This window comes from Xenopus tropicalis, chromosome 3 (genome assembly GCF_000004195.4).
Source record: "Xenopus tropicalis strain Nigerian chromosome 3, UCB_Xtro_10.0, whole genome shotgun sequence".
Classification (NCBI taxonomy): domain Eukaryota; kingdom Metazoa; phylum Chordata; class Amphibia; order Anura; family Pipidae; genus Xenopus; species Xenopus tropicalis.
In genome coordinates this window covers 150,237,364-150,309,452 of record NC_030679.2, presented here as the reverse complement: position 1 = coordinate 150,309,452, position 72,089 = coordinate 150,237,364, and the positions used below count along the sequence as shown (strand labels likewise).

The 72,089-nt window shown below is 42.2% G+C and overlaps 2 protein-coding genes across 2 annotated transcripts; both read left to right on the top strand.

The window, feature by feature from the left end:
- Window positions 1-49,681: 49,681 nt before the first annotated feature.
- Window positions 49,682-53,003, top strand: LOC116409633 (olfactory receptor 6P1-like). Its single transcript, XM_031898362.1, has 2 exons — window positions 49,682-49,771; window positions 52,272-53,003. The coding sequence occupies exons 1-2, from the start codon at window positions 49,682-49,684 to the stop codon at window positions 53,001-53,003; spliced, it is 822 nt and encodes a 273-aa protein (XP_031754222.1).
- A 1,885-nt stretch (window positions 53,004-54,888) lies between these two features.
- Window positions 54,889-59,652, top strand: LOC116409632 (olfactory receptor 6P1-like). Its single transcript, XM_031898361.1, has 2 exons — window positions 54,889-54,972; window positions 58,921-59,652. Exons 1-2 carry the CDS (start codon window positions 54,889-54,891, stop codon window positions 59,650-59,652), a joined length of 816 nt encoding a protein of 271 aa, XP_031754221.1.
- Window positions 59,653-72,089: the final 12,437 nt, after the last annotated feature.

Below are 72,089 nucleotides of genomic sequence, written 5' to 3'. Positions count from 1 at the left end.
CTAACTATAGAGCAATGAAAATAACTGGGTAGCCCAAAGTTATATATATATATAAATAATATTAAGGTCTTTTGCCAGGATGGTAGTGTTAAATTGTTATTAGTAACAAACTTCTGGTTGTGCCCCAGGGAGCTCCCTGTGAGTGTCTGTGTTATACACGGCCCAGGGGATAGTTACAGAATGGCTGTTATGTTCCTTTCCAAAGGTATAAAAACCCCATCTCTGTAATGCCAAATGGCTTCCCTTATCCATGCAGTATAGAGTTATGGCTGCTCTTTGCTCAATGGCACTGCTCACCCTACAGGATTCTTTCCTTTCCCATTTGCAGTTTTGCACAAGACCTTAAAGATAACTTTGTATTATAGGAGAATTGTATTTTATTGGTTCCAGGCAATGCATATGGCGAATCAATCATCAGTCATTTCTTTCCTTCTTTTGGGATTTCAAAACATTCATGTAATAAATGTATTACTTTTTGATCTCTTTCTATGGATTTATATTTTGACATTAGTTGGAAATTTTCTTATAATTATATTGGTAATAACAGTCTCAGCCCTGAGATCTCCCATGTACGCCCTTCTCTCCCAGCTGTCTCTGGCTGATGTTTTGCTCAGTACCAGTATTACTCCAAATTTCTTGCGTTTATTACTGAATGGAGGGGGCACAATATCTGCTACTGGTTGTATCACACAGTTTTACTTTTATAGTGTTGCAGGATCTTCAGAATTTTATCTCCTCACAGCCATGGCCTATGACCGATATCTGGCCATCTGCTCCCCACTTCATTATGCCTCCATTATGGGTTTCAGGCTTTGCCTCTATATGAGTCTTTGTTCTTGGGGCTTAGCCCTTATAATGAGTTTGGTTATGACTCTTCTAACATTTAGTTTGCAGTTCTGTGGCCCATTTGTTATAGATCATTATTTCTGTGATATTGTCCCTCTTCTGGAACTTTCTTGCACAGATTATAAAGACGTGGAACTAACAAAGTTTATTTTGATCATACCTTTTGCATTTTTCCCTTTTTGCTTCATCATTTACACTTATGTTTCCATTGGCCTTGCCATTTTTAGGATCTCCTCTACTGAAGGAAGACACAAAGCCTTCTCCACTTGCAGCTCCCATTTAATAGTTGTGTGCACGTACTATGGGACTCTGTTAACAATTTATATGGTACCATCCAAGGGACATAACTTCAATATGAATAAAATGCTGTCTCTTTTAAGTACAGTTGGAACACCATTTTTCAATCCGATAGTATATAGTCTGAAAACCAAGGAAATTAAAGCTGCTCTACGGAAATATAAGTCATTATGCAAGAAAAATGCAGCAAACTGCAATATGTAGGTGATGTTTCATCGTATATATATATTATAAATAACTCTAACTTTAGGAAGGCTTTGCAGTTTGATAGATTTATGTAGAAAAAAGTAATTTCTTTTGTATTTTCCTTATGTCCATGGGGATCTTATGGCACAGAAAATCAATGCAAGGTGCTTGTTTTGTAGCCTTATTTTGGAGCCTCTGCATGCCATATACTTGGGTAAACATATGTACATTGGGCATCAAAATGTTCAATAGACCACTGGCAGATTTTAGGTTCTTTGACCTTGGTCAAAAGATTTATTGAAAATAAAATGGAAGCTTTTATGTCATTTTTAGACAATTCATAAACACAGCTAACTTGAGCAAAGAACCCTTATTCTGTGAGGTTCTCTCTTTCAACTTTACTCAGGGCTCTATACCTTTCTTGGGCTAAAGTGCAGACTAAAATTGTGTTTTATGATCATTTAACACCAGAGGTAGTGATGAGCAAATCTGTCCCGTTTCGGTTCACCAAAAGATTAGCGAAAATGTCGCGCATCAAAAAAATGTGTCGCTCGCACCTATTCTTTTGACGAGCAACTATTTTTTTTGATGCACAACTATTCTTTTGACACGCAGCTATTCTTTTGACGCCCGTGACTATTTATTTTGATGCGCGACTATTCTTTTGACACCCGCGACTATTTATTTTGATCCACAACTATTCTTTTGACGTGTTACTATTCTTTTGACGTGGGCGACAATTTTTGGACGGCAGGAAATTTTTCCACAGCAAATTTTCTCATCAGTTTCGCAAAACAATCCTCCAATGGCGAAACACGGAAATTCGTCGCGAATCCATGCCTGCCGAAACATTTTGCCCATCACTAACCAGAGGCACAAATCACCTTCTTGAAGTTTCCAAAATTTCCTATCATTAGGTACAGATGCAGCCAAGTTCCTTTACCATGTTGTCGCAGTATATCTCTTCCAATTAACACAAGAAAAAAAAATATACAAATATTTGCCACCAGGTGGCACATAGTCCACAGTGTTTACTATTGTATTTTGCTGGCAAGTCTTTACACTTTAGCACCATCTAGAGGCCGTATTTAACACTCAAAAAATGATGTCTGTACATGATAAGACAAAATGTGAAAACGTGATGGCTGTTTAAGCAAAACGAGATCAGAGCAAGTTACTTTTGCTTCAGTAGAGGTGAATGTTTAACAGTGCAACAGTGATAGAAATTGTAGCATGACATCTAATATCTTCAAAATTTAATATTATACAATCAACAAGCTTTTTGTTGAAATTGTCTAACTCTAATTAGGCACCTTTAAACCCACCTACATAAACCCACCAATAATAAAATCTATTGCTGTAAATAACCACTCAACTTCCTCACATGGAGAAGTATACTACTGCCTGTAGGGGATGAATATTACTGAAGCAACCTATGTCAGATTTATATGGAAAGAGGCCAAATGGAGGAAAATGGTCTAAAGAACATAAAGGCACATTTTGATGAAGAACACCATTCTGGTAAGAGCGGAAAAGTATTGCTTCCCTTTAACCACATGACCAGTAAATTGGTTGTTAAAGGTAGTAAGGCCTGTAGCAAACTTTCCATCTACTATTACATAACCTCCAAAAGCTACTTTAAGCTAAACATGTCAGTAAGGCATGATTAGTATGTATATTTATTAATTCTCAAGTAATTATTAATAATATTAAGAACACCAAGACACCATGATAAGAAGCAATTATTAGAGCCAAAAAGGCATCTATGGCTAGCTTGCCCTTTGAATTTTATAAATAGAAAAATATTTGCAAGTCTGAAAAAAAACACAGTTTTCCCTCAAATAAAGTCCATTAGTAAATGTTTAAATGCCGCCCATGTGGATCAGGTGTGATTAGACTCTTTTCAAAGATGTTGTTCATGTGTGGTACGATTCCTTAGCCCTTTTACTGCTGAGCAGGTATGCTGTATGTTCTTGGGCAGATAGAGATTTCTCTCTGCAGAGGAGGCAATGCAGCCCCCCTGGGCAACGAGCCATGGGGGCTGTAATGTTGGTTCAGTGATGTGATCATCACGGGACCGACCTCCAAGCAGCAGACGTGATTGCATGGCGTCTGCAGCTTGTCCTGCTCCTTCCTCCCCCACCCAGCAGTACCCACTCACTTCCTGCTGCACAGGACTCTGAACAGATGACCCTCTAGGACCCCCCAAGTGTATCAGTGTTCCTGATCTGATTTTTAACATAGCTTTGCCATGTGGTACTTTGGTTTAGAAAGATATGTTTACCTATTTTGAATTCCTCAGAATGTGTACAAAAATATATGGTTTTCTGGGGGTCTCTGTACAATTAGGGGGTGTTACAGCACATAATATGCTGTTAGGGAGCTCTGTCTGTAAAAGTTGAGTTGCCAGGCAAGAAATCCATATGCACTATTTTTATTTTGGGGTCCGTGCATACCACAGACTGTGGTATAACTATGCAAATTGGGCATCAAACTGTTCAGTAGACCTCTGGTGTTCATATTTGGGGTGATTTACCTTTGTATGCAAGAAATTGTGTGAGATAAATGCAGCAAATTGCAACATTTGTAGCCGATTTTCAGAAATGTCTAACCTTAGGAAGGCTTTGCAGATTGGTACTTTGGTGTAGAGAGGACTCTTTACTCATGTTGGAGCCATCAGAATGTGTACTTTCCCAAAATATATGGTTTTCAGGGGTCACTGTACATTTAGGGGGTCTTAAGACACAACATCTGCAAATAAGACCCCCTGTTGCATATTATGAGATAGCAGCTGAGAAAATTCAGATGCACTATTTTCATTTGGGTGCCTCTGTACACCACATAGTTTGGTAAATCTATGTATATTATGCATCAAACTGTTCAGTAGACCTTCGATATTCATATTTGGGGGGATTTTCATTTGTACGTAAAAAATTATAAAAGATAACTGTGTCAAATTGCAACATTTTAGGTAATTTTCATAAAAGTCATAAAAACCACTAACTTTAGGAAAGCTTTACAGATTGGTTCTTTGTTGTAGAAATGAGTCTTTACCCATGTTAGATTCATCAGAGTGTGTACTTTCCAAGAATATATGATTTTCTGGGGGTTTCTGTACATTTAGGGGGTCTTACGACACACAACACAAGCAAGGGGTCTTGTTTGCTGAAGCTGAGTCTGCACCCAAGTAAATTCATATGCACTAATTTTTATTTGGAGTCTGTACATATACTTTGCACATTGGGCATCAAACTGTTCAGTAGACCTATGGAATTCCTATTTAGGGTAATGGTTCATTGTATGTAAGAAATTCTGAGAGATAAATGCGGCAAATTGCGACAATGTTAGGTGATTATTAGAAAAATCATAAAAAACGCTAATTTAGGAAAGCTTTACAGATTGGTACTTTGGTGAAGAAAGGCTTCTTTACCCATGTTGGATTAGTCAGAAGGTGAACTTTACAAAAATATATGGTTTTCTGGGTGTTTCTGGACAGTTAGGGGTCGTATGACTCGTATTATAAGTCATGTTTTTTTTTTTTGCAGAAACTGCATTTCATTTGGAGTCCATACGTATCCCATACTTTGGTAAATCTATGCATATTGGGCATCAAACTGTTCAGTAGACCTCTGGTGTTCCTATTTGGGGTGATTTGACTGAGCAAGATAAATAAGGGCGAATTGCAACATATTTAGCTGATTTTCAGAAATGCTGTCAAAACAGCTAACTTTAGGAAAGCTTTGCCATTTAGTAGTTTAGGGTAGAAAGAAATATTTAGCCATTTTGGATTCGTCTGAATGTGAACATTCCAAAAATATATGGTTTTCAGGGGCCACTCTACATTTCTGCGGCTTTTACCCCACATAAAAATGCAATATTTATGAATTAGGTAAAGGTAAGCAATTAATTAGTATGCACAAGGTATATTTTGGGGTCTTTGTACATAAAACTGTTCAGTAGGCCTATGGGGTTCATATTTAGGGTATTTTATATAATTACCTAATGACCTGGAAGTTTTAAGGTGACTTTTGGAAGTGTCATCAAAATTGGCAAATTTAGGGAAGCTTGGGGGCTGCTTGGTATTTTAGAATTGAAAGACATGGGTACCCATTTTGAATTCAGGGGAGTGTTTACTTTCCAAATATATATCTTTTAGGGGGTGAAGGTATTTTTTATAGCTTTATCCCACATAAAATGATGTAAATATGTTGAAATGTAAGAATTGTCATTAGTAACAAACTTCTGATTCTGCCCCAGGGAGCTCCCTGTGAGTGTCTGTGTTATACACGGCCCAGGGGATAGTTACAGAATGGCTGTTATGTTCCTTTCCAAAGGTATAAAAACCCCATCTCTGTAATGCCAAGTGGCTTCCCTTATCCATGCAGTATAGAATTATGGCTGCTCTTTGCTCAATGATCTTGCTCATCCTGCAATATTCTTTTAATTTTGTATTTGAAATTGTTTGATTTTCTATTTAAAATTAATAACAAAGGTAAATTGACATTGTAAGATAAATTCATATCACTTTTTAACTGTTAGATAATATGGAATACTATGTGGACCTGTATCTGTACTTTTCATTATTAGAGAAATTTACATTTTGAGTTGAGTTTACAATTTACAATGACCCTCTTTGTACTAAGCTTTAGTTCAGCCGCTATCAGTGTTTGACAATAGCCCACTTTTTGTTGGTGGGACCTCCATATAGGTGCTGGGCTCCATATAGGTGCTGTATCTATTCCATGATTCCATGCAAAAGGTTCAACATACACAAATATACACACTGTCTTACTCTCTACTAAGGCAAAAGTCTTGCAATAATATTGTCCTGATTTTTTTTAGTGATGGGTATATTACCATCCCTGGGCTTTATGAAGGGGTTGTAACTTCCTTCTGGATGAGGAAGAGAGTGATGTTTATCTACCAGAATATTGATGTCTAGGGGGAGAGGCAGAAAGAGTCAATAACCGTTAAAACAGACCACAATCCATATTATGTTAAAACATTAATATCTTTCTGAGATGAACCAAAGCTTTTCACATAAGGCACACAAATGAGTAGACTAGGGAACATTCGGACCTTTAGTTCAAACAGAGCACAAATGTTCGATGCTGTGTTACAGTATATCTTCTAACTTCTCTGTTGTACGGTTCCAGGCAATGCATAAGGTGAATCAGACATCAGGTATATCTTTCCTTCTCTTGGGATTTCAGAACTCTCAGATAATCAATGAGTTTCTCTTTGTTCCGTTTCTCTGGATTTATATTTTGACATTATTTTGGAATCTTCTTATCATTATATTGGTTATAACAGTCTCAGCCCTGAGATCTCCCATGTACATCCTTCTCTCCCAGCTGTCTCTATCTGATGTTTTGCTCAGTACCAGTATTACTCCAAATTTCTTGCATTTATTGCTAAATGGAGGGGGCACAATGCCTGCTACTGGTTGTATCACACAGTTTCTCTTCTATAGTGCATCAGCAAGTGCAGAACTATTACTCCTCACAGCTATGTCCTATGACCGATATCTGGCCATCTGCTACCCACTTCATTATGTCTCCATTATGGATTTCAGGCTTTGCCTCTATACGAGCCTTTGTTCTTGGGGCTTAGGCTTTATATTAGGTTTGTCTATTAATCTTCTGACATTTAATTTGGAGTTCTGTGGCCCATTTGTTATAGATCATTATTTCTGTGATTTTGCCCCTCTTATTAAACTTTCCTGCTCAGGTTATAAAGCTGTGGAACTAACAGATATTATTTTGGCCATACCTTTTATGCTTTTCCCTTTTTGCTTTGTCATTTACACTTATGTTGCCATTGGCCTTGCCATTCTCAGGATCTCCTCTACTGAAGGAAGACACAAAGCCTTCTCCACTTGCAGCTCCCATTTAATAGTTGTGTGCACGTACTATGGGACTATGATAACTGTTTATATGGTACCATCCAAGGGCCATAACTTTAATATGAATAAAATACTGTCCCTCCTATACACAGTTGGAACACCATTTTCCAATCCAATAGTATACAGCCTGAGAAACAATGAGATTAAAGCTGCTCTTTTGAAGTATTTGTCAATTTGAAGATTAAAGTTGCTATTTTGAAATGAGATTTTACACTAGTAATGACATGTTCTTCCTTTGTTGATACACACTGAAAAGCATGATCATTTGGACAAAATGAATTACTTTTGATACTTATATTTCCCTTTCATGGATATTATTATTTGTCATATAATTGATTTTCTTTCATTCAATAAGTAGGCTTCTCCTACCCATGGAGCTTTAGGGTTTGGGATGAAAGGGTATTATTAGGGATAGATATGTATAGTTATCTTTTGTTATTTGTCTCAAGAAACACTGGCACCCAAGTTATTTGAGAGATCAATTTTTTGTGTGTAATTTAGTGTGGTTAACCCTTCCTACATCAATCCAGAATGGGACCACCTGAGAGAAAGGGTCTCATGTAACATATGGTGTGCCAGGAGTTGCTACGAGTCGAAGTTGGGTAAGAACAAGGAAGGTCCTGGGGACCAAGGAGCGCAGCATTAGTATTAAAATAATAATCATTGTATTCATTGCTCTGCTATATTTAGCAACCATATCAAAGAAATATCCCACCTAGACGGCATCTTGTGGGGTCTGTATGTTTTTAATATGGATATTTGAATACAAATTTGATTTTTTTAACTGAAATTTTGAGTTGAGTTTGAGATATTTCCTTGATATGGTTGTTTGATTTGCCCTTTAATCTGGGGGCTATGTGCCATTAACTCTGGCCCTTTTTGCCTGGCCATTTAGGACCATTATCATTTATAAATTGTGGCTCTGCCATATTTGTCTAGATTTATATGTTGATATTGGCTGTTTACTTTATGCAATATTGGTGGTAAACTTTCCAGTTCTGATTTATGCTCACTTTTAGGGGCCCATTTATCAATGTATGAATTCCAATTGTTTTAAAGTACGATTTGCGAAAATTCGTATTCTGAACGATAATGTGCGGAAATGTTACGAAAATTCGTATCGTTACAATCCAAAAATATCGTGGTACAATCGGAAAGTTATGAAATTTTCGTATCCAAACGATCGTAAATGGCACGAAAAACTTTCTGACTTTGAACCTTCAATGCATGATTTTGGAAACCTGGCCAAAGGAAAGTCATCATACCGAAGCTTGAATTATGAAACTTTCGTACTCTTTCGCACAAATTTCGCAAAGTACGAAAAAGTCACGGAAATTAACAAAAATATCATAGAGAATATGCACAGTTCTAAAAGTTAGAAATACATTTTTTTTGTAATCGTAACCCATCGTACATTGATAAATAGGTCCCCTAGTGTTACTCAATTTATGTTATAATGATATAATTCTTACTGTAGAATGTCCTCTCCTCAGAGTGATGTCCTACAACCATTATTGTACCATCTCCAGTCCATGTTGCCATGTTTCCATTCTGCAAATAGTATTTTACCTTCACAAGTCTTCAGTCTTAGGTTTGATCACTTAAAGTTCATGTATTGACAGATCTTCTCATATGTTGTGCACTAAATGGTAAAAAAAAAATGGCATTCATTCAAGGTACAGGTATCGGACCCCTTATCCGGAAACCCGTTATCCAGAAAGCTCCGAATTACGGAAAGCCTGTCTCCCATAGACTCCATTATAAGCAAATAATTCAGAATTTTAAAACAGATTTCCTTTTTCTATGTAGAAATAAAACAGTACCTTGTAATGGATCCCAATTAACATATAAATAATCCTTATTGGATGCAAAACAATCCTATTGGGTTTAATTAATGTTTTATTGATTTTTTAGTAGACTTAAGGTATTGAGATCCACATTACGGAAAGACCCCTTATCCGGAATACCCTTGGTCCCGAGCATTCTGGATAATGGGTCCTATACCTGTACTTGCATTTGAAGCCGCTCCTTGCACTTCCACATAGTTGCACTGAGCTTCTGTTCATCCTGAAAACCATGCTGAAGAAAGTGGTGGAAGCTCCATAGTTCCCTACAGCAGCCTGAGTTGATGGACGCAATGTACTTGCACCTAAACAATTGTGCCTGTGTCACTTTGATGTAGAACGGAAGAACATCCTGACTGCAACTAAGATAGTTTGAGATAGAAGCACCTGCCCATCTGCTCTCATTTGCTTCTCACTCTTGTCTACCTCATGGCCACACTTATGGTGGGATTCTAGGCAATGGCAAATGGTGGAATTCTGTGTATTTTTCTTACTGCCTTTGCAATCGTAAAAGACCCCTATTGTATTCTTACATGTAATAAGTTCTACCCATGCAATAATCGTTACCTTACCAGTTTAGTGTAGGCCAATGAACTCCCGAAAAACAAGACATAGGAAGTTATTAGCTCCCATTATTGGCATGATTAGAAATATGTATTATCAGCTTGTCCTGGTACATATCAAATGAAAATTCTCAGATGGGAAAAAAACATTAGTTTTACTCAAATTTTAAAAATTGTGTTAATATGTCCCATAAGGGTAGGGTCAACTCTTGTCACCATTCCAGTCTATAGTATTTGTGGTGACAAAGGGAATTATCATGGATTTCTCCGCATTGAGATACATTTTTTTTTTTTTTGGACAGCAAATTTTCTCGGAAGTTTTGCAAAACAATTTGCCAGTGGTGAAATTTGGAAATTCGCTGCAAATCTATGCCTGGCGAAAAAATTAGCTCATCACTAAATTATACGGCCTACCAGATGGTTCTCCCCTTTCTATTATAGGGCAACTTACCAATGTAATGATTTTGGGCTTTGCTCCCTGAACTTATATTTATAAATGAGCCTTAATGCCTTCAGTAAGATCGTGCCATCTCTATGGAAGCTATTCAGGATCTGTTACATACTGTATCTATGACATAAGCTCAATGGGCCTGAGTTGTATAGAGGGGCACAGTCACCTCCAACATCAGATACTGATATCTAATAAGGTCATTAGATAAATTCATACAAAAATCAAAGAGGATTGGTCAATACACATTCCCTGGTTCCCAGACAATAGACAATGCAGGTCAGTTTGTGATATACCATCCTGTAATCTTATTTTTACATCTAGACCAGTGGTCTCCAACCTTTTTGGCACCAAGGACCGGTGTCAAGCACAAACATTTTCATCTACGCCTTTCTACCTGCGACACTTTCCTCCGAGCCCCTACATGCTCTTCATTTACGCCGCATTTTTACTGCAGCCAGGAACTGAGGCGGCCTACTTGAAAGCACTCCACGGACCGATGGTTGGGGACCCCTGATCTAGAAGACAATTAAGTTCTGACATGGGCCATTCCTACGTGAATTTGATAGTGTCATGGCTTCTATTTTCATCTACAGAGTCATTTCGGATATCAGGAATTGCAGTACTGGGTTTCTTTAAAGTGTTTGTTGAACTAGCACTCTCCATATCAGAGGTTACAGCACTGATTTTCTTAGAGGTACTTGTTGAACTAGCACTTTCACTGTTATGATAACACATTCTCAGCTTAACTTTACGTTTAAACTTAAGAAAATCAATTTTTCATGGAAGTCAATGTACCATTATTTACACGTTCACACTGTGTGCATACATCTACTGTAAATATCCTTTACTGTAGAAACTAGTGATGAGTGAAATTTTTCGCCAGGCATGGATTCGCAGCGAAATTCCGCATTTCCCCATTGGCGAATTGTTTTGCAAACTTCCGTGCAGTCGCATCAAAAATGGGTACAGTCGCGTAAAAAGGGTGCGGTGGCATCAAAAGTCACGTCAAAAATGGACGCTGGTGAGAAAAAGACGCAGGCGACTAAAAAGTTTTGTAACAAATGTGTTTTGCAGATTTTACCCCATTTCACAAATTTTCTTGTAGTTTTGTAAATTTTATGGGGAATCCCTAGTAGAAACTAATTAGGGCTAATGGCACATGGGGCAGTTTTTGCACAGTGTATTTTAGCTGACAAAGAAATGGCTGAAGCCACCCTAAATTATTGTGGAGAAGTATAAGCAATTTCGCCAATATACCCACTTGCCGACTGAAGTTTTTCAAAGCACAAGTCACGTGGCTGTGGCAATGTATAGAATACTTCAGAACTTATTATGAGAATGTTTATAACTTATCCAGACATGGTAATAACAATGCAGAGAAACATCAACAGGCAATTAAAGATTTTCTTGAACAATGTGGCCTAACCACCCTCACAAAAGAGAAACTAAAATCACAAAATGTAGATATAACAGAAGAAGAACTTAGTAAGGGTCTGAAAGCACCAGGGCCAGATGGTCTAACGTATAAATATTATAAGTGTTTCCCTAAACAATTATTTCCGATAATGTGCAATCTATACAATGGCTATTTACAGGGCAACCCAATCTATAGAGAAACATTAAAATCATATATCACAGTAATACCAAAAGAGGGACAAGATCATACAAAATGTGTTATCTATAGGCTGATCTCCTTGTTGAACTCGGACCGAAAGATTTTTACCAAAATCTTAGCGAACAGATAAAACAACAGTTTGCCAAGGTTGATCCATAAGGATCAAGTAGGGTTTGTGAAACATAGGCAAGCAGGGGACAATACCCGAAGGGTTATTGATTTATTAGATATAACAAATAAAGAGTCCACAAGCGCCTTGATATTATGTGTAGACACGGAAACGGCGTTCCATTGTCTAAATTGGGCCTTTATGTACTCTACTCTGGAGGTAATGGGTTTCTCTGGGCCAATTGTTAAAGCTATTTGAAGCCTATACGCACAACCAACTGTTCTAGTGAAATCCGTAGGGCTAATCTCTGGTTAACTTGTTATCAATAATGGTACAAGACAGGGTTGCCCCTCATCGCCTTTACTGTTTGTGTTGAGCATTGAACCTTTAGCAGCCAGGATAAGAAACAACCACAATATACACGGGGTACAGCTAAGTGATAAAAACTTTAAAGGAGACATATTGGATAAATGGGAAAAACGCTAATTTTGTAGGCAATTATGAATAATATCCGGTGCTGGTTTCCCTTTGGGCTAAACATTAATCCTATCTGTAAAAATGGCCCCTTTATTGGAGCTCCCTATAGGTCGTATCACTTCTCCATCCAGTGTGAAATGAAGAGTGGGCATGTCCTAACGGTCCCTGCCAGAAGCACAGTAGGAGGGGGAGAGCCAATCACAGCCCTGCACTCCCACAAGCAAAGACAGGCTTCAGTTCCCTATCAGGTCAGCCTAGCTGCTGATTGGTTCCTATCCTACAGTGCAGTGTACGGAGGGCCGCCGGCTCCCCAGCTCATCCAGAGAATTCAGCCAGCAGGAAGTGGAACAGATGGGCGGGGCTAGTGGGGTTTTTGTGGAATTTCTCAATAAATCAGTCCAAAACACAACTTTTTTAGCACAATCCTTCTATATCTAGAGGAGTATAATTCACTGGTACATTCATAATTTTTATAGGATATGTCTCCTTTAAAATATGTCATTGACGCATATTCTCACATCTCCTTCAAACTTACATCAAGAACTGAACATATATGGGTGATCAATAGTGATAAAACAGAAGTACTCCCCTTAGACTTATCTTCTATGACCTTATAACTTCTTAAGCTAAACTATGACTATAGGTGGCAAACAGATCTTAAATACCTGGGTATTTATATAACTTCGAGATATGATACTCTGTATAAAATAAACTATGTACTATTATGGAGATCTTTGAGAGCAGATATAAATAAATGGGAGAAAATGAACCTCTCGTGTTTTGGCAAGATAGCGACACTCAAAATGACGACCTTGCTTCGGTTATTATTTTGAGACCCTACCAGTAGCGATACCCCAGCCAGCCCTCCAGAGCTTCCAAAACTTATGCTATAGGTATATATGGGGAGGAAAGAGACAAAGGTACAGACAGGAGACAGGTATTACAGCGACAATGTTCACAAGGGGGATTGGGTATACCGGATTTCTATACTTAATACTAAGCAACGCAGATTAGACATGCGATCCAATGGCCCTTTGCGTATACTAAGTGGATGGAAATAGAGAAATTAGCCCTGGCACTGATACACCCAAGCTCATTTCTATGGTCACAGAAAACAACAATACCTGGGAAAATAGCACCTTGCACAATCTTATTTACTGCAAAGATATGGTCCAAATGTAAGAATATATTGGCCTCCTCGAACAGACCATCTTGGTCTAGAAACGCATTTTATCCAGCTTTGGAAACATACAATAGCATTCCAACTCATTCATCTATTTGACCCAAAAACGAAGAAGTTTTTGGAGAAACACGCCTTAGTAGAGAGATACGGTCTGTTAGGTTTTTGAGATTATATGTATTTTCAGCTGAAACATTATACAAAATCTTTATGTGCAACCATGAAAGCCCCAGATCTTACCACATGTTATGTACCAGGGTTGGAGAAAGGCAGGGACATATATCCCAAATATTCAACATACTTAATTCTTACCCAGTGTAGGAAAAACCCCACCCATACAGGTCCTTTTCAAAAAATTAGCATATTGTGATAAAGTTCATTATTTTCTGTAATGTACTGATAAACATTAGACTTTCATAAATTTTAGATTCATTACACACAACTGAAGTAGTTCAAGCCTTTTCTTGTTTTAATATTGATGATTGTGGCATACAGCTCATGAAAACCCAAAATTCCTATCTCAAAAAATTAGCATATCATGAAAAGGTTCTCTAAACGAGCTATTAACCTAATCATCTGAATCAACAAATTAACTCTAAAAACCTGCAAAAGATTCCTGAGGCTTTTAAAAACTCCCAGCCTGGTTCATTACTCAAAACCGCAATCATGGGTAAGACTGCCGACCTGACTGCTGTCCAGAAGGCCATCATTGACACCCTCAAGCAAGAGGGTAAGACACAAAAAGAAATTTCTGAACAAATAGGCTGTTCCCAGAGTGCTGTATCAAGGCACCTCAGTGGGAAGTCTGTGGGAAGGAAAAAGTGTGGCAGAAAACGCTGCACAACGAGAAGAGGTGACCGGGCCCTGAGGAAGATTGTGGAGAAGGACCGATTCCTGACCTTGGGGGACCTGCGGAAGCAGTGGACTGAGTCTGGAGTAGAAACATCCAGAGCCACCGTGTACAGGCGCGTGCAGGAAATGGGCTACAGGTGCTGCATTCCCCAGGTCAAGCCACTTTTGAACCAGAAACAGCGGCAGAAGCGCCTGACCTGGGCTACAGAGAAGCAGCACTGGACTGTTGCTCAGTGGTCCAAAGTATGTCATTCGGAAATCAAGGTGCCAGAGTCTGGAGGAAGACTGGGGAGAGGGAAATGCCAAAATGCCTGAAGTCCAGTGTCAAGTACCCACAGTCAGTGATGGTCTGGGGTGCCATGTCAGCTGCTGGTGTTGGTCCACTGTGTTTTATCAAGGGCAGGGTCAATGCAGCTAGCTATCAGGAGATTTTGGAGCACTTCATGCTTCCATCTGCTGAAAAGCTTTATGGAGATGAAGATTTCATTTTTCAGCACGACCTGGCACCTGCTCACAGTGCCAAAACCACTGGTAAATGGTTTACTGACCATGGTATTACTGTGCTCAATTGGCCTGCCAACTCTCCTGACCTGAACCCCATAGAGATTCTGTGGGATATTGTGAAGAGAAAGTTGAGAGACACAAGACCCAACACTCTGGATGAGCTTAAGGCCGCTATTGAAGCATCCTGGGCCTCCATAACACCTGAGCAGTGCCACAGGCTGATTGCCTCCATGCCACGCCACATTGAAGCAGTCATTTCTGCAAAAGGATTCCCGACCAAGTATTGAGTGCATAACTGAACATAATTATTTGAAGGTTGACTTTTTTTGTATTAAAAACACTTTTCTTTTATTGGGCGGATGAAATATGCTAATTTTTTGAGATAGGAATTTTGGGTTTTCATGAGCTGTATGCCACAATCATCAATATTAAAACAAGAAAAGGCTTGAACTACTTCAGTTGTGTGTAATGAATCTAAAATATATGAAAGTCTAATGTTTATCAGTACATTACAGAAAATAATGAACTTTATCACAATATGCTAATTTTTTGAAAAGGACCTGTACATTCAGCAATGGGAGAAAGCTCTATCCACCTCCATTACCATGGAGCAATGGGACCACATTTGGTCCAATGCGATAAAGTCCTCCATATGCACGACTATAAAAGAAAACTTTATAAGAATTTAAAAAATTCTGTTTGGGTGGTACTACACACCTGCCCTTCTGCAAAAGCTCTTCCCAGGTACTATACCTAATTGTTGGCGATGTGATGCAGTCACAACGCTCTATCACATCTTCTGGACATGCCCAAAAATCATTCCTCTATGGTCCATAGTAAGACAGCTGATAGTAAGAATACTATGCCTAGACCTACAGAGTGACCCCATGACTCACTTATTGGGCACCTAGTCCAAGGAGTGGGAAAGAGAACACAAAAAATACTAAACTGCATATTTACAGCTACCAGGAGTTTGATCCCTACCTCTAATCCTTTACCTCCTTCCCTCCAAGACCTGGTAAATAAAATTGAACTAGTAAGGAGGATGGAATATTTAACAGCCCTATCCTAGCCCTCCTAATGGTGGAGGAGGATTGGTTTATATGGAAGGCTTACTATGCTGAACTACAGGGCCATGACCAATAGAAACTAAGTATATATTGCTCTCAAGAGGGAATATCATGGTGCACTTTAAATAAACATCTTATCAACTCTGTACCACATACTGTTATTAACCCTTTCAAATGATGCGAAAGCTCACTTGTTTATCTTCGCTTTAGAAAGCATGACTTTGTATTTTGTTAAAAATGTTTACGTATGCTTGATTTGATCATCAAGGGTTTAAATACCGGGGAATTCCCTACCAGTCATTGGACCTGAAGAAGCCACTCGGATGAGTGGTGAAAGGTTTTCAAGAAAAACTCAGAAAAGTCCAGTTGTTTTAGACTTAATTCTACTAGATACTGTATATCATGGCCTGGATGAATGAGAATCTTCATAGACACTGAGCTTGTGTTTTAAATTTGAAAAATAAATAAACAATATAGTTGGAAAAAAAAAGATTATGCATTTCATGAGGGTACTCAAAAATTGTATTAAGTGTGTTTTTTGGGATAGGGGTGCAAAACATCTTACAAATTATTCCTTTCTTTTGCCTTTGGAGTCAATACAAATATCTTCTGAATACTGAAAGAAATTATTAGTAACAAGCTTCTGGTTGTGCCCCAGGGAGCTCCCTGTGAGTGTCTGTGTTATACACGGCCCAGGGGATAGTTACAGAATGGCTGTTATGTTCCTTTCCAAAGGTATAAAAACCCCATCTCTGTAATGCCAAATGGCTTCCCTTATCCATGCAGTATAGAGTTATGGCTGCTCTTTGCTGAATGGCACTGCTCACCCTACAGGATTCTTTTTGGGTAGTAGACCCCTTTAAGCTTTGAGTGTGTGGAAGTGGATCTCTGACTTAACTGTATTTTTTTTCTTCTTATAGTTCCAGGCAATGCATAAGGTGAATCAGACATCAGGTATATCTTTCCTTCTCTTGGGATTTCAGAACTCTCAGATAATCAATGAGTTTCTCTTTGTTCCATTTCTCTGGATTTATATTTTTACATTATTTGGAAATCTTCTTATAATTATATTGGTAATAACAGTCTCAGCCCTGAGATCTCCCATGTACGCCCTTCTCTCCCAGCTGTCTCTGGCTGATGTTTTGCTCAGTACCAGTATTACTCCAAATTTCTTGTGGTTATTACTGAATGGAGGGGGCACAATATCTGCTACTGGTTGTATCACACAGTTTTACTTCTACTGTGTTTCAGGAACTTCAGAATATTATCTCCTCACAGCCATGGCCTATGACCGATATCTGGCCATCTGCTCCCCACTTCATTATGCCTCCATTATGGGTTTCAGGCTTTGCCTCTATATGAGTCTTTGTTCTTGGGGCTTAGCCCTTATATTGTGTTTGATTATGAAACTTCTGATATATAATTTGCAGTTTTGTGGCCCATTTGTTATAGATGACTATTTTTGTGATTTTTCACCTCTTCTTGAACTTTCTTGCACAGATTATAAAGTAGTTGTAAAACTAACACAAATGATATTGACCATGCCTTTTGTGCTGCTCCCTTTTTGCTTCATCATTTACACTTACGTTTCCATTGGCCTTGCCATTCTCAGGATCTCCTCTACTGAAGGAAGACACAAAGCCTTCTCCACTTGCAGCTCCCATTTAATAGTTGTGTGCATGTACTATGGGACTATACTAATAGTTTATATGGTACCATCCAAGGGGCATAATTTTAATATCGATAAAATACTGTCCCTTCTATACACAGTTGGAACCCCATTTTTCAACCCAGTTGTATACAGCCTGAGAAACAAAGACATTAAGGTTGTTCTACTGAAACAAGTGGGAAACTGAATCTTTCGGAGACCTTTATACACTGAAAAATGTGATCAAACTTGCTTTGTTGAAATGTGTAATTGCATTACTACTCTATACTCCGCACACAAAGCGGGTATTTTTTGGACAAAATTTGCTACTTAGGTTTATTTACCCTGCTTATTATTGTCTATCACATACGAACTTGCTTCTTGTCTTAAAGCCAAACAGTAGGCCTCTTCTACACATATCTATTTAGGTTTTGGGATAAAGGGTAACATTATGGATAAAACTCTTTCACCCTCCAGTTGGTAAATAAATACATTTCTCCTTCTTTACTGACTGAGCAGCAAGTCACTTACATTTGTAGTCCTGCAGCAGATACAGTGCCAAACCTGTATGATCCTAGATTTAGATCTGCTAAAATGTATCAGGTTAATAGGCAGTGAAAGACAAATGAAAAAAAAAAATGGATTTATGGAAATATTTCTGGTTTGGGGTTAAGATAATAAACAAGAAAGACTTTGTCCATTATATTTCTCTAAATTGACAGTATAGTGTATTGTCATATTGTTATTGTTTATTTTCATATTATAATATCAATGTAAAAAATTATAGGTCTAAGCTCTTCCATGTGGATCCTCCTTTAACATGTGTCTGAGGTTGTGCTCACTTTCAGTATTACTCAATTAATATCATGTTACACACTCATGTCTTTTGATACTGTCGACCATTCTGTCCTTATGCAAATTCTCTATTCTCTGGGTATCGGGGATCAGGCTGCACCCTGGTTCCCTTCCTATCTCTCTAACCGCTCCTTCTCTGTTGCTCTTGCTAACAAATCCTCTACCCCGGTTCAGCTCAGTGTGGGGGTTCAGCTCAGCGCGGGGGTTCAGCTCGGTGTGGGGGTTCAGCTCAGCACGGGGGTTCAGCTCAGTGTGGGGGTTCAGCTCAGCGCGGGGGTTCAGCTCAGTGTGGGGGTTCAGCTCAGCGCCGGGGTTCAGCTCAGCGCGGGGGTTCAGATCAGTGTGAGGGTGCCTCAGGGCTCTGTGCTTGGCCCTTTGCTGTTCTCCCTGTACACTCTCTCTTCAGGAGACCTTATTTCTTCTTTTGGTCTTAAATATCATTTATATGCAGATGCACCCAGATATATTTAGACACCCCTGCACTAACTGCTGATGTTCAAACCCAGATTGGTAACTGCCTCCTGGCTATCTCCTCCTGGATGAACCGACGCCAACTCAAACCTACCCTAGCTAAACCTGAGCTCATGGTCTTCCCACCCAAACCTGGACCTCCTCCTCCTTTACCATTACTATTGATGGCATAACCATTAACCCTGTAAATTCTGCACGCTGCCTTGAGGTTATCTTTGACCAGTCTCTCTCCTTCTCTAGCCATATTAATAACACTGCCAAAACCTGCCTTTTTTCCTCCGCAATATTACCAAGATACGCCCCTTTCTATCAAAAGCGACAGCTAAAACACTAATCCATGCCCTTATCCTTTCCCGCTTAGATTACTGCAATCTCCTGTTAACTGGACTCCCAGACTTCCACCTCTCTCCCCTGCAATCAATCTTAAACTCTGCTGCCAGGACCCTCCTGCTCTCTCCTAAGAGGGAACCTGCTCAGCCTCACGTAAGCTCTCTAGCATGGTTACCTGTTAAGCAAAGGAGCTTACAGAATCCTCCTGCTAACATTCACAGCCCTTCCCTCCTCTGCTCCTCACTACATTCCCTCACTGGTCTCCCTGCTCCTCACTCCATTCCCTCACTGGTCTCCCTGCTCCTCACTCCATTCCCTCACTGGTCTCCCTGCTCCTCACTCCATTCCCTCACTGGTCTCCCTGCTCCTCACTCCATTCCCTCACTGGTCTCCCTGCTCCTCACTCCATTCCCTCACTGGTCTCCCTGCTCCTCACTCCATTCCCTCACTGGTCTCCCTGCTCCTCACTCCATTCCCTCACTGGTCTCCCTGCTCCTCACTCCATTCCCTCACTGGTCTCCCTGCTCCTCACTCCATTCCTTCACTGGTCTCCCTGCTCCTCACTACAGTCCCTCACTGGTCTCCCTGCACATTCCTGGTCATCTCCTCCACTCCTCTCAGAGCCTCTGTCTTTTTACACCATCCACACCCACTGCGCTCTCTTGTCTTAACCCTTTCTATCTTGCTGCTCCTTCCCTCTGGAACTCTATCCCTGAATCCCTCCGTAGGGAACACTCACCCACTCTCTAAGATAAAACTCACACTGTACCTTCTGGAGCACTAAAACATTATTTTGCCCAGTCCTGCACTAAAGAGCAAATGCCCATACCTGGTGCACTCTTACCTTCCAGTTTGTGCCTGTATGTTACCCAACCACTTAGATTGTAAGCTCTACGGGGCAGGGACCTCCTTCGTACTGTGTCTCATACCACATGGCACTTATTCCCTGTGCATTTATACTTATTTATTGTATTTATTATGACACTTGTCCTCCCTGTGTGTAATTGTGTATACTGTAAGATTGTACAGCACTGCGTACCCTTGTGTCACTTTATAAATAAAGTTATACATACATACATATATACATACATACATGTCCTACAGCCATTCACTGACATTTGCAATTCCAATCCGTTATGTTTCGATTATGAATATAGGCTTTTACCTTTACATGAGCCTTTTCCAGTCTTGGGCTTGATCAGTTAAGGAGATATCATTGTCACATGTTGTCATATGTCATTTGTAAACCTTATTTATTTGACCCCCTCAGGCTACCATTTAAGGTAACAAGTGTATAGGTCCATTGTATCCCTCTAATATGGGTGGAGATGTTCCAGCTTCCCTCAGTATCTTTTTGTGGCCTATCATGAAATTAGACAAATTATTATTAACTTGGATGTGAGAGAGCACTATGGAACGTAAAAGCTCTCCCCTTAGCTCCCGTAGCCCTTCACCTAGTGCCGGATTTCAGAGCGCAGCTGATATATGGACATATCACACCCCAAAGCCTCAACCACATTAATGATGTTTCCAAAAGTTCCCGACCTGAGGAAGAAGCACAGAGAGACCAGGGAAAGTCATACTATTTTAAAGATATTATCGTGATCAGTACGAAAAGTTGTAAACATTAGAAGAAATACATTTTTCTAAAAAAATGTTTTTTAAAAATAGTACTTTAATGAATGGACTCCTATGTATCAACACCAAGGGGGCACATTCATTAAAACACGAGTTTGAATCCCAAATGGGAAAAATTCGGATTGGATACGATAATTTCTTAAGATCACAAATATCACGAATATGCTTCTGAAAAAATCGTAATAGTCACGATAATATTGTATTGGTAGAGATTTATTAATTTGGCTACTTTTTCGTACTTGTGACAAAATTTGTGCGACAAAATCGTATTGTCGCGCAGAGTACAAAAGTTTCACATTCATTCAAGCTTTGTTATCGTGACTTTCCTTGGGCCGGGTTGGAGCTGCAGAGTGCCATTGAGCCCTATGGGAGACTTTCCTTGGGCCGGGTTGGAGCTGCAGAGTGCCATTGAGCCCTATGGGAGACTTTCCTTGGGCCGGGTTGGAGCTGCAGAGTGCCATTGAGCCCTATGGGAGGCTTTCCTTGGGCCGGGTTGGAGCTGCAGAGTGCCATTGAGCCCTATGGGAGACTTCCCTTGGGCCGGGTTGGAGCTGCAGAGTGCCATTGAGCCCTATGGGAGACTTCCCTTGGGCCGGGTTGGAGCTGCAGAGTGCCATTGAGCCCTATGGAAACTTTCCTTGGGCCGGGTTGGAGCTGCAGAGTGCCATTGAGCCCTATGGGAGACTTTCCTTGGGCCGGGTTGGAGCTGCAGAGTGCCATTGAGCCCTATGGAAACTTTCCTTGGGCCGGGTTGGAGCTGCAGAGTGCCATTGAGCCCTATGGGAGACTTTCCTTGGGCCGGGTTGGAGCTGCAGAGTGCCATTGAGCCCTATGGGAGACTTTCCTTGGGCCAGGTTGGAGCTGCAGAGTGCCATTGAGCCCTATGGGAGACTTTCCTTGGGCCGGGTTGGAGCTGCAGAGTGCCATTGAGCCCTATGGAAACTTTCCTTGGGCCGGGTTGGAGCTGCAGAGTGCCATTGAGCCCTATGGGAGACTATCCTTGGGCCGGGTTGGAGCTGCAGAGTGCCATTGAGCCCTATGGGAGACTTTCCTTGGGCCGGGTTGGAGCTGCAGAGTGCCATTGAGCCCTATGGGAGGCTTTCCTTGGGCCGGGTTGGAGCTGCAGAGTGCCATTGAGCCCTATGGGAGACTTTCCTTGGGCCGGGTTGGAGCTGCAGAGTGCCATTGAGCCCTATGGGAGACTTTCCTTGGGCCGGGTTGGAGCTGCAGAGTGCCATTGAGCCCTATGGGAGGCTTTCCTTGGGCCGGGTTGGAGCTGCAGAGTGCCATTGAGCCCTATGGGAGGCTTTCCTTGGGCCGGGTTGGAGCTGCAGAGTGCCATTGAGCCCTATGGGAGACTTTCCTTGGGCCGGGTTGGAGCTGCAGAGTGCCATTGAGCCCTATGGGAGACTTTCCTTGGGCCGGGTTGGAGCTGCAGAGTGCCATTGAGCCCTATGGGAGACTTCCCTTGGGCCGGGTTGGAGCTGCAGAGTGCCATTGAGCCCTACGGGAGACTTCCCTTGGGCCGGGTTGGAGCTGCAGAGTGCCATAGAGCCCTACGGGAGACATTCCTTGGGCCGGGTTGGAGCTGCAGAGTGCCATTGAACCCTATGGGAGACTTTCCTTGGGCCGGGTTGGAGCTGCAGAGTGCCATTGAGCCCTATGGGAGACTTTCCTTGGGCCGGGTTAGAGCTGCAGAGTGCCATTGAGCCCTATGGGAGGCTTTCCTTGGGCCGGAAAGGTTTTGTGCCATTTACGATCATTCTGATACGAACATTTCGTAAGTTTCAGACTGATATTTTTGTATGTCCAAGAAGCTAATTTTTGTGACATTTTCGAACATCAGAAATTATCGTGGTTACTCCGACTTTTTTCCAGTCGTACTTTAATGAATGGACCCCATAGTATAATAACCCTATTGGGATTTTGTCAGTAAATGTCTTTTAAGTTCTAGTACTAATGCTCCTCCCAGACCTGAGCTGAAGATATTTCAGTCCTTATAACAGAATTAATGAATTTGATGCTAATGTTTATAATAACACTTGTCACTGAATTAAAAAAAGGACTTTCCCTGGTCTCTCTGAGCTTCTTCCGCAGGGCGGGAACTTTTGGAAACATCATTAAGGTGATTGAGTCTTTGGGGTGTGATATGTCCATATATCAGCTGCGCTCTGAAATCCGGCACTAGGGGGCCGATTCATTAAAACACAAGTTCGAATCCTGAGTGGGTAAAATTCGGATTGGATTTCTGATGATCGCAAATATCAAGAATATGCTTACGAAAAAATCGTATTACTCTTGATAATAAGAATTAAGGCAGCATCTTGGGTGATAAATGATCATATTGTGGAAATATTTTTAGGTGAAAGTGACATGATTGGATAAGTGATTGGATATGAGGGGTGAAGGACAGGGCAGAATTGGGAATAACCCCAAGGCACCAGGCCTGGGGAGATGGGGTTATAGTGGAATTGTCAGCATAGAGGTGGCATTGAAAACCATATGAGTTGATTAGTTTGCCAAGGGAGAAGAAGTATAGAGAGAAATAATAAGGGGCCCAGGGCAGAGCCTTGAGGAACCCCAACAGAAAGTGGTAAGGGAAAAGATGATACTTTGATAGCAGAGAGACTGCCAAGTCCAAAGCATTTGTTTCACTGGCTTAATTCTCCCCCCCCCCCCAACCCACAACCCAGTAACTTTTTAAGGAGAGAGATCACCCAGACCAACACCAATTTATAATGGCCTAAGACCACCATTAAAGGGACGGGTGTGGGTTGCTACAACCACATCAAAATTCAGTCATTCTTCCTGCAAAAATAGAAAAACATGAAACCTGAGCAGGAGGCTTAATAAATACCTCTGTAAATGTATTCAATTATCTCCTCACTCTGGTTCAATCATTCTGACATGGCAGGATCCAATACTGGGAACTGAATTCAGGGGCCACCTAAGTGGTGATGGTATTGGAGACTTCTAAGGCGGCAACATGGAGCTTATTGACCACCGCAATGACCCAGACTGGGAAAATGGCTAAGGAAGCAGTCAGGAATGCAGAGGAGAAGTTATTGCAGCGACACTTTAGTGATCCATCCACTGATATGAACAGAACACTCCCCGGAAACAGTCCTCACTAAAGTAGCAAAAGACTTACTTGCTGCAGCTTCTGCAGCTTTTGACCCTGGTGATCATTCTCCCTTACTCCATATTGTAGCCTTACTGGGGATTCAAGTAACTGCTCTATCTGGATTTCCTCCTGTCTCTCTAATTGATCCTTCAGTGCCTCCCATACAGCCTCCACCTGCTCCCCTCACCCTCCTATTATCAATCTATACCATTGGCCTTGGCCAGCTAATCAGCTCAGTTTGGTTTCAGTATCATTTATATGCAGAAGATACTCAACTCTCCCTCTCTTCTCCAGACCTGCCCTCACTTTTAACTCATGTCACTCACTGTCTCACAGCAATTTCAGCATTCATGTCCTCTCGTTGTCTAAAAATCAACAATGGACAAAACTGAACTTGCCATCTTCCCACCTTCCAACTTTGATTCCCTGCCTGATGTCACTGTCAGTGGGGAAAATAACAATATCACCCCAGTTCCACAAGTTTTCTGTTCAGGAGTCACATTTGATTCTGCTCTCCTGTTAATTTCCCACATTTAATTGCTCTAAATCAGTGGCTCGTTAGAAACATGTTGCTCACCGCCCCCTTGGATGTTTCTCCCAGTGGCCTTAAAGCATGTGCTTATTTTTGAATTCTTGGCTTGGAGGGAAGTTTTAGAGGCATAAAGACTATGGGTACTACCAAACAGAGCCTCCTGTAGTCAATCCACACAGGGGCTACAAGATAACCAATTACAGCCTTTTTTGGTCACCCCCAGGAACTTTTTCATGCTTGTGTTGCTCCCACACTTTTTTTTTGATACTTAAGTTTTGCTCACGGGTTAAAAAGGTTGAGGATCTCTGCTCTAAACCATGCCATTTTCACCTTAGGAACATTGAGTCTGACCCTTCCTCTCACACGAGACCAAAATTCTCATCCACCCTTTTCAACTCTCATTTAGACTACTGTATCTCACTGCTCTTTGGACTCCACCCTTTCTAAACTGACCCCACTCCAACCCATCTGCTGCCAGACTCATGGACTTCTCACTTCTCACATGCTGCCCCCCATCCTTTGGAACTCTCTGCTCCATTGCATTAGACACTCTCAGAACCTCCAGGTCTTCAAATAGCCACTTAAAACCCACCTTTTTATTCAAGCCTATAATCTGAGCCCTCAGCAACCTGATCACCCACTGCTCACACACTCACTAATGGTATTCATCTCTTACTCTGCATTTACCACTTCACTAGCCAACAGGAACTCTGCAGTCACATTGGTTACCCCCGACTTACTTCTCACTTTTCTCCCTCTTAGAATGTAAGCTCTCATGAGCAGGACCCTCCCCCTACTGTCTTCTAAAAATATCCAATCGTAACTGGGAATGTTTGTCTGTATAGGTTAATTGTTTGGTCCCTTTACTCTGTAAAGTGCTGCGTGAAATGATGGTGCTATATAAATAATAATAATATTAGTCAGTATGTTAGCTGTTTATTGATGTTATGTTTGTAAGAAATAACCATCCATTATGCAGTCTTATCATTTGATTACATATTATTACCATTCAGTGGGAAGAGGAGTTGCCCTAGAGGTTAAGTGATTGGCCTGACTAGGGACCCTAGCCCAAGTCCTTTTGACCCTCCTTGCTACTGGTGCCCCAGCATACCCGCTGTGCCTATAATGGTTGCCTTGATTGCTCTAAAGCCTAAGCGCTAAACTAATTATTACCTCTCATCATGATACATTAATAATGTACCCACATTTTATTTATACAGCCAGGTATTAAGATGTGATTTGTTTGAATTATAATTGTTTATATTAATTGTGAAGTCATTATTAGGAATATTGAAAACACCACAAGCAAATTATTGAGTGCATTTAGAAAATGTACATGTTGAAGATAATATTGATTGTTTTTGTTAGGACGGGGGTGCAAAAATATCATATTGCAAATTGTTTCTGCCATTGGCTTTATGAGTCAATATAAATATCTTCTGAAATTGAAAGAAATTGTTATTAGTAACAAGCTTCTGGTTGTGCCCCAGGGAGCTCCCTGTGAGTGTCTGTGTTATACACGGCCCAGGGGATAGTTACAGAATGGCTGTTATGTTCCTTTCCAAAGGTATAAAAACCCCATCTCTGTAATGCCAAATGGCTTCCCTTATCCATGCAGTATAGAGTTATGGCTGCTCTTTGCTCAATGGCACTGCTCACCCTACAGGATTCTTTTTGGGTGGTGGACCTCTATAGATTTTGGTGTGGAAGTTGGTGACTGTCTCTGACTTAACTGTGTATCATATTTTTTTCTTTTTGTAGTTCCAGGCAATGCATAAGGTGAATCAGACATCAGGTATATCTTTCCTTCTCTTGGGATTTCAGAACTCTCAGATAATCAATGAGTTTCTCTTTGTTCCATTTCTTACGATTTATATTGTGACATTATTTGGAAATCTTCTTATAATTATATTGGTAATAACAGTCTCAGCCCTGAGATCTCCCATGTACGCCCTTCTCTCCCAGCTGTCTCTGGCTGATGTTTTGCTCAGTACCAGTATTACTCCAAATTTCTTGCGGTTATTACTGAATGGAGGCGGCACAATATCTGCTACTGGTTGTATCACACAGTTTTACTTCTATGGTGTTTCAGTAAGTTCAGAATTCTATCTCCTCACAGCCATGGCCTATGACCGATATCTGGCCATCTGCTCCCCACTTCATTATGCCTCCATTATGGGTTTCAGGCTTTGCCTCTATATGAGTCTTTGTTCTTGGGGCTTAGCCCTTATATTGAGTATGATTATGAATCTTCTAATACTTAATTTGCAGTTCTGTGGCCCATTTTTTATAGATCACTATTTTTGTGATATGTCACCTCTTCTTGAACTTTCTTGCACAGATTATAAACTAGTTGTAAAACTAACACAAATGATATTGACCATGCCTTTTGTGCTGCTCCCTTTTTGCTTCATCATTTACACTTATGTTGCCATTGGCCTTGCCATTCTCAGGATCTCCTCTACTGAAGGAAGACACAAAGCCTTCTCCACTTGCAGCTCCCATTTAATAGTTGTGTGCATGTACTGCGGGACTCTGATAATAGTTTATATAGTACCATCCAAGGGGCATAATTTTAATATCGATAAAATACTATCCCTTCTATACACAGTTGGAACCCCATTTTTCAACCCAGTTGTATACAGCCTGAGAAACAAAGACATTAAGGTTGTTCTACTGAAACAAGTGCGAAACTGAGTCTCTTTCGGAGACCTTTATACACTGAGAAATGTGATCAAACTTGCTTTGTTAAAATGTGTAATTGCAGTAAGTTATTACTCTTTGTTCATGGGCACACAAAGCGGGTATTATTTGGACAAAATTTGCCACTTTGGCTTTAAGACGGACAATAACAGTCGGCCTCTTCTACACATATCTATTTAGGTTTTGGGATGAAGGGGTAACATTATGGATAAAACTCTTTCACCCTCCAGTCGGTAAATAAATACATTTCTCCTTCTTTACTGACTGAGCTGGAATGGAATAAATATTTCTAGTTTGGGGTTAAGATAATAAACAAGAAAGACTTTGTCCATTATATTTGTCTAAATTAATATTATAGTGTATAGTCATATTCTTATTGTTTATTTTCATATTATAATATCAATGTAAAAAATGATTCCCATCTGTTAGGTTGCCATTATGAATATAGGCTTTTACCTTTTACATGAGCCTTTAGTCTTGGGCTTGATCAATTAAGGTGATATCATTGTCACATGTTGCCATATGTCATTTGTAAACCTTATTTATTTGACCCCCTCAGGATACCATTTATGGTAACAAATGTATAGGTCCATTGTATCCCTCTAATATGGGTGTAGATGTTCCAGCTTCCCTCAATATCTTTTGTGGCCTGTCAAGAAATTAGACAAATTATTATTAACTTGGATGCAAGTGCTAGAGCACTATGGAACGTAAAAGCTCTCCCCTTAGCTCCCCTAGCCCTTCACCTAGTGCCGGATTTCAGAGCGCAGCTGATATATGGACATATCACACCCCAAAGCCTCAATCACCTTAATGATGTTTCCAAAAGTTCCCGCCCTGAGGAAGAAGCACAGAGAGACCAGGGAAAGTCCTTTTTTTAATTCAGTGATATAAACATTAGTATTAGAACCTAAAAGACATTTACTGCCAAAATCCCAATAGGGTTATTATACTATGGAGTCCATTCATTAAATTACGATTTTTTTGTTGGTTAAAAGTACGATTGGAAAAAATTCAGAGTAACCACCATAATTTCTGATGTTGGAAAATATGTTTCTTGGAATATCGTGGTTATGATCCGAAAGTTAAAAAAATTTAATATCCGAACTATCGTAAATGGCGGGAAAACCATTCTGGCTTTAAACTTTCAGTGCATGATTTTGGAAGCCTCCCATAGGGCTCAATGGCACTCTGCAGCTCCAACCCGCCCCAAGGAAAGTCTCCCATAGGGCTCAATGGCACTCTGCAGCTCCAACCCGGCCCAAGGAAAGTCTCCCATAGGGCTCAAGGGCACTCTGCAGCTCCAACCCGGCCCAAGGAAAGCCTCCCATAGGGCTCAATGGCACTCTGCAGCTCCAACCCGGCCCAAGGAAAGTCTCCCATAGGGCTCAATGGCACTCTGCAGCTCCAACCCGGCCCAAGGAAAGTCTCCCATAGGGCTCAATGGCACTCTGCAGCTCCAACCCGGCCCAAGGAAAGCCTCCCATAGGGCTCAATGGCACTCTGCAGCTCCAACCCGGCCCAAGGAAAGTCTCCCATAGGGCTCAATGGCACTCTGCAGCTCCAACCCGGCCCAAGGAAAGTCTCCCATAGGGCTCAATGGCACTCTGCAGCTCCAACCCGGCCCAAGGAAAGTCTCCCATAGGGCTCAATGGCACTCTGCAGCTCCAACCCGGCCCAAGGAAAGCCTCCCATAGGGCTCAATGGCACTCTGCAGCTCCAACCCGGCCCAAGGAAAGTCTCCCATAGGGCTCAATGGCACTCTGCAGCTCCAACCCGGCCCAAGGAAAGTCTCCCATAGGGCTCAATGGCACTCTGCAGCTCCAACCCGGCCCAAGGAAAGTCTCCCATAGGGCTCAATGGCACTCTGCAGCTCCAACCCGGCCCAAGGAAAGTCTCCCATAGGGCTCAATGGCACTCTGCAGCTCCAACCCGGCCCAAGGAAAGTCTCCCATAGGGCTCAATGGCACTCTGCAGCTCCAACCCGGCCCAAGGAAAGTCTCCCATAGGGCTCAATGGCACTCTGCAGCTCCAACCTGGCCCAAGGAAAGTCTCCCATAGGGCTCAATGGCACTCTGCAGCTCCAACCTGGCCCAAGGAAAGTCTCCCATAGGGCTCAATGGCACTCTGCAGCTCCAACCCGGCCCAAGGAAAGCCTCCCATAGGGCTCAATGGCACTCTGCAGCTCCAACCTGGCCCAAGGAAAGTCACGATAACAAAGCTTGAATGAAAATAGAAAAAGTATGACTTTTTCATCGAAGCACAAACGTGCCACAAGTGTCGTACTATTTTAACAATATTATCGCGGTCAGTACAATACATTTTTTTCTAAAAATATAAAATAAAATAGTACTTTAATGAATGGACCCCTATGTATAATAACCCTATTGTCACAAAAATCAATGGGCCCATGGTAAGTGGATCTTTCCAGTCTCTGAGCCGTATAGAGGGGCACTGTCACCTCCAGCATCAGATACTGATATCTAATAAGGTCATTAGTTAATTCATACAAAAAACAAAACAGATTGGTCAGTGCACATTCCCTGGTCCCCGGTTTGTTTAGTAATTTAGTATCTGTAGAAGGGCATACAATTTAAAAAAAAATGCTGTGGGTTTTTAGTAGTTCTTAGAGAAGTTGAATTTAAGGTAACGTTGGGACATCCAAGTAGAGACAGCAGACAGCCAGGAAGAGACATGAGTTAGGAGCTTTGGGTTGAGATCAGGAGAAGAGAGATAAATCTGATTATCAGCATAGAGGTGGCATTGAAAACCATATGAGTTGATTAGTTTACCAAAGGAGAAGTATAGAGAGAAATAATAAGGGGCCCAGGGCAGAGCCTTGAATCCTAACAGAAAATGGTAAGGGAAAAGATGATACTTTGATAGCAGAGAGAGACTGCCAATCCCCCCAAAAATTGTTTCACTGGCTTAATTCTACCAACCTCCCCCACAAGCCAGCAGGTTTTAAAGGAGAGATCACCCAGAACAACACCAATTTATAATGGCCTAAGACCACCATTAAAGGGACAGGTGTGGGGGTGCTACAACCACATCAAAATTCAGTCATTCTTCCTGCAAAAATAGAAAAACATGAAACCTGAGCAGGAGGCTTCATAAATACCTCTGTAAATGTATTCCATTATCTCCTCACTCTGGCTCAAGCATTGTGACATCCAATAGAAATACATAACAACAACACAGGGAACTGAATTCAGGGTCCACCTTAGAGGTGATGGTATTGGAGACTTCAAAGGCGGCAACATGGGGCGTATTGACCACTGCAATGACCCAGGCTAGGAAAATGGCTAAGGAAGCAGACAGGAATTCAGAGGAGAAGTTATTGCAGCGACACTTTAGTGATCCATCCACTGATACTTATGAACAGAACACTCCCCGGAAACAGTCCTCACTAAAGTAGCAAAAGACTTACTTGCTGCAGCTTCTGCAGCTTTTGACACTGGTGATCATCCTCTCTTGCTCCATATTGTAGCCTTACTGGGGATTCAAGTAACTGCTCTAACTGGATTTCTTCCTGTCTCTCTAATTGATCCTTCAGTGCCTCCCATACAGCCTCCACCTGCTCCCCTCACCCTCCTATTATCAACTTATACCATTGGCCTTGGCCAGCTAATCAGCTCAGTTTGGTTTCAGTATCATTTATATGCAGAAGATACTCAACTCTCCCTCTCTTCTCCAGACCTGCCCTCACTTTTAACTCATGTCACTCACTGTCTCACAGCAATTTCAGCATTCATGTCCTCTCGTTGTCTAAAAATCAACAATGGACAAAACAGAACTTGCCATCTTACCACCTTCCAACTTTGATTCCCTGCCTGATGTCACTGTCAGTGGGGAAAATAACAATATCACCCCAGTTCCACAAGTTTTCTGTTCAGGAGTCACATTTGATTCTGCTCTCTTGTTAATTATCCACATTTAATTGCTCTAAATCATGCCACCTGCACCTAGGGAACATCTCTCACGTTTAACCCTTCTCTACACACAAGACTATCAAAAATGCTCATCCACCCTCTTTATATACATATACCCACCCTAATCCCCATGTAACCTTCAGGGGGAACCTTCACTCTGTATATGACCCCTTATCTGCTCACTCATTACTAACTCTTGAATCCAGGACTTCTCAAATGTTTCCCCCTCCAATCCTTTGGAGCTCTCTGCTCCATCCCATTAGACACTCTCAGAGCCTCTAGGCTTTCAATTAGGCCCCACCTTTTTATTCAAGCCTCTTGAATCCAGGACTTCTCACATGCTGCCCCCATCATTTGGAACTCTCTGTTTGATCTCATTAGACACTCTCAGAGCCTCTAGGCCTTCAAATAGCCACTTAAAAACCACCTTTCTATTCAAGCCTATAATCTGAGCCCTCAGCAACCTGATCCCCCACTGCTCACACACTCACTAATGGTATTCATCTGTTACTCTGCATTTCCCATCACTTTACTAGCCAACAGGAACTCTGCAGCCACATTGGTTACCCCCATCTTATATCTCACTTTTCTCCCTCTTAGAGTGTAAGCTCTCATGAGCAGGGCCCTCCCCCTACTGTCTTCTAACAATATCCAATCGTGACTGGGAATCAATTCTGGAGAAATGATTGTCTGTATAGGTTAATTGTTTGGTACCTTTACTCTGTAAAGTGCTGCGTGAAATGATGGTGCTATATAAATAATAATAATAATATTAGTCAGTATGTTCGCTGATGTTATGTTTGTAAGACTTTAACCACCATTATGAAGTCTTACCATTTGATTACATATTATTACCATTCAGTGGGAAGAAAAGTTGCCCTAGAGGTTAAGTGATCGGCCTTACTAGGGTCCCTGGTTCAGCTCCCTATAGTGGCAAGTCCTTTTGACCCTCCTTGATACTGGTGCCCCAGCATACACGCTGTGCCTAAGCGCTTAACTACTTATTACCTCTCATCATGAAACATTAATAATGTACCTACATTTTATTTATGCAACCAGTTAGTAAGATGTGATTTGTTTGAATTATAATTGTTTATATTAATTGTGAAGTCATTATTAGGAATATTAAAATCACCACAAACAAATTATTGAGTACATTTAAAAATGTACATGATAAAGATAATATTGATTGTTTTTGTTAGGATGGGGTGCAAAAATATCATGTTGCAAATTGTTTCTGCCATTTGCTTTATGAGTCAATATAAATATCTTTGTTATTAGTAACAAACATCTCCTTATCCTCCTGGGACCTTCCAATAAGTCTCTGTGTTATACACGGCCCAGGGGATAGTTACAGAATGGCTGTTATGTTCCTTTCCAAAGGTATAAAAACCCCATCTCTGTAATGCCAAATGGCTTCCCTTATCCATGCAGTATAGAGTTATGGCTGCTCTTTGCTCAATGGCACTGCTCACCCTACAGGATTCTTTTTTGGGTGGGGGACACCTATAGCTTTTAGTGTGGAAATTGGTGACTGTCTCTGACTTAATAGTATATCATATCTTAATTTTTGTTCCAGGCAATGCATAAGGTGAATCAAACATCAGGTATATCTTTCCTTCTCTTGGGATTTCAGAACTCTCAGATAATCAATGAGTTTCTCTTTGTTCTGTTTCTCTGGATTTATATTGTGACATTATTTGGAAATCTTCTTATAATTATATTGGTAATAACAGTCTCAGCCCTGAGATCTCCCATGTACGCCCTTCTCTCCCAGCTGTCTCTGGCTGATGTTTTGCTCAGTACCAGAATTACTCCAAATTTCTTGTGGTTATTACTGAATGGAGGGGGCACAATATCTGCTACTGGTTGTATCACACAGCTTTATCTCTATGCTGTTTCAGGAGCTTCAGAATTTTATCTCCTCACAGCCATGGCCTATGACCAATATCTGGCCATCTGCTCCCCACTTCATTATGTCTCCATTATGGGTTTCAGGCTTTGCCTCTATATGAGTCTTTGTTCTTGGGGTTTAGCCTTTTTAATGAGTGTGATTATGAATCTTCTGATATATAATTTGCAGTTCTGTGGCTCATTTTTTATAGATCACTATTTTTGTGATTCGTCACCTCTTCTTGAACTTTCTTGCACAGATTATAAACTAGTCGTAAAACTAACACAAATGATACTGATGATACCTTTTACAATTCTCCCTTTTTGCTTCATCATTTACACTTATGTTGCCATTGGCCTTGCCATTCTCAGGATCTCCTCTACTGAAGGAAGACACAAAGCCTTCTCCACCTGCAGCTCCCATTTAATAGTTGTGTGCATGTACTATGGGACTCTGATAATAGTTTATATGGTATCATCCAAGGGGCATCATTTTAATATCGATAAAATGCTGTCCCTTCTATACACAGTTGGAACCCCATTTTTCAACCCAGTTGTATACAGCCTGAGAAACAAAGACATTAAGGTTGTTCTAATGAAACAAGTGCGAAACTGAATCTCTTTAGGAGACCTTTATGCACTCAGAAACATGATCAAAGTTGCTTTGTTGAAATGCGTAATTTCCTTATAACAATTGTGACCCCTTGATCGTGCAAATACAAATGTGTGTAATTGTTGGACAAAATAGGTTTGATTATTAGTATTATTGTTTGTCACATATGAACTTGCTTCTCCTCTTTCATACAGTAGGCCCCTTCTACATATAACTTTAGGTTTTGGAATGAATGGGTAACATTTTGGACAAGACTCTTCCTTATACACTTTCCCCTGTCTCTGCCCCTAACCAGACGTGTCTCTGTGAAGCTCCTGGATGGAAGTTGAGACTAAGGGATCTCCAGACCCCAGAGGATCACTAAATTTGGCACAAGTGTGTGGGAACATGTCTGGAACAAGAGGAGATAAGCGAGAGCTGGATCCCTGCACTGGTTCTGAAGTTCTGGAGCCAGAAAGTTTTGTTACTGGGTGTGGCCCTGCCCCCAGTGTGCCTGTAAGGTCTGTGCTGGAATGTGGTTACCTTTGAAACCAAGGATATGTCTCTGAAAGAGAAAGTGCTGCTCTTGCTGGACAAACTGTGAGTAATTATCAGTATGAAAATGTTGCAGATTTTGGGGGAAATTAGTGGAGAAGACAGCTCTGTAATTGAGCCTCAGGGTCCTGAGATTATGCCTGATTTAGCCTGTGAAATGCACTGGCCCAGTTTGCCAATTGCCCCACAGCAAGCCCCTGGGTCCAACAGACCAGATTTGTCTCCTGTAACAGCTAAGAAGCTAGATCCAGTGCTTATGTGTCCCATTCAGACAAGGAGTAAATCCAAGATGGCTGCCAATGCAGTTTCCCATATGGAAAAGTTTGTGCAAATTTCAGCTGCTTCAGAGTCTCTTTCCCCAAGTTTGTTGGGTGGGGCTGTGAGGGGAGACCGTGAGCAACACCCCACAGAATTTTTACCCAAAAACCTTCACTTAGTTCAGATCACCTCTGATGTGCCAACCAAGAGAATGGTAGATGCCTCCATATGTGGTGACTCTGATCCTACACGGACATTGGCTAATACTTTACAAAAAGTGCAGCCAGAGACCTTTAGTGCAGATTCCTCTTCTAGTATGGATCATACTTTGTTGGGGGATGGTTCTACTACTGCTGCAGCTCCCACATCAGCTGTAGATAAGGGACATCTGGAACAGCGTCCCCTAGCGGCTCATATGATGTCAGACGCAAAGCTCCGCTCCCGAGCAGCTCACAGTGTAGAAAAGCGTGCCCCAGAAACCACAGATCCGTGTACCCCAGCAGCTTATCTGCTTATAGGGCAACTGGATCCCGCTGCTAGCCATTTGGCTTTATCACTCCCGGTGATCCAGCATTGTCCAGTTGTGCATAAGCCACAAGAACCTCAGGATGGTTTGATAGACAATGCTTGTATAACTGATATTGGCCTGAATGCTACTGATTCTAATTTGGGTGCTTCTTCTGTTGTAGGGGGTGGAGTTCAGGGAACCTCAGCTGGTGAGCAGGTAGTAGAGAGTGAGGATGTCTGCTATCCCTATGAGCCACCGGTTATGGAGGAGGAAGAGGTGCAGGAGAATGAGACAGCTAGGAGACACAGGGAAGAGCGAGAGGCCTATGACAATGACACTGCGTGCCTAGTGCATGCCTATGTTCTGAGAAAGGAGAGGGAGGACAGGGAAAAGGTGAAGCATCAAAGGGTGAGGCACTCACAGGTTCAGCCAAATTCACAGCCTTCTTACAAACCATGTGTAGACCCTTGCAGTAGTAATGCAGCTGTTCCATCTAAGCCCCCTACATCTGGGCCCCAGGTCGCCCCTCTCCAGCAGTCAGTACCAGTTGGGAATCAGGAAGCAGAGCCTAGACCCCAGGCTTCACCCGCCCCACTCCCAGCAGTAAATGCTTGGTCCACTAATCGTTTGAGACATGATGCTACTAACACTCCATCTGTCTCTACTGGGCCTACTTCTACCAGGAGGAACGCAGCACAGCTTAAATGGGTGGGTCCTTCGGAAAGATTATCCCGGCCGAGATCATGTTGTGCACATACTGCTCAAGGCATCCATGCAGTTCAAAGTGGATGACCAGGTGTGGGCGGTAATAAAGCAAAGGGAATTAGAGTTCGACATCAGTTTTAAACTCCCCGAGTACTTAGTTCCTTTCTTTACTAAGTACAACTTAAAGAAAAATAATGAGTGCTTCCTTTAACCAAACAGTCCCTGAAACACATGACAATTGTTTATAAACATGAAAATATTGTTATGGAGGATATTGTTTTCTGGTTACGGAAACTCTTTCTTCATAGAGAAAGACAGGGGGGTTATCTTTTTCATAGGGCAGCCACGAAGGTGCTTTAGGTGTGGGAACCTTGGGCACTTTGCTGCTCAGTGTGCAGTTAAACAATGCTCTAAATGTGGAGAGGTGGGTCATGAGGCAAAAACCAGTAGCAAAGTGATGTGTAATTTATGTGGGGAGGCAGATCATGTACATGATGACTGTCCCATGGCTTGGCACAATACCACCAGTGAACTTCTTGAAATAGAAACTGCCCTACTCACAGGTAATGATGCTAGGCCTAAACAAACTAGTGGGCCAACCCAATCCAGACCTCTTGAAGCTAATGAGGTTAATGAGCTCCAAACAGCAGTGGCACCTGCCCTGTCAGCTACGTCAGAGCTTGTGGCAGAAAGTATTGGACTTACTGCTGTTACTTGTTCCCCTGTAGAGGCTGCCCCTCAACTGCCACCCCCTACAGTTCAGTCTCTTGTTGCCACTAACATTGCTCCAAATAGAGACAACTGTGCCATGAGAGAAGTACAGGATAACGCTGTTCGGAATCGGAATACTCAAAAGTCAAACCTCAGTCTGGGCTCTGTACAGAGTCAGCGGTCTTCTCGGGCCGCTTCTTCTCAATCAACAAATGTGGCCTCTGAGGCCTCACATACCACCCCTTCTCTACCAATACCTTTGGGTCAAGCTCAGGGTGTTCAACCAAAACATTCTCAAGATCTGTATGATCACTCACAAGGGTTGCAAAGTGCGGATCATGAGATCCGCCTCAGTGCTACCCCCAATTTGGAAGATTTGGTGACTCAAACCTCATCGGGTCGAGTGAAGGAGACACAGTCCCCACAAGGTAAAAAAAGACCCCATTCAGGAAGGTCTGGTTTGTCTACCTCTAATAGGTACCAGGTTTTAGCTAGCCTAGGGGACACTTCAGCTGAGCCGCAACAGCTCAATGAACTTCCAGAGGAACCCACTGATGACTGGGGTGACTCCATAGACCCTGGTGATGTTGACAGTCAGGCACGGTCACATGTCAGTGAGACCCCTCAGGTTTGTCATCGCTCAGAGGATTCCAATGTGGATTCCTCTGGCAGCTTCTCAGGGATTAAACAGAAGAAGAGAAGGAGGAACACCAAGAAACAGAGTGACCATAAACATATAATACATAAATATGGCCAGCGAACACTATAGAGTGCTATCATTAAATGCGTGTAGTATTAAATCTGACAAAGCCAGGTTTTTAGCATAGATTTCGTGTTCGCTAATTCAACCACATCCTTCACTGGGTGTAAAGAAGTTGTAGTTGACCATCTGGCCATTTCTGTCACTCTGGGTGTATCCTCCGTGCCCACAAGGGGTAAAGGTTTATGGAGGTTAGGGCCAAATGCTCTTACAGGCCCTCACACCTTACAAGGTTTCAAAGAATTATTAGATTTGCAGTTGCAGAGAGTTAGTTTCAACAACTCCTATGCTAAATGGTGGGAGCAAGCCAAACAGACATTTCAGCACGATTTTAAATCTTCAGCATCTGCTAAGTCTGCTAGCAATATCGAGCCTATCTTGCAGTCAGTAGCAAGCTGGAATATGCTATCTCCAACAAGTTGTCCAGCCATGATATACAGAAGCTTAAGGAACGGCTCAGAGAACTCCAGTACTCCCGCTATAAGTCTCTCATCTTTGAGAGGGACTATGGCAAGTTCCTGATGCCAGACCCTTACTTGCAGTGTAGAGAGAAGGAGAATGCCAAGATGGTTACTGGTTTCTTAGACTCCAAAGGGCAACTGCAAAAGTCAAAAACAGGTATCTTGACAGTAGTTGATGAGTTTTATAAGGAGCTGTTTAAAGATAAAGCCATTGATTCTTCTCTTATTGATCATTTTCTGGCATCAATAGAACACCCCACAGCCAACACTGATTTCTCGTCACTCACAAGAGAGATACAGTAGATGAGGGGGAGATTATGGAAGCTATAGCCTCACTTCCTCTCAACAAATCCCCTGGTCCTGATGGGCTAACCTCAGAATTTTATAAAGCTTTTAGTAAGGAACTGTCACCAATCCTTCAGAAAGTGTTTACCCAGTTCTTGCAGGCAGGGCAGCTGCCAAGGTCCCTGAGGGAATCCGCCCTCATTCTATTGTCTAAAGGCAAAGACCGCAGGCAAATTACCAATTGGAGGCCCATAGCTTTACTCAACACGGACCGTAAAATCCTGGCTAAGGTGCTGTTCAATAGGTTGTATGCTGTCTCTGAACCTTTGCTATCAGAAGATCAATATTGTGCTGTGAAGGGGAGAGGGGTCCTTCAGGCAGTAGCCGTAATAAGGGAGACAATTGAATATGCAAAAGTGACAAACTGCGAAAAATACCTTCTTGGTTTGGATCAAGCAAAAGCCGGGTGCAACACCGGTACCTGTGGGCTACTTTATCTAAGTATGGCATCCTGGTTCCATTTGTCAATTGGTTGAAAACATTATACCAGGAGGGAAAATGCTTCCCTTTGATCAAAGGTTGGCAGGGCGCTAGGTTCCCGGTGGGTCCGCCCACTCAGTCCGCTTCTGTATGTTTTTGCCTTGGATCCTTTTCTGAGGTGACTGCGCAGTGGTGGACTGGTTGGAGTCTGCATCCCTCGGTCTCCTCCGGTCAGCTTGGTGGCTTATGCTGATGATGTCTCAGTTTGGGTATCTGACTCGTCAGAGGTAGATTTCCTGATGGAGGCTCTTGACACCTATTCCGAAGCTTCGGGATCAGCTGTTAACAAGTCAGAGGCACTCTGGGTGTCGGACTCCAAGCCTGCCTTCCAAGTGGCAAGTTTTCCGACGACCTCCACCAAAATGAAGGCTCTGGGGATAAAGTTTGGGAGGGACGTGTCTGGGAAATCCAATTGGGAGGAGAAATTAGATGCCGGAAAAGAAAAGGTTCAGCGCTGGTGCAAATGGCGACTGACCTGCAGGGAAAGGGTTGCTATAGTCAAGGCTTACTTGGTCCCTATGTTTCTGTACCTGTCCTACATTTACCCTATACCTGCCACACTGTGTGCAGCTTTACAGATTATGTTTTTTTTACAATGCTCTGGGGTAACAAGATCACTTTGGTTAAGAGGGGCATTACTTACCTGCCAAAGAGCAAAGGTGGCCTCGACATGGTGTGCCCTATAGCTTTTTTGCATCCACATTCTTGACATTTAACTTTTCCAAGTTGGATGCAGACCCTCCTGCATTGTGGCAGATAGGAATCTCATATTGGTCTGAGCCAAACCTGACCAAGTGGTATAAGGGAGAAAGGTTGACCCAAGTCAGACGCAACAATTGCAACATTCCTGAATATGTCATCACTGCTTTGGTATGGGTCAGGAAGAGGGACTTGTCCAAGCACCAGCTCAATACAATCCCCCGAAAGGCCCTGTATAGTGAGATTGTTCAGGGTTATTTTGTTGCTGCCCCTGTGCTCAGTGACTGCATCGGTGACACCGCAGAGCGGTCACTTCATCACTTGAACAACAAATAGTTACCTCCCAAACTGTACGATGTTCAGTGGCTCTGCATGGGAAACTGAAGGTGCGGGGTAATTACCAGCACCTCTCTCGGCAGGACAGGGTGTGCCCCTGGGGATGTGCTGTTGAGGAAACTCAATGCCATATTTTGGTTCACTGCCCAGTGTCAAAAGTGGTCAAGTGTTCCCTAGCAACAGAGTTACAGTTTCCTTTTCTGAAACTGGCCGGATACGCTCACCTGGCCTATGGAACGCTAGATTATGCCACCTACAGTGCTGACCACACTTACATCATTGTGTCGGTCTTTAAGTATTTCCTGTGGCAGTTCCAGTGCAAGCAGACCATTGGGCACCCTAACACCTCTGTAGACAGCATGGTGAGGGCAATGGTTAGTGAGTTGGCCAAGCTGCACGTCCCAGTGCCCAATGGTTAGTGAGTTGGCCAAGCTGCACGTCCCAGTGCCATGATACCAGAGCCCACATTAGCCGCCCTTAACCAGTATGCCAGGCAGCAGCTAACAGGATATTTGTGATCGCAACTGGGATCACCATGGGGCCATAATTTAGGTAACAATATGTTTCTCCCATGTTTTCTAGGAGTTTTAATATTGTTATTAGACTGGGTTCTTACATGGGACTTGGAGCTTTCTGGACCTGCCAAGCTCACTATGTTGGATTTTGCTCCTTCAGACCACCGGGAGCAACAGGATGTAAATAGTTTCGATTTTCCATTGTCCTCTTCCGGAAATCAACGGCAAAGGCATAGACTCTTCCCAGGACTGAGACTGCTTTTGTCCATATGTCTGAAAGAAAAATTTCTGGTTTGGATTTCAAGAGTATTAAGATAATAAATAAGATAGACTTTGTCCATAATATTAGTCTAAATTAATATTTTATTCTATATTTATGTAATTCTAGACATAAGCTCTTCTATGTGCAACCTTCTTTAACTTCTGTCTGTGGTTGTGGCCATTTTCAATGTTATTCAATTAATATTGTGTTACACACTCATGTCCTACAGCCATTCACTGACCATTTCCAAACTGTTATGTTTCTTGAATTTAGGGTTTTACCTTCACATGAGCCTTTTTCAGTCTTGGGCTTGATCAGTTATGGTGCTTTCATTGTCACATGTTGCCATATCTCACTTGTTACCTTTAATGGTATATCTGGCCTTACTGAGGAGGTAAAAAAAATAAGGATTACAAGTGTATAGGTCCATTGTATCCTTTTAATAGGGGTGTAGATATTCCAACATCCCAAAATATAATTTTGTGGCCTATCAAGGAATTGGGTGTCATTTACTATGACCTTGGATGAGTCAATCAGCTTCTACGGAACTTAAACGCTCTCCCCTTAGCTCCCCTAGCCCCTAACCTAGTGCCGGATTTCAGAGCACCCCAAAGCACCAATCACCTTAATAATGTTTCCAAAAGTTCTCGACCTGAGGAAGAAGCTCAGAGAGACCAGGGAAAGTCCTTTTTTTATTCAGTGATATGTGTTACTATAAACATTAGTGTCAAATTCATTAATTCCGTATTATGGTCTGATATATCTTCAGCTAAGTACTGGGAAGAGCATTAGTACAGGTATGGGGCCTATTATCCAGAATGCTTGGGACCTGGGGTTTTCCAGATAAGGGATCTTTCTGTAATTTGGATCTCCATCTTTTTTCTCTAATAAAAAATCATTGAAAAATTAAATAAACCCAATAGGGCTGTTCTGCCCCCAATAAGGGGTAATTATATCTTAGTTGGGATCAAGTACAGGTACTGTTTTATTATTACAGAGAAAAGGGAATCATTTAACCATTAAATAAACCCAATAGGGCTGTTCTGCCCCCAATAAGGGGTAATTATATCTTAGTTGGGATCAAGTACAGGTACTGTTTTATTATTACAGAGAAAAGGGAATCATTTAACCATTAAATAAACCCAATAGGGCTGTTCTGCCCCAATAAGGGGTAATTATATCTTAGTTGGGATCAAGTACAGGTACTGTTTTATTATTACAGAGAAAAGGGAATCATTTAACCATGAAATAAACCCAATAGGGCTGTTCTGCCCCCAATAAGGGGTAATTATATCTTAGTTGGGATCAAGTACAGGTACTGTTTTATTATTACAGAGAAAAGGGAATCATTTAACCATGAAATAAACCCAATAGGGCTGTTCTGCCCCAATAAGGGGTAATTATATCTTAGTTGGGATCAAGTACAGGTACTGTTTTATTATTACAGAGAAAAGGGAATCATTTAACCATGAAATAAACCCAATAGGGCTGTTCTGCCCCCAATAAGGGGTAATTATATCTTAGTTGGGATCAAGTACAGGTACTGTTTTATTATTACAGAGAAAAGGGAATCATTTAACCATGAAATAAACCCAATAGGGCTGTTCTGCCCCCAATAAGGGGTAATTATATCTTAGTTGGGATCAAGTACAGGTACTGTTTTATTATTACAGAGAAAAGGGAATCATTTAACCATTAAATAAACCCAATAGGGCTGTTCTGCCCCCAATAAGGGGTAATTATATCTTAGTTGGGATCAAGTACAGGTACTGTTTTATTATTACAGAGAAAAGGGAATCATTTAACCATTAAATAAACCCAATAGGGCTGTTCTGCCCCAATAAGGGGTAATTATATCTTAGTTGGGATCAAGTACAGGTACTGTTTTATTATTACAGAGAAAAGGGAATCATTTAACCATTAAATAAACCCAATAGGGCTGTTCTGCCCCCAATAAGGGGTAATTATATCTTAGTTGGGATCAAGTACAGGTACTGTTTTATTATTACAGAGAAAAGGGAATCATTTAACCATTAAATAAACCCAATAGGGCTGTTCTGCCCCAATAAGGGGTAATTATATCTTAGTTGGGATCAAGTACAGGTACTGTTTTATTATTACAGAGAAAAGGGAATCATTTAACCATGAAATAAACCCAATAGGGCTGTTCTGCCCCAATAAGGGGTAATTATATCTTAGTTGGGATCAAGTACAGGTACTGTTTTATTATTACAGAGAAAAGGGAATCATTTAACCATGAAATAAACCCAATAGGACTGTTCTGCCCCCAATAAGGATTAATTGTATTTTAGTTGGCATAAAGTAAAAGGTATTATTGTAATGTTACAGAAAAAACAGAAATCATTTTTAAAAATTAAAATTATTTACTTATAATGGAGTCTATGGGAGATGGTCTTCCCATAATTCAGAACTTTCTGGATAATGGGTTTCCAGATAATGGATCCCATACCTGTACTATAACTTAAAAGACATTTACTGACAAAACCCCAATAGGGTTATTTTACGTTTCACAAAAATAATTTAGTTTCAAGTTTATTGCATCCCAAATGGATATCCCCACATCCAACAATATGCTTTTGTGACCTTTACATTCATTAGGGGCCATGTAGGTGCCGAATGCAGCACTGGAGGGTGCAAGCCAACTCCGTCCCTACAACCTGCCATATGGTACAGTAAGTATAGGGCTCCTTTGAGGCTTACACAAGCAAGCAGAATGGCAATGGAAGAGAGGGGGGCGCCGAGATGAACGCAGTCAGCAATGAGTCCTTGGGGCACAACCATGTCTCTGCTCCATTTGGTCCTGCAACATTTCGGAAAACAGCAGGGCATGGCACAAGTGTGCAAAAAATAGTTTGCTCCTTTTTTTGGATCTTGCACTCTGGTTGGATTCTGCAGTGGTAGAACAATAGCCCATCTGCCGGGAAGTGAAATAGTTTTATTCATGATGGTAGGGAAAGCCAATGCAGGGACTGGCAGAGCGGCATGGCAGGGGAGGAGCAGTTGGAGAGGTGCAGTATTCATTATGGACTGGAGAGGGGACACTCACTGTATAGGAAGGCCAATTAATAGAGAGTTACAGTAGTCCAGGCGTGATATGATAAGTGAATAAACATTTTGGAATCATCTTGGGTGATAAATGATTGTATTTTGGAAATATTACTTACTGGATATGAGAAGGAAAGGATAGGGCAGAATCAAGGATAACCCCAAGGCACTGGGCCTGGGGAGATGGGGTGATAGTGGAATTCTTAACTGTAATAGATAAATCTGGGAGGTTATGGGTATTGGATGTTGAAGGTAGTGTTGGGACATACAAGGGGAGATAGCAAACAGGCAGGAAGGGGCGCGAGTTAAGAGCTTTGGGTTGAGATCAGGAGAGGAGACATAGATCTGAGTATCTCAGTATAAAGGTAGTATTGAAAACTATATGAATTGATTAGTTTGCCAAGGGAGAAGAAGTATAGAGAGAGCCTTGAGGAACCCCAACAGAAGTGGATAGGGAAAAGATGCTGCTTTGATAGCAGAGAGAGACTGCCAAGATCAAAGCAGGCTTAGTTCTACTCTCTTGAAGCTTTGAAAAGTGAGAGATCTCGCAAACCAACACCCATTTTAATGACCTAAGACCACCATTAAAGGGACAGGTGTGGGGGGGGGGTATTGAGTAATCTCCACAAAAACTAAAGTGCTCATTTATAAATCCTCAAGTGTGTACAGGGAATTTCCCCCAACCTGGGTGTGAAGGTACCCAGGATTTGCTAGTGGGTCTATAGCCACTACTGACTAGCACACAGTGATGTGCACGCTTACCCCATCATTATTACCATATGTATTGTTGAGCCAGAAGTAATGCCTTCTGCAACACATGGTCAGTTTATGAAAATGCACACCAATTAGTGAGTGTACTGGTGCATGATGTGTTTTAAAGACAAATCCAACTTAAGGGGACATTTAAAAGCACAATGTAGGAAGTGACTTGAAAAAGGGAATGTTGGGAGTTTTGTCCTCGTCTACTCAGTGATAAGGTCTACCCCAACTGCTGACATTGCTGTACAAAAAGTTATATAAAATAGGAAAACCATGGGTAGGCTGGGTCTTTAATGCTTTCTTCTATACCCACTCGAGAGGGGTGTCCATTCTAATCTGGAAAAGACTCCTCTTTGAACTGATTATATTAGTAACTATTGCAGATACAAAATACCAGCCAGTCTCATAGCTAATAAAGCAGTGATAATAGCTATGTTGTCTATGTCTATGTTCCATTCCTGTTCAATATTGCTGTTGTGGGACTTGCTGATCTTGCTGATCTTCCTCCGGCACCGATATGAATCAGGTCTTGGGGCAAACTACACAAACACCCAATGGCCCCACAAGTTTAAAAAACTGGGCAAATTCCCACAGCCTCACAGATTTATAGCATTGAAAATACCCCCATGTAAGTAAACAATTATTCATGTCATTCCTTGACCCATTAAACCTTTTCTAGGACTAAACCAATTCTCGCAAAACCTGACATCCTTCCATTAGTAAAACAAGTATCCCACTTGCGACAATCTCCCTCAGACCATGCCCGACTTAAATTATTGCTGAAGTACCTTCTCTCATCCCCAGACAGGTTATGGTGCTTGAGCCCACTCTGGCTCAATAATTCTGACATAGCAGGATCCAATAGAAATGCATAACAACAACACTGGGAACTGAATTCAGGGTCCACCTTAAAGGTGATGGTATTGGAGACTTCCAAGGCGGCAACACGGGGCATATTAACCACCGCAATGACCCAGGGTAGGGAAGCAGTCAAGAATGCAGAGGGATGGTTGTTGCAGCAACACTTTAATGATCCATCCACTGATACTTATGAACAGGTGCTGACTTGTTCACATGTATCACAGCTTGAGGTCTTACGCATTTCGTGAAAGCGCCCTTCCTCACACCACTGATTAACGTGTTGCTGCAATAACAAGCCAACATGTCCGGTAGTCTCTATATAAGAATATTAAAATGAAACAACTGTCCCTTATTATGTAACAGTTAATAATGTACCTATATTTAATGGGGCTGATTTACTAATCCACAAACGTTCCGAAGGCGCCTGAATGCGTTTTTTTCGTTTTTTTCGGTATTTTGTGATTTTTTCGGAAATTGACGTGACTTTTTCATAGCCATTACGACTGTTTTGCAAAATGTCGAGACTTTTTCGTAGCGCTACCACTTGCGCGAAAAGTCGCGACTTTTTTGCAGCGTTCGCGCCGAGTACGAAAGTTTCGGATTCATTCAAGCTTCAGTATGGTGACTTTTCTTGGGCCAGGTTGGACCTGCAGAGTGCCATTGAGCCCTATGGGAGACTTTCCTTGGGCCGGGTTGGAGCTGCAGAGTGCCATTGAGCCCTATGGGAGGCTTTCCTTGGGCGGGTTGGAGCTGCAGATTGCCATTGAGCCCTATGGGAGACTTTCCTTGGGCCGGGTTGGAGCTACAGAGTGCCATTGAGCCCTATGGGAGAGTTTCCTTGGGCCGGGTTGGAGCTGCAGAGTGCCATTGAGCCCTATGGGAGACTTTCCTTGGGCCGGCTTGGAGCTGCAGAGTGCCATTGAGCCCTATGGGAGGATTTCTTTGGGCCGGGTTGGAGCTGCAAAGTGCCATTGAGCCCTTTGAGGGACTTTCCTTGGGCCGGGTTGGAGCTGCAGAGTGCCATTGAGCCCTATGGGAGACTTTCCTTGGGCCGGGTTGGAGCTGCAGAGTGCCATTGAGCCCTATGGGAGGATTTCTTTGGGCCGGGTTGGAGCTGCAGAGTGCCATTGAGCCCTTTGAGGGACTTTCCTTGGGCCGGGTTGGAGCTGCAGAGTGCCATTGAGTCCTATGGGAGACTTTCCTTGGGCCGGGTTGGAGCTGCAGAGTGCCCTTGAGCCCTATGGGAGACTTTCCTTGGGCCGGGTTGGAGCTGCAGAGTGCCATTGAGCCCTATGGGAGACTTTCCTTGGGCCGGGTTGGAGCTGCAGAGTGCCATTGAGCCCTATGGGAGGCTTTCCTTGGGCCGGGTTGGAGCTGCAGAGTGCCATTGAGCCCTATGGGAGGCTTCCAAAATCATGCTAAGTCTGAAAGTTTCGCCCACCGCTTTCGAGCGCTCTATACGAAAAAGTCACGACAAGGTACGAGCAAATCGTAATGGTTACGAAAAAGTTGCGACAATTTACGAATATTTGTAACGGCGATGAAAAAATATGAAAAAGTCACCCCTAAGTGTGTGTTTGTTGGGATGGGGGTGCAAAAATATCAAATTATTCCTGCCATTTGTTTTAGGAGTCAGTATAAATATCTTTATTTAAAGAAATTATTGAAAGAAATTATTAGTAACAAGCTTCTGGTTCTGCCCCAGGGAGCTCCCTGTGAGTGTCTGTGTTATACACGGCCCAGGGGATAGTTACAGAATGGCTGTTATGTTCCTTTCCAAAGGTATAAAAACCCCATCTCTGTAATGCCAAATGGCTTCCCTTATCCATGCAGTATAGAGTTATGGCTTCTCTTTGCTGAATGGCACTGCTCACCCTACAGGATTCTTTTGAGTGGAGGACTCCTATAGATTTTAGTGTGGAAATTGGTGACTGTCTCTGTATATCTTATATTTTTTTTCTTCTTATAGTTCCAGGCAATGCATAAGGTGAATCAGACATCAGGTATATCTTTCCTTCTCTTGGGATTTCAGAACTCTCAGATAATCAATGAGTTACTCTTTGTACCATTTCTCTGGATTTATATTTTGACATTATTTGGAAATCTTCTTATAATTATATTGGTAATAACAGTCTCAGCCCTGAGATCTCCCATGTACGTCTTTCTCTCCCAGCTGTCTCTGTCTGATGTTTTGCTCAGTACCAATATTACTCCAAATTTATTGCGGTTATTACTGAATGGAGGGGGCACAATATCTGTTACTGGTTGTATCACACAGCTTTATGTCTATGGTGTTTCAGCAGGATCAGATTGTTTCCTCCTCACAGCCATGGCCTATGACCGATATCTGGCCATCTGCTCCCCACTTCATTATGCCTCCATTATGGATTTCCGCCTTTGCCTCTATATGAGTCTTTGTTCTTGGGGTTTAGCCTTTTTAATGAGTGTGACTATGAATCTTCTGATATATAATTTGCAGTTCTGTGGCTCATTTTTTATAGATCACTATTTTTGTGATTTGTCACCTCTTCTTGAACTTTCTTGCACAGATTATAAACTAGTCGTAAAACTAACACAAATCATACTGATGATACCTTTTACAATCCTCCCTTTTTGCTTCATCATTTTTACTTACGTTTCCATTGGCCTTGCCATTCTCAGGATCTCCTCTACTGAAGGAAGACACAAAGCCTTCTCCACTTGCAGCTCCCATTTAATAGTTGTGTGCATGTACTATGGGACTCTTCTAATAGTTTATATGGTACCATCCAAGGGGCATAATTTTAATATCGATAAAATACTGTCCCTTCTATTCACAGTTGGAACCCCATTTTTCAACCCAGTTGTATACAGCCTGAGAAACAAAGACATTAAGGCTGTTCTACTGAAACACATGCAAAACTGAATCTCTTTAGGAGACCTTTATACACTGAGAAACATGATCAAAGTTCGTGCAAATACAAATGTGTGTAATTGTTGGACAAAATAGGTTTGATCATGAGTATTATTGTTTGTCACATATGAACTTGCTTCTCATCTTTCATACAGTAGGCTTCTTCTACATATAACTTTAGGTTTTGGAGTGAATGGGTAACATTTGGACAAGACTCTTTCTCCCTTATATTGGTGAAGGACTGGGCAGCAAGTCAACTAAATTTGTAGTTCTGCAGCAGATACAGCGCCAAACCTGTATGATCCTACCTTTAGATCTACTAAAATGTATGTTCTCAGGTTTTTAGGTAGTGAAAGAAAAAGAACATGAAAGAAACATTTCGGGTTTGGGATTTTCAGAGGATTAAGAAAATAAATAAGATAGATAATATTAGTCTTAATTAATATTTTATTCTGTATTCATATGTGTAAAAAAATCTAGGTCTAAGCTCTTCCACGTGCATCCTTCTTTAACATCTGTCTGTGGTTGTGGCCATTTTCAATGAGACCCAATAAACATTGTGTTACACACTCATGTCCCATAGCCATTCACTGACCATTTGCAATTCCAATTTGGTATGTGTCCATTAGGGCTTTACATGAGCCTTTTTAGTCTTGGGCTTAATTAATTAAGGTGATTTCATTGTCACATGTTGTCATATCTCACTTGTAAATCTTATTTATTTGACCTCCTCAGTAAGGCCAGATATACCATTAAAGGTAACAAATTGTATCCTTTTAATAGCAGTGTAGATATTCCAACATCCCAAAATACCATTTTGTAGCCTATCAAAGGGACTGGTTCCCGAAACATTTGGGGATAAGCACCAATAAAAGGTGAATTGCGGTACTGCTGAATCCTGCTTTGTGCCTTTGAAGTTATATCACACTGTGGATGGTGTGGAAACTATAGGGAGAACAAGAGGGAACTTGGGTTTTACTCCATTATCTGTTTAATAAACTTGAAGGGGCATTTACTAAGCTGCAACTTTTTCAGGTTGGGATTTTTGTTGCCAAAACCCTGGAAAAAACTTGCAGAAAAAAAGTTGTGAATTTTGTCCTCGCCTACTCAGTTATAAGGTCTACCCCAACTGCTGACATTGCTGTACAAAAAGTTATATAAAATAGGAAAACCATGGGTAGGCTGGGTCTTTAATGCTTTCTTCTATACCCACTCGAGAGGGGTGTCCATTCTAATCTGGAAAAAACTCCTCTTTGAACTGATTATATTAGTAACTATTGCAGATACAAAATACCAGCCAGTCTCATAGCTAATAAAGCAGTGATGATAGCTATGTTGTCTATGTCTATGTTCCATTCCTGTTCAATATTGCTGTTGTGGGACTTATTGCCAAAGACCTTCCTGATCTTCCTCCGGCACCGATATGTATACTAGGGAATATGAATCAGGTCTTGGGGCAAACTACACAAACGCCCAATGGCCCCACAAGTTTAACACACTGGGAAAATGCCCACAGCCTCACAGATATATAGCATTGAAAATACCCCCATGAAAGTAAAAGATTATTCATGTCATTCCTAGCCCCATTAAACCTTTTCTAGGACTAAACGGACTCTCGCCACACCTGACATCCTTCTGTTAGTGAAACAAGTTTCCTACTTGGAACAATCTCCCTCAGACCATGCCCCACTCAAATTACTGCTGAAGGTTCTTCCCTCATCCCCAGACAGGTTATGGTGCTTGAGCCCACTCTGGCTCAATAATTCTGACATAGCAGGATCCAATAGAAATGCATACCAACAACACTGGGACCTGAATTCAGGGTCCACCTTAAAGGTGATGGTATTGGAGACTTCCAAGGCGGCAACACGGGGCATATTGACCACCGCAATGACCCAGGGTAGGGAAGCAGTCAAGAATGCAGAGGGATGGTTGTTGCAGCAACACTTTAATGATCCATCCACTGATACTTATGAACAGGTGCTGACTTGTTCACATGTATCACAGCTTGAGGTCTTACGCATTTCGTGAAAGCGCCCTTCCTCAGACCTCTGATTAACGTGTTGCTGCAATAACAAGCCAACATGTCCGGTAGTCTCTATTTAAGAATATTAAAATGAAACAACTGTCCCTTATTATGTAACAGTTAATAATGTACCTATATGTAATGGGGCTGATTTGTGATTTTTTCGGAAATTGACGCGACTTTTTCGTAGCCATTACGACTGTTTTGCAAATTGTCGAGACTTTTTCGTAGCGCTACCACTTGTGCGAAAAGTCGCGACTTTTTTGCAGCGTTCGCGCCGAGTACGAAAGTTTCGGATTCATTCGAGCTTCAGTATGGTGACTTTTCTTGGGCCAGGTTGGACCTGCAGAGTGCCATTGAGCCCTATGGGAGGCTTTCCTTGGGCCGGGTTAGAGCTGCAGATTGCCATTGAGCCCTATGGGAGAGTTTCCTTGGGCCGGGTTTGAGCTACAGAGTGCCATTGAGCCCTATGGGAGACTTTCCTTGGGCCGGGTTGGAGCTGCAGAGTGCCATTGAGCCCTATGGGAGACTTTCCTTGGGCCGGGTTGGAGCTGCAGAGTGCCATTGAGCCCTATGGGAGACTTTCCTTGGGCCGGGTTGGAGCTGCAGAGTGCCATTGAGCCCTATGGGAGACTTTCCTTGGGCCGGGTTGGAGCTGCAGAGTGCCATTGAGCCCTATGGGAGACTTTCCTTGGGCCGGGTTGGAGCTGCAGAGTGCCATTGAGCCCTATGGGAGACTTTCCTTGGGCCGGGTTGGAGCTGCAGCGTGCCATTGAGCCCTATGAGAGACTTTCCTTGGGCCGGGTTAGAGCTGCAGAGTGCCATTGAGCCCTATGAGAGACTTTCCTTGGGCCGGGTTGGAGCTGCAGAGTGCCATTGAGCCCTATGGGAGACTTTCCTTGGGCCGGGTTGGAGCTGCAGAGTGCCATTGAGCCCTATGGGAGACTTTCCTTGGGCCGGGTTGGAGCTGCAGAGTGCCATTGAGCACTATGAGAGACTTTCCTTGGGCCGGGTTGGAGCTGCAGAGTGCCATTGAGCCCTATGGGAGACTTTCCTTGGGCCGGGTTGGAGCTGCAGAGTGCCATTGAGCCCTATGGGAGACTTCCCTTGGGCCGGGTTGGAGCTGCAGAGTGCCATTGAGCCCTATGGGAGACTTTCCTTGGGCCAGGTTGGAGCTGCAGAGTGCCATTGAGCCCTATGGGAGAGTTTCCTTGGGCCGGGTTGGAGCTGCAGAGTGCCATTGAGCCCTATGGGAGACTTTCCTTGGGCCGGGTTGGAGCTGCAGAGTGCCATTGAGCCCTATGGGAGACTTTCCTTGGGCCAGGTTAGAGCTGCAGAGTGCCATTGAGCCTTATGGGAGACTTTCCTTGGGCCGGGTTGGAGCTGCAGAGTGCCATTGAGCCCTATGGGAGACTTTCCTTGGGCCGGGTTGGAGCTGCAGAGTGCCATTGAGCCCTATGGGAGACTTTCCTTGGGCCGGGTTGGAGCTGCAGAGTGCCATTGAGCCCTATGGGAGGCTTTCCTTGGGCTGGGTTGGAGCTGCAGAGTGCCATTGAGCCCTATGGGAGACTTTCCTTGGGCCGGGTTGGAGCTGCAGAGTGCCATTGAGTCCTATGGGAGGCTTCCAAAATCATCCTAAGTCTGAAAGTTTCGCCCACCGCTTTTGAGCGCTCTATACGAAAAAGTCACGACAAGGTACGAGCAAATCGTAATGGTTACGAAAAAGTTGCGACAATTTACAAATATTTGTAACGGCGATGAAAAAATATGAAAAAGTCGCAAAATGTTCGTTTTCCAATCGGAATTTGTCCAATTCGGATTCGGATTTGTGGGTTAGTAAATCAGCCCCTAAGTGTGTGTTTGTTGGGATGGGGGTGCAAAAATATCAAATTATTCCTGCCATTTGTTTTAGGAGTCAGTATAAATATCTTTATTTAAAGAAATTATTGAAAGAAATTATTAGTAACAAGCTTCTGGTTCTGCCCCAGGGAGCTCCCTGTGAGTCTGTGTTATACACGGCCCAGGGGATAGTTACAGAATGGCTGTTATGTTCCTTTCCAAAGGTATAAAAACCCCATCTCTGTAATGCCAAATGGCTTCCCTTATCCATGCAGTATAGAGTTATGGCTGCTCTTTGCTGAATGGCACTGCTCACCCTACAGGATTCTTTTGAGTGGAGGACTCCTATAGATTTTAGTGTGGAAATTGGTGACTGTCTCTGTATATCTTATATTTTTTTTCTTCTTATAGTTCCAGGCAATGCATAAGGTGAATCAGACATCAGGTATATCTTTCCTTCTCTTGGGATTTCAGAACTCTCAGATAATCAATGAGTTACTCTTTGTACCATTTCTCTGGATTTATATTTTGACATTATTTGGAAATCTTCTTATAATTATATTGGTAATAACAGTCTCAGCCCTGAGATCTCCCATGTACGTCTTTCTCTCCCAGCTGTCTCTATCTGATGTTTTGCTCAGTACCAATATTTCTCCAAATTTATTGCGGTTATTACTGAATGGAGGGGGCACAATATCTGTTACTGGTTGTATCACACAGCTTTATGTCTATGGTGTTTCAGCAGGATCAGATTGTTTCCTCCTCACAGCCATGGCCTATGACCGATATCTGGCCATCTGCTCCCCACTTCATTATGCCTCCATTATGGATTTCCGCCTTTGCCTCTATATGAGTCTTTGTTCTTGGGGTTTAGCCTTTTTAATGAGTGTGACTATGAATCTTCTGATATATAATTTGCAGTTCTGTGGCTCATTTTTTATAGATCACTATTTTTGTGATTTGTCACCTCTTCTTGAACTTTCTTGCACAGATTATAAACTAGTCGTAAAACTAACACAAATCATACTGATGATACCTTTTACAATTCTCCCTTTTTGCTTCATCATTTTTACTTACGTTTCCATTGGCCTTGCCATTCTCAGGATCTCCTCTACTGAAGGAAGACACAAAGCCTTCTCCACTTGCAGCTCCCATTTAATAGTTGTGTGCATGTACTATGGGACTCTTCTAATAGTTTATATGGTACCATCCAAGGGGCATAATTTTAATATCGATAAAATACTGTCCCTTCTATTCACAGTTGGAACCCCATTTTTCAACCCAGTTGTATACAGCCTGAGAAACAAAGACATTAAGGCTGTTCTACTGAAACACATGCAAAACTGAATCTCTTTAGGAGACCTTTATACACTGAGAAACATGATCAAAGTTCGTGCAAATACAAATGTGTGTAATTGTTGGACAAAATAGGTTTGATCATGAGTATTATTGTTTGTCACATATGAACTTGCTTCTCATCTTTCATACAGTAGGCTTCTTCTACATATAACTTTAGGTTTTGGAGTGAATGGGTAACATTTGGAAAAGACTCTTTCTCCCTTATATTGGTGAAGGACTGGGCAGCAAGTCAACTAAATTTGTAGTTCTGCAGCAGATACAGCGCCAAACCTGTATGATCCTACCTTTAGATCTACTAAAATGTATGTTCTCAGGTTTATAGGTAGTGAAAGAAAAAGAACATGAAAGAAACATTTCGGGTTTGGGATTTTCAGAGGATTAAGAAAATAAATAAGATAGATAATATTAGTCTTAATTAATATTTTATTCTGTATTCATATGTGTAAAAAAATCTAGGTCTAAGCTCTTCCACGTGCATCCTTCTTTAACATCTGTCTGTGGTTGTGGCCATTTTCAATGAGACCCAATAAACATTGTGTTACACACTCATGTCCCATAGCCATTCACTGACCATTTGCAATTCCAATTTGGTATGTGTCCATTAGGGCTTTACATGAGCCTTTTTAGTCTTGGGCTTAATTAATTAAGGTGATTTCATTGTCACATGTTGTCATATCTCACTTGTAAATCTTATTTATTTGACCTCCTCAGTAAGGCCAGATATACCATTAAAGGTAACAAATTGTATCCTTTTAATAGCAGTGTAGATATTCCAACATCCCAAAATACCATTTTGTAGCCTATCAAAGGGACTGGTTCCCGAAACATTTGGGGATAAGCACCAATAAAAGGTGAATTGCGGTACTGCTGAATCCTGCTTTGTGCCTTTGAAGTTATATCACACTGTGGATGGTGTGGAAACTATAGGGAGAACAAGAGGGAACTTGGGTTTTACTCCATTATCTGTTTAATAAACTTGAAGGGGCATTTACTAAGCTGCAACTTTTTCAGGTTGGGATTTTTGTTGCCAAAACCCTGGAAAAAACTTGCAGAAAAAAAGTTGTGAATTTTGTCCTCGCCTACTCAGTTATAAGGTCTACCCCAACTGCTGACATTGCTGTACAAAAAGTTATATAAAATAGGAAAACCATGGGTAGGCTGGGTCTTTAATGCTTTCTTCTATACCCACTCGAGAGGGGTGTCCATTCTAATCTGGAAAAAACTCCTCTTTGAACTGATTATATTAGTAACTATTGCAGATACAAAATACCAGCCAGTCTCATAGCTAATAAAGCAGTGATAATAGCTATGTTGTCTATGTCTATGTTCCATTCCTGTTCAATATTGCTGTTGTGGGACTTATTGCCAAAGACCTTCCTGATCTTCCTCCGGCACCGATATGTATACTAGGGAATATGAATCAGGTCTTGGGGCAAACTACACAAACGCCCAATGGCCCCACAAGTTTAACACACTGGGCAAATGCCCACAGCCTCACAGATATATAGCATTGAAAATACCCCCATGAAAGTAAAAGATTATTCATGTCATTCCTAGCCCCATTAAACCTTTTCTAGGACTAAACGGACTCTCCCCACACCTGACATCCTTCCATTAAAGCAAGTTTCCTACTTGGAACAATCTCCCTCAGACCATGTCCCACTCAAATTACTGCTGAAGTAGCTTCTCTTATCCCCAGACAGGTTATGGTGCTTGAGCCCACTCTGGCACAATAATTCTGACATAGCAGAATCCAATAGAAATGCCTACCAACAATACTGGGACCTGAATTAAGGGTCCACCTTAAAGGTGATGGTATTGGAGACCCCCAACACGGGGCGTATTGACCACTGCAATGACCCAGGCTAGGAAAATGGCTCAGGAAGCAGTCAAGAATGCAGAGGGAAGGTTATTGCAGCAACACTTTAATGATCCATCCACTGATACTTATGAACAGGTGCTGCCTTGTTCATAAGTATCACAGCTTGAAGTCCTATGCATTTCGTGACAGCGCACTTCTTCAGATCTCAAGCTGTGCTTTTTAGATGTGCAAATAAAGGTTGATCGATTTTAATACCAATTGTTGGGGCTTTTTATGCTGACCTGGAGTGCACTGACACTGTGTGAAGTTTTGTGACAAGATTTGTCCCCTGGCTACGGACTCGGGGCAGGAGAACCCGGGTCAATGGAACCATTTGGTAAGTGTAATGCTTTCTTGTTGGAAGTGGGTTCCCCCATGAGTGCAGAGTCCGGGGCAGGTTGCACCTGGACCAGAGGATTTGAGCGGTGAGATTTTGTGTGGGGAAACCTGTATTGCTTTTTCCAGATGGACATCTGTATTTTATTTTAAACTAATTTCCATGTTTGGGCTAGCTCTTAAACTCTGTGCTGTGAATATATAATTTTTTCGTGTGGATACTGGAAATTATGTGAGATAAATGTGGAAAATTGCAAAAATTTTTGGCGATTTTCTGAAAATTCATAAAAATTGGCTAACTTAGGAAAGCTTTACAGCTTGGTACTTCAGAGTAAAAAGAAATGTGTACCCATTATATATTCGGGGGAATGTGTACTTTTCAAAAATATATGGCTTTCTGGGGTGAGGGGGGGCCCCGGAATGGAATGAGGCAGGAGTTGAGGGTATAGGCCATGACAAGGATAGGAAAAGGCCCGGGAAAGTTTGTTGGTTATAGGGGCTATGGGTAATGTAGTCCTACATGGGATTGGCTAAGGTGAGGAGAGAGTGAGTTAAGCAGTGAGGAGCATAGGGGAAGGTGGCCATTTTGAGAGAACAAGCTCCCACCCTCCCTCTCTTATTGGAGGAGATAAAAAAGGGACGAAAAGGAGATGGGAGGTACAAGACCATAGTCACAGCTGAGGATTCAATAGACAAAGGAGAGGCAGGAGGAAGGTTAGGCCTGAGGCTAGGGATTACAGCCATAGGTCGGTGGTAAATGGGGCTGTGGGGGTTAGAAAAGGGTTTTTTTTAACCTCAAGGAACTGATTGCGGTGGGGACAGGTACAACTTCCACAATGCAGCCTTCAGCGGCTTATTGTTATTGTGTTATCAAGAGATTAAGATATGTTATTTAATTACATTAATATGTTATTGTTAAATCGGGTTATGTGTAATAATTGTACATTTTATATTGTTGTAAATAAACGGGCTGCGGCCTTTTCTATCCACAAAAGGGTTGTTGTGTGAGTGTATTCGACGTGGGATCAAAAGCCGAGAGGGAAGAGTTGTTATAGAGGGCCGCAAATTCGACACTGCCCTTGTCATGTACTTTTTTGTAGCATTATCCCACATAAAGGATGTAAATGTGTTGATTTTGCAGGAGCTGAAATGACAGATGATATGGGGGTATGTTCCCATTGGGGCCCCTACATGCCACATTTATTTAAACCTATACATATTGGGCATCAAACTGTTCAGTGGATCCCTGGGGTTCAAATTTATGGTTTTTTATCTTGGTACCTAATGTTATTTGGGAGATAACATGCTGCAAAGTGGAAGCTTTGAGGGGATTTTTGGAAATTTCATTAAAATTGCTTACTTTAGAAAAGCTTTGCGCCTTGGTACTTTGGAGTAGAAAGACACGATTACCCATTTTAGATTCGGGGGAATATGTACTTTCCAAAAATATATGACTTTCTGGGGTGAGCATACTTTTTACTAGCTTTATCCCACATATAATGCTGTAAATGTGTTGATTTTGCAGAAGCTGAAATGACAGAAATGTTAGATCATATGGGGGTATGTTCACATTGGGGCCCCTACATGCTACATACTTTAGTAAACCTATACATATTGAGCATCAAACTGTTCAGTGGACCCCTGGTGTTCATATTTATGGTGTTTTATTTGGTTACTTTATGACCTGTAGGAGATAAGATACTATAGACTGGAAGCTTTGAAGCAATTTTTTAAAAATTTCACAAATTTTGATAAAAACCAATAACTTTAGGAAAGCATTGCAACTTTATAGTTTGGAGTAGACAGACAGTTGTGCCTATTCTGGATTCCCCAGAATCTGTTCTTTCCAAAAATGTTAATGGAATTTTTGGCCTTGAAATCTAAAGTATGCAGCTTTCTGGAGCAGTGCTTTGGGAATTTGGTAGTGTACTGCTGGGAGTTTGTGACCTATACAAGTGAGAAATCTCCATAAAACTATATATATTTGGTATTGGCACGTTCAGGAGACAGGGGACTTTCCAAATCAGTTGTATTTTTGAGCATAAAATAATTTTTATTTCTGTTATGTCTGTTTATATTATGGAAAATTTGATTTTTTTTTTTTTTTCCATTTTTAGACATTTAGAAGCCTATATCTTATTACAGAATTGGAATTACACAAAAATTCTAGAATATTTTGAAAGCTTAGGTTGTCCTTAAAAAAACGATATATTGTTTTCCTGGGCAAACTAAAAGTCCCCCGAGGAAAGGCCCCTAAAGTGAAACAGTGCAAAATGTTCAAAAACTGTCTGGCAATACAAGTTCCGCTTTGACCAAAATGGCTGGCAGTAAAAAGGTTAAAGTATCAATTATGAAGTCTTATTATTTGATATAAATATTATTACCATTCAGCGAGAAAAGGAGTTGCCCTAGAGCAGTGATCCCCAACCAGTGGCACGGGGGTAACATGTTGCTCCCGAACCCCTTGGATGTTGCTCTCAATGCCCCCAAATTAGGGAGTTATTTTTGAATTTCTGACTTGGGGCAAGTTTTGGTTGAATAAAAACAAGATTTCCTACCAAATAAAGCCCCTGTAAGCTGATAGGGTGCATAGAGGCTCCCAAATAGCCAATCACAGCCCTTATTTGGCTCCTCCATGAACTTTTATGATGCTTGTGTTGCTCCCCAAGTCTTTTCACATTTGACTGTGGCTCACGAGTAAGAAAGGTTGGGGGCCCCTGCCCTAGAGGTTAAGTGATCAACCCTGGTTCAGTTCCCTATAGTGACAAGTTCTTTGACCCTCCTTGATACCTTGGTGGGCCAGCATACATGGTGTGTCATAATGGTTGATTGTTGTAAACCTTGCCCAATATAAATAGATATATATAAATATAAATAATTAAACTTTTCATAGTATGTATCTTTGTAGCATATAGTATATACAAAAGGAAGTTCACTATTTTGGACAAGTCAACATGTCCGGTAGTCTCTATTTAAGAATATTAAAATGAAACTGTCTCTCAAGTAACAGTTAATAATGTACCTACATTGAATTCATACAATTAAGTAGTAAGATATGATTAGTATGTATATTAAGTGTGTGTTTGTTGGGATGGGGGTGCAAAAATATCTTGTTACAAATTATTCCTGCCATTTGTTTTAGGAGTCAATATAAATCAATTCTAAACAGTGAAATAAATTATTAGTAACAAGCTTCTTGTTCTGCCCCAGGGAGCTCCCTGTGAGTGTCTGTGTTATACACGGCCCAGGGGATAGTTACAGAATGGCTGTTATGTTCCTTTCCAAAGGTATAAAAACCCCATCTCTGTAATGCCAAATGGCTTCCCTTATCCATGCAGTATAGAGTTATGGCTGCTCTTTGCTGAATGGCACTGCTCACCCTACAGGATTCTTTTTGGGTGGGGGACCCCTATAGGTTCTATATTAGAGAGTGTAGAAGTAGATGGTGACTGTCTCTGACTTAACTGTATATCTTTTTTGTATATATTTTTTTTCTTCTTATATTTCCAGGCAATGCATAAGGTGAATCAGACATCAGGTATATCTTTCCTTCTCTTGGGATTTCAGAACTCTCAGAAAATCAATGAATTACTCTTTGTTCTGTTTCTCTGGATTTATATTTTGACATTATTTGGAAATCTTCTTATAATTATATTGGTAATAACAGTCTCAGCCCTGAGATCTCCCATGTACGCCCTTCTCTCCCAGCTGTCTCTGGCTGATGTTTTGCTCAGTACCAGTATTACTCCAAATTTCTTGTGGTTATTACTGAATGGAGGGGGCACAATATCTGCTACTGGTTGTATCACACAGCTTTATCTCTATGCTGTTTCAGGAGCTTCAGAATTTTATCTCCTCACAGCCATGGCCTATGACCGATATCTGGCCATCTGCTCCCCACTTCATTATGCCTCCATTATGGGTTTCAGGCTTTGCCTCTATATGAGTCTTTGTTGTTGGGGTTTAGCCTTTTTAATGAGTATGATTATGAATCTTCTGATATATAATTTACAGTTCTGTGGCTCATTTTTTATAGATCACTATTTTTGTGATTCGTCACCTCTTCTTGAACTTTCTTGCACAGATTATAAACTAGTCGTAAAACTAACACAAATGATACTGATGATACCTTTTACAATCCTCCCTTTTTGCTTCATCATTTACACTTACGTTTCCATTGGCCTTGCCATTCTCAGGATCTCCTCTACTGAAGGAAGACACAAAGCCTTCTCCACTTGCAGCTCCCATTTAATAGTTGTGTGCATGTACTATGGGACTCTGATAATAGTTTATATGGTACCATCCAAGGGGCATCATTTTAATATCGATAAAATACTGTCCCTTCTATACACAGTTGGAACCCCATTTTTCAACCCAGTTGTATACAGCCTGAGAAACAAAGACATTAAGGCCGTTCTAATGAAACAAGTGCGAAACTGAATCTCTTTAGGAGACCTTTATACACTGTGAAACATGATCAAAGTTGCTTTGTTGAAATGCGTAATTTCCTTATAACAATTATGACCCTTTGATCGTGCAAATACAAATGTGTGTAATTGTTGGACAAAATAGGTTTGATCATGAGTATTATTGTTTGTCACATATGAACTTGCTTCTCCTCTTTCATACAGTAGGCCCCTTCTACATATAACTTTAGGTTTTGGAATGAATGGGTAACATTTTGGACAAGACTCTTTCTCCCTTATACACTTTCCCCTGTCTCTGCCCCTAACCAGACGTGTCTCTGTGAAGCTCCTGGATGGAAGTTGAGACTAAGGGATCTCCAGACCCCAGAGGATCACTAAATTTGGCACAAGTGTGTGGGAACATGTCTGGAACAAGAGGAGATAAGCGAGAGCTGGATCCCTGCACTGGTTCTGAAGTTCTGGATCCAGAAAGTTTTGTTACTGGGTGTGGCCCTGCCCCCAGTGTGCCTGTAAGGTCTGTGCTGGAATGTGGTTACCTTTGAAACCAAGGATATGTCTCTGAAAGAGAAAGTGCTGCTCTTGCTGGACAAACTGTGAGTAATTATCAGTATGAAAATGTTGCAGATTTTGGGGGAAATTAGTGGAGAAGACAGCTCTGTAATTGAGCCTCAGGGTCCTGAGATTATGCCTGATTTAGCCTGTGAAATGCACTGGCCCAGTTTGCCAATTGCCCCACAGCAAGCCCTGGGTCCAACAGACCAGATTTGTCTCCTGTAACAGCTAAGAAGCTAGATCCAGTGCTTATGTGTCCCATTCAGACAAGGAGTAAATCCAAGATGGCTGCCAATGCAGTTTCCCATATGGAAAAGTTTGTGCAAATTTCAGCTGCTTCAGAGTCTCTTTCCCCAAGTTTGTTGGGTGGGGCTGTGAGGGGAGACCGTGAGCAACACCCCACAGAAGTTTTACCCAAAAACCTGCACTTAGTTCAGAGCACCTCTGATGTGCCAACCAAGAGAATGGTGGATGCCTCCATATGTGGTTGATTGCCAACCCTGGCTCTGATCCTACACGTATATTGGCTAATACTACTGCTGTAGCTCCCACATCAGCTGTAGATAAGGGACATCTGGAACAGCACTCTCTAGCAGCTCATTTGATGTAGGACACAAAGCTCCGCTCCCGAGCAGCTCACAGTGCAGAGCAGCGTGCCCCAGAAACCACAGATCCGCGTATCCCAGCAGCTCATCTGCTTATAGGGCAACTGGATCCCGCTGCTAGCCATTTGGCTTTATCACTCCCGGTGATCCAGCATTGTCCAGTTGTGCATAAGCCACAAGAACCTCAGGATGGTTTGATAGACAATGCTTGTGTAACTGATATTGGCCTGAATGCTACTGATTCTAATTTGGGTGCTTCTTCTGTTGTAGGGGGTGGAGTTCAGGGAACCTCAGCTGGTGAGCAGGTAATAGAGAGTGCGGATGTCTGCTATCCCTATGAGCCACCGGTTATGGAGGAGGAAGAGGTGCAGGAGAATGAGACAGCTAGGAGACACAGGGAAGAGCGAGAGGCGTATGACAATGACACTGCGCACCTAGTGCATGCCTATGTTCTGAGAAAGGAGAGGGAGGACAGGGAAAAGGTGAAGCAGCAAAGGGTGAGGCACTCACAGGTTCAGCCAAATTCACAGCCTTCTTACAAACCATGTGTAGACCCATGCAGTAGTAATGCAGCTATTCCATCTAAGCCCCCTACATCTGGGTCCCAGGTCACCCCTCTCCAGCAATCAGTACCAGTTGGGAATCAGGCAGCAGAGCCTAGACCCCAGGCTTCACCCGCCCCACTCCCAGCAGTAAATGCTTGGTCCACTAATCGTTTGAGACATGATGCTACTAACACTCCATCAGTTTCTACTGGGCCTACTTCTACCAGGAGGAATGCAGCACAGCTTAAATGGGTGGGTCCTTCGGAAGATTATCCCGGCCGAGATCATGTTGTGCACATACTGCTCAAGGCATCCATGCAGTTCAAAGTGGATGACCAGGTGTGGGTGGTAATAAAGCAAAGGGAATTAGAGTTCGACATCAGTTTCAAACTCCCCGAGTACTTAGTTACTTTCTTTACTAAGTACAACTTAAAGAAAAATAACCAAACAGTCCCTGAAACACATAACAATAGTTTTTAAACATGAAAACATTGTTATGGAGGATATTGTTTTCTGGTTACGGTGTCACTGTGATGTTGTCTCCCCCCCTACGATAGGCATGGAGTATGGGACGGTTCATTCAAAGTCTCAGTTAAGCTCTGGATGCGCAATCACGCCCAGGTACACCTCCCAAACTCTCTTTCTTCATAGGGAAAGACAGGGGGGTTATCTTTTTCGTAGGGCAGCCACGAAGGTGCTTTAGGTGTGGGAACCTTGGGCACTTTGCTGCTCAGTGTGCAGTTAAACAATGTTCTAAATGTGGAGAGGTGGGTCATGAGGCAAAAACCAGTAGCAAAGTGATGTGTAATTTATGTGGGGAGGCAGATCATGTACATGATGACTGTCCCATGGCTTGGCACAACACCACCAGTGAACTTCTTGAAATAGAAACTGCCCTACTCACAGGTAATGATGCTAGGCCTAAACAAACTAGTGGGCCAACCCAATCCAGACCTCTTGAAGCTAATGAGGTTAATGAGCTCCAAACAGCAGTGGCACCTGCCCTGTCAGCTACATCAGAGCTTGTGGCAGAAAGTATTGGACTTACTGCTGTTACTTGTTCCCCTGTAGAGGCTGCCCCTCAACTGCCACCCCCTACAGTTCAGTCTCTTGTTGCCACTCCAAATAGAGACAACTGTGCAGTGAGAGAAGTACAGGATAACGCTGTTCGGAATCGGAATACTCAAAAGTCAAACCTCAGTCTGGGCTCTGTACAGAGTCAGCGGTCTTCTCGGGCCGCTTCTTCTCAATCAACAAATGTGGCCTCTGAGGCCTCACATACCACCCCTTCTCTACCAATACCTTTGGGTCAAGCTCAGGGTGTTCAACCAAAACATTCTCAAGATCTGTATGATCACTCACAAGGGTTGCAAAGTGCGGATCATGAGATCCGCCTCAGTGCTACCCCCAATTTGGAAGATTTGGTGACTCAAACCTCATCGGGTCGAGTGAAGGAGACACAGTCCCCACAAGGTAAAAAAAGACCCCATTCAGGAAGGTCTGGTTTGTCTACCTCTAATAGGTACCAGGTTTTAGCCAGCCTAGGGGACACTTCAGCTGAGCCGCAACAGCTCAATGAACTTCCAGAGGAACCCACTGATGACTGGGGTGACTCCATAGACCCTGGTGATGTTGACAGTCAGGCACGGTCACATGTCAGTGAGACCCCTCAGGTTTGTCATCGCTCAGAGGATTCCAATGTGGATTCCTCTGGCAGCTTCTCAGGGATTAAACAGAAGAAGAGAAGGAGGAACACCAAGAAACAGAGTGACCATAAACATATAATACATAAATATGGCCAGCGAACACTATAGAGTGCTATCATTAAATGCGTGTAGTATTAAATCTGACAAAGCCAGGTTTTTAGCTTACGACTTCCTGGAGGCATCAGATGCAGAAATAAGACCCGTCTTACCCACAAGCTGCAGATTGCTAAAGCCAGAAGGGACTGGCTTGGAGCCTCCTTTTGGTCTATAGGGGAGGAGCCTGCAGCTGGTGTTGGCATTCTCTTTAAAGGCCATCAGCAACCCACGGCGCACAGGCTAATTTAAATTTCAGTGGGTCGTTGTCTGTTGTTAGACTTCACCTTGGGTAATACCAGGATGAGGGTCATCAATACATATGGTCCTCAAATCCCCTCAGAGAGGACAAATTTATGGTCTGAAATAGCTCAGTACTTAATTGTTCCATATACTCTGTTGCTATTGGGGGATTTACATCAGGGTCTCATACCCTCTCGGAAAACTTCTAGATCCCTGAGAACAATGGTGCACCAAGCAGGCCTAGTTGACCTTTTTGCTGCTAATGGTAGGCGCCCGGCAAATACCTACACGTGTGGCACTCGCTCATCATGCATAGATTTCGTGTTCGCTAATTCAACCACATCCTTCACTGGGTGTAAAGAAGTTGTAGTTGACCATCTGGCCATTTCTGTCACTCTGGGTGTATCCTCCGTGCCCACAAGGGGTAAAGGTTTATGGAGGTTAGGGCCAAATGCTCTTACAGACCCTCACACCTTACAAGGTTTCAAAGAATTATTAGATTTGCAGTTGCAGAGAGTTAGTTTCAATGACTCCTATGCTAAATGGTGGGAGCAAGCCAAACAGACATTTCAGCACCATTTTAAATCTTCAGCATCTGCTAAGTCTGCTAGCAATATCGAGCCTATCTTGCAGTAGAGATGTAGCGAACCTCACAAAAAAAGTTCGCGAACCCGTTCGCGAACTTCCGCCAAAAAGTGCGAACTTTTGCGAACTTTGCGAACCCCATAGACTTCAATGGGAAGGCGAACTTTAAAACCAAGAAAAGCCATTTCTGGCCAGAAAACTGATTTTAAAGTTGTTTAAAGGGTGCCACGACCTGGGCAGGGGCATGCAGGAGGGGGATCAAGGGCAAAAATTTCTCTGAAAAATACGTTGTTGACACAGTGTTGCGTTTTGTGCTGGAAAGGGCAGAAATCACACTACATTTCTAAACTTGTGTAATAAACTGCTTTATAACGTCTGGCATCTACATAAATTACAGTAGCAAAGTAAAAAAACACAAATAAAAAAAAATTATGTGAATGTGTGGTTGGTGCTTAGTGCACTACTATGAGCAGCACACCTGTCTCCAACACACACAGACAGAGCTGCAGTACACAATGAAAAGAAGAGTAACAGTAATCAGAAAATAAAAGCAGTCCTTACAAGGACTATTGGGTTACAGTAGATGAGATCAGCAGGACAGCTGCCCCCAGCAGCTACATACAGAGCAGTAGAAAGTAGATTACTAGTCAGCAAAGCTACCTAAACTGCCCCTCAAACCCCTGCACAGCTCTCTCCCTATGCTAACTCATCAAGCACACACAGGCAGAATGTAAAATGGCTGCTGGGCTTCGGTTTATATATGGAAGAGAGTGGTCCGGGGGTGGTCCAGGAGGGAGAGCTTCCTGATTGGCTGCCATGTATCTGCTGGCTCTGGGGTGAGAGGTCATAATTTGGCTCCAGCTAAGGCGAACCCAAAATTGCGAACTTTGCTAAAAGTTCGCGAACTTGCGAACTTCCGAACACCCGATTTTCGTGCGAATTAGTTCTCCGGCGAACAGTTCGCTACATCTCTATCTTGCAGTCAGAAGCAAGCTGGAATATGCTATCTCCAACAAGTTGTCCAGCCATGATATACAGAAGCTTAAGGAACGGCTCAGAGAACTCCAGTACTCCCGCTATAAGTCTCTCATCTTTGAGAGGGACTATGGCAAGTTCCTGATGCCAGACCCTTACTTGCAGTGTAGAGAGAAGGAGAATGCCAAGATGGTAACTGGTTTCTTAGACTCCAAAGGGCAACTGCAAAAGTCAAAAACAGGTATCTTGACAGTAGTTGATGAGTTTTATAAGGAGCTGTTTAAAGATAAAGCCATTGATTCTTCTCTTATTGATCATTTTCTGGCATCAATAGAACACCCCACAGCCAACACTGATTTCTCGTCACTCACAAGAGAGATACAGTAGATGAGGGGGAGATTATGGAAGCTATAGCCTCACTTCCTCTCAACAAATCCCCTGGTCCTGATGGGCTGACCTCAGAATTTTATAAAGCTTTTAGTAAGGAACTGTCACCAATCCTTCAGAAAGTGTTTACCCAGTGCTTGCAGGCAGGGCAGCTGCCAAGGTCCCTGAGGGAATCTGCCCTCATCCTATTGTCTAAGGGCAAAGACCGCATTAGCCGCCCTTAACCAGTATGCCAGGCAGCAGCTAACAGGGTATTTGTGGTCGCAACTGGGATCACCATGGGGCCATAGTTCAGGTAACAATATGTTTCTCCCAGGTTTTCTAGGAGTTTTAATATTGTTATCAGACTGGGTTCTTACATGGGACTTGGAGCTTTCTGGACCTGTCAAGCTCACTATTTTGGATTGTGCTCCTTTAGACCCCCGGGAGCAACAGGATGTAAATAGTTCTGATTTTCCATTGTCCTCTTCCGGAAATCAACGGCAAAGGCATAGACCCTTCCCAGGACTGAGACTGCTTTTGTCCATATGTCTGAAAGAAAAATTTCTGGTTTGGAGTATTAAGATAATAAATAAGATAGACTTTGTCCATAATATTAGCCTAAATTAATATTTTATTCTATATTTATGTAATTCTAGACATAAGCTCTTCCATGTGCAACCTTCTTTAACTTCTGTCTGTGGTTGTGGCCATTTTCAATGTTATTCAATTAATATTGTGTTACACACTCATGTCCTACAGCCATTCACTGACCATTTCCAATCTGTTATGTTTCTTGAATTTAGGGTTTTACCTTTACATGAGCCTTTTTCAGTCTTGGGCTTGATCAGTTATGGTGCTTTCATTGTCACAGGTTGTCATATCTCACTTGTTACCTTTAATGGTATATCTGGCCTTACTGAGGTCGTCAAAAAAATAAGGATTACAAGTGTATAGGTCCATTGTATCCTTTTAATAGGGGTGTAGATATTCCAACATCCCAAAATTTTGTGGCCTATCAAGGAACTAGGTGTCATTTACTATGAACTTGGATGCTAGAGCACTATGGGACTCAATCACCTTCTACGGAACCCAATAGGACTGTTCTGCCTCTAATAAGGGGTAATTATATCTTAGTTGGGATCAAGTACAGGTACTGTTTTATTATTACAGAGAAAAGGGAATCATTTAACCATGAAATAAACCCAATAGGGCTGTTCTGCCCCCAATAAGGGGTAATTATATCTTAGTTGGGATCAAGTACAGGTACTGTTTTATTATTACAGAGAAAAGGGAATCATTTAACCATTAAATAAACCCAATAGGGCTGTTCTGCCCCCAATAAGGGGTAATTATATCTTAGTTGGGATCAAGTACAGGTACTGTTTTATTATTACAGAGAAAAGGGAATCATTTAACCATGAAATAAACCCAATAGGGCTGTTCTGCCCCCAATAAGGGGTAATTATATCTTAGTTGGGATCAAGTACAGGTACTGTTTTATTATTACAGAGAAAAGGGAATCATTTAACCATTAAATAAACCCAATAGGACTGTTCTGCCCCCAATAAGGATTAATTGTATTTTAGTTGGCATAAAGTAGAAGGTATTATTGTAATGTTACAGAAAAAATGGAAATAATTCTTAAAAATTAGAATTATTTACGTATAATGGAGTCTATGGGGGATGGCCTTCCCGTAATTCAGAACTTTCTGGATAACGGGTTTCCGGATAATGGATCCCATACCTGTGCTAGAACTTAAAATACATTTATGGACAAAACCCAAATAGGGTTATTGTAAGTGTCACAAAAGTAATTTAATTTCAAGCTTATTGCATCCCAAATGGATATCCCCTCATCCAACAATATGTTTTTGGGACCTTTACATTCATTAGGGGCCATGTACTGTGACCCCTAATATGTAGGTGCCGAATGCAGCACTGGAGGGCGCAAGCCAACTCCGTCCCTACAACCTGCCATATGGTACAGTAAGTATAGGGCTCCTTTGAGGCTTACACAAGCAAGCAGAATGGCAATGGAAGAGAGGGGGGCGCCGAGATGAACGCAGTCAGCAATGAGTCCTTGGGGCACAACCATGTCTCTGCTCCATTTGGAGTGTAAAGTCCTGCAACATTTCTGAAAATAGCAGGGCAGAAAATAGTTTACTCCCTTTTTTGGATTTTGCACCCTGGTTGGATTCTGCCCTGGTAGAACAATAGCCCATCTGCCGGGAAGTGAAATAGTTTGAGTAAGTGAATAATAGTTTTGCACCCCTGTGACCCAGCAAGGCAGCGCCTCCCACTGGAATTTGGAGAAAAAATGCTGCTTTGGTGGTTAAAAAATATGGCAACTTGCATCTGATTTTGGGCTTTGCACCCAGAATTTGTTTTGTATAAATGAGCCTTAATGTCTTCAGTATGATTAAATAATTTTTTGGAAGCTATTTAGGATCTGTTACATATTATATCAATGACATAAGCTCAATGGCCCCATGGTAAGTGGATCTTTCCAGTCTCTGAGCCGTATAGAGGGGCACTGTCACCTCCAGCATCAGATACTGATATCTAATAAGGTCATTAGTTAATTCATACAAAAACAGAGGATTGGTCAGTGCACATTCCCTGGTCCCCTGTTTCTTTAGTAATTTAGTTTCTGTACAAGGGCATACAATTTAAAAAAAACTTGGTTTTTAGTATTCCTTAAAGAAGTGTCTCCTGACCTGGGCACTCACCTTAATCACAGGTAGAGATGTAGCGAACCTCACAAAAAAAGTTTGCGAACCCGTTCGCGAACTTCCGCCAAAAAGTGCGAACTTTGCGAACCCCATAGACTTCAATGGGAAGGCGAACTTTAAAAACTAGAAAAGCCATCTCTGGCCAGAAAACTGATTTTAAAGTTGTTTAAAGGGTGCCACGACCTGGGCAGTGACATGCAGGAGGGGGATCAAGGGCAAAAATTTCTCTGAAAAATACGTTGTTGACACAGCGTTGCGTTTTGTGCTGTAAAGGGCAGAAATCACACTACATTTCTAAACTTGTGTAATAAACTGCTTTAAAACGTCCGGCGTCTACATTCCAATCAAGTCGTGTAAAGGTTACAGCCGGTTCCCACGCAAAGACAAAACGCCGCAGTAGTGGATACGGAATATATTATTGCTGGTGGAAAAACATCGCTCAGGTGATTTTATTGCAATGCAATGTCACTACTATGTGTAACGTGTTTGGTGCACTACTATGTGTAACGTGTTTGGTGCACTACTAACAGCAAACAGCACTGGACACATTAAAGAACAGTAAGTTAAATTAAAAAAAAATGAAAAAAATAATTAAAAAAAAGTGATCTCTGGTTGGTGCTGGGGGTGAACTACTAGGAGCAGCACACCAGTCCCCAACACAGCTAGACTAATAGCACTCGGCTCTATAAATTACAGTAGCAAAGTAAAAAAACACAAATAAAAAAAAAATGATTTGAATGTGTGGTTGGTGCTTAGTGCACTACTATGAGCAGCACACCTGTCTCCAACACACACAGACGGAGCTGCAGTACACAATGAAAGAAGAGTAACAGTAATCAGAAAATAAAAGCAGTCCTTACAAGGACTATTGGGTTACAGCAGATGAGATCAGCAGGACAGCTGCCCACAGCAGCTACATACAGAGCAGTAGAAAGTAGATTACTAGTCAGCAAAGCTACCTAAACTGTCCCTCAAACCCCTGCACAGCTCTCTCCCTATGTGCTAATACAGAGCAGTAGCAAGTAGATTACTAGTCAGCAAAGCTACCTAAACTCTCCCTCAAACCCCTGCACAGCTCTCTCCCTATGTGCTAATACAGAGCAGTAGAAGGTAAATTACTAGTCAGCAAAGCTACCTAAACTGTCCCTCAAACCCCTGCACAGCTCTCTCCCTATGCTAACTCATCAAGCACACACAGGCAGAATGTAAAATGGCTGCTGGGCTTTGGTTTATATATGGAAGGGAATGGTCCGGGGGTGGTCCAGGAGGGAGAGCTGCCTGATTGGCTGCCATGTATCTGCTGGCTCTGGGGTGAGAGGTCAAAATTTGGCTCCAGCTAAGGCGAACCCAAAATTGCGAACATCGCTAAAAGTTCGCGAACTTGCGAACACCCGATTTTCGTGCGAATTAGTTCTCTGGCGAACAGTTCGCTACATCTCTAATCACAGGCTTGATCATTTCCTGCCAGTAACATATAAAGCAATCAATAACCGATACAAGAGGGGAAGAGAGCCCTGCCCAAAAGAGCTTACACTCTACAAGGAGTAACATATAAAGCAATCAGTAACCGATACAAGAGGGGAAGGGAGCCCTGCCCAAAAGAGCTTACACTCTACAAGGAGTAACATATAAAGCAATCAGTAACCGATACAAGAGGGGAAGGGAGCCCTGCCCAAAAGAGCTTACACTCTACAAGGAGTAACATATAAAGCAATCAGTAACCGATACAAGAGGGGAAGGGAGCCCTGCCCAAAAGAGCTTACACTCTACAAGGAGTAACATATAAAGCAATCAGTAACCGATACAAGAGGGGAAGGGAGCCCTGCCCAAAAGAGCTTACACTCTACAAGGAGTAACATATAAAGCAATCAGTAACCGATACAAGAGGTGAAGAGAGCCCTGCCCAAAAGAGCTTACACTCTACAAGGAGTAACATATAAAGCAATCAGTAACCGATACAAAGAGGGGAAGGGAGCCCTGCCCAAAAGAGCTTACTATCTACAAGGAGTAACATATAAAGCAATCAGTAACCGATACAAGAGGGGAAGAGGGCCCTGCCCAAAAGAGCTTACACTCTACAAGGAGTAACATATAAAGCAATCAGTAACCGATACAAGAGGGGAAGGGAGCCCTGCCCAAAAGAGCTTACACTCTACAAGGAGTAACATATAAAGCAATCAGTAACCGATACAAGAGGGGAAGGGAGCCCTGCCCAAAAGAGCTTACACTCTACAAGGAGTAACATATAAAGCAATCAGTAACCGATACAAGAGGGGAAGGGAGCCCTGCCCAAAAGAGCTTACACTCTACAAGGAGTAACATATAAAGCAATCAGTAACCGATACAGGAGGGGAAGGGAGCCCTGCCCAAAAGAGCTTACAATCTACAAGGAGAAAGGGTTGAGACACAAGGTGTGGGAATGGGCAAGATTAGCATTAAGAAATGTAAGAGATGTAGTACAGGGTATTGCTGTCATGAGGGGAAGCTTCTCTAAATAAATGCATTTAATAGATTATCTAAAGGCAGAATGTGGGAGTGAATTCCAGAGAAGGGGGGCAGCCCTTGCAAAGTCTTGTATGCGAGCGTGTGAGGAGGGAATGAGAGAGGAGTTGGGGGGCAGGTCAGTAGAGTAGTGTAACTAGCGGGTTGGATGGTACCTAGAGATAAGATCATAGATATAGGGTGGGCAGACATTTTTTTAATGAAAGACATAACGTAACCACTCTAAGGTGGATGGTCCTCCAGCAGGTTGCTATGCCTACAAGAGGGGGGAACAGGAAAGCCATGCTATTGAGACTTGAAGCGAAATGGATTGAGTCTCTAAATACTATTGAACCAAGGGGAATGAATGAGGCTTGGAGTCTAAAATGTTTTCTGTAAACCACAGGACTATACATTGCTAAGCTAATAACCCTTTTAAAAAATATCTTTGCAGATTGAGGCCTATACTGCTTCCTACCTTTACAATGGACTGAACTACCAGATGGTAGGAGTAACGTTTTGGATACATAAAGATACTATATATTTTTGTGGTGTTATGTGGATAGACCCTGCGGTAATTTCCATTGAATTGCTCTGTTTATGTAATTATTATACCTGGCCTCTAGATGGAGCTGGTATGCTTATCACATGGCTTAATTGGTGGAGTGGGGGTTTAAAAAGGTTTTCACCTAGTGTTCTTTATACTGCACCAGAGGAAGGACCCCAGCGGTCCGAAACATGTAGTGCTATGCATCTCTGAATTAATAAACAACACAGAACGCATTTGGCTCTCCAGTGGATTCTTTTATTTCTACATGGTACCAATTTGTAGACCTGGCGAAATCTACACCATTGTGATTGAGCCTCCTCACTGAATTTCACATTTTGTGGCACACCAGCTGTATTTTCCTTTTTGTCACGGGGCAGAGTTATGGACTGTTTAAACATGAGGGTCATTCATTTGAATTTAATTCTGGATGGTAGGGGCAGCCAGTGCAGGGACTGGCAGAGTGGCACGGCAGGGGGACTGGCAGAGTGGCACGGCAGGGGGACTGGCAGAGTGGCATGGCAGAGGGATTGGCAGAGTGGCATGGCAGAGGGATTGGCAGAGTGGCATGGCACAGACTGGCAGAGTGGGACGGCAGAGGGATTGGCAAAGTGGCACGGCAAGGACTGGCATGGCAGGGACTGGCAGAGTGGCACGGCAGAGGGGCTGGCAGAGTGGCACGGCAGGGGAGGAGCGGTTGGAGAGATGTATGAGCCTGGCAGCAGTATTCATGATGGACTGGAGAGGGGACAGTTACTGGAGGGGAAGGCCAATTAAAAGCATTACAGTGGTCCAGGTGAGATATGATGGGAGAGTGAATAAATTTTGGCAGCATCTTGGGTGATAAATGATTGTATTTTGGAAACATTACTTGAAATTGACATGATTTGGCATGATTTGATAAATGACTGGATATTAGGAGGGAAAGACAGGGCAGAATCGAGGATAACCCCAAGGCACCGGGGCTGGGGAGATGGGGTGATAGTGGAATTTTTTAACAGTAATAGATACCTCTGG

What these genes read in the sequence shown, in the direction of transcription:
- LOC116409632 (XM_031898361.1), top strand. Translation starts at nt 54,889, where the DNA reads ATGGCTCAGGAAGCAGTCAAGAATGCAGAGGGAAGGTTATTGCAGCAA. An exon ending in CCACTGATACTTATGAACAG is followed by an intron (nt 54,973 to 58,920) that starts GTGCTGCCTTGT and finishes CTTCTCTCCCAG; the next exon opens with CTGTCTCTGGCTGATGTTTT.
- LOC116409633 (XM_031898362.1), top strand. Translation starts at nt 49,682, where the DNA reads ATGACCCAGGGTAGGGAAGCAGTCAAGAATGCAGAGGGATGGTTGTTG. An exon ending in CCACTGATACTTATGAACAG is followed by an intron (nt 49,772 to 52,271) that starts GTGCTGACTTGT and finishes TTTCTCTCCCAG; the next exon opens with CTGTCTCTATCTGATGTTTT.